The sequence below is a fragment of the Coptis chinensis genome, chromosome 9 (assembly GCF_015680905.1).
Source record: "Coptis chinensis isolate HL-2020 chromosome 9, ASM1568090v1, whole genome shotgun sequence".
NCBI lineage: Eukaryota > Viridiplantae > Streptophyta > Magnoliopsida > Ranunculales > Ranunculaceae > Coptis > Coptis chinensis.
The window spans coordinates 30,099,576-30,171,664 of record NC_141464.1 but is presented as its reverse complement, the minus strand read 5'-3'; the positions used below and the strand labels follow the sequence as shown (position 1 = coordinate 30,171,664).

The 72,089-nt window shown below is 38.8% G+C and overlaps 3 protein-coding genes, 1 long non-coding RNA gene and 1 other non-coding gene across 10 annotated transcripts; 3 read left to right on the top strand and 2 right to left on the bottom strand.

Annotated features, from left to right (window-relative positions):
* Window positions 1–489: 489 nt before the first annotated feature.
* Window positions 490–595, top strand: LOC147475515 (small nucleolar RNA R71). Its single transcript, XR_015209943.1, has one exon. It is a non-coding gene; the product is annotated as a small nucleolar RNA R71 (small nucleolar RNA).
* Window positions 596–7,931: 7,336 nt separating this feature from the next.
* Window positions 7,932–11,915, top strand: LOC147475514 (uncharacterized). Its single transcript, XM_086584182.1, has 4 exons — window positions 7,932–8,828; window positions 8,925–9,032; window positions 9,857–10,027; window positions 11,534–11,915. The coding sequence occupies exons 1-4, from the start codon at window positions 8,802–8,804 to the stop codon at window positions 11,756–11,758; spliced, it is 531 nt and encodes a 176-aa protein (XP_086440308.1). The 5' UTR covers window positions 7,932–8,801; the 3' UTR covers window positions 11,759–11,915.
* Window positions 11,916–43,775: 31,860 nt separating this feature from the next.
* On the top strand, window positions 43,776–52,357 carry LOC147475513 (uncharacterized). 3 transcript variants are annotated; one of them, XM_086582321.1, is made up of 15 exons: window positions 43,776–43,846; window positions 43,936–44,001; window positions 44,095–44,212; window positions 49,173–49,253; window positions 49,833–49,915; window positions 50,012–50,146; window positions 50,257–50,359; window positions 50,433–50,542; window positions 50,637–50,925; window positions 51,016–51,093; window positions 51,195–51,245; window positions 51,351–51,443; window positions 51,539–51,595; window positions 51,921–51,998; window positions 52,176–52,357. In XM_086582321.1, exons 9-15 carry the CDS (start codon window positions 50,689–50,691, stop codon window positions 52,215–52,217), a joined length of 636 nt encoding a protein of 211 aa, XP_086438447.1. In that variant the 5' UTR covers window positions 43,776–43,846; window positions 43,936–44,001; window positions 44,095–44,212; window positions 49,173–49,253; window positions 49,833–49,915; window positions 50,012–50,146; window positions 50,257–50,359; window positions 50,433–50,542; window positions 50,637–50,688; the 3' UTR covers window positions 52,218–52,357. The 3 variants fall into 3 exon arrangements, with proteins under 3 accessions (XP_086438447.1, XP_086438448.1, XP_086438449.1); XM_086582322.1 differs by lacking the exons at window positions 43,776–43,846; window positions 43,936–44,001; window positions 44,095–44,212 and adding an exon at window positions 48,992–49,017; XM_086582323.1 differs by lacking the exons at window positions 43,776–43,846; window positions 43,936–44,001; window positions 44,095–44,212 and adding an exon at window positions 49,005–49,029.
* Window positions 52,358–52,968: 611 nt separating this feature from the next.
* On the bottom strand, window positions 52,969–61,026 carry LOC147475512 (uncharacterized). Of its 4 annotated transcripts, none has more exons than XM_086582325.1 (5): window positions 60,772–61,026; window positions 60,546–60,702; window positions 54,882–54,932; window positions 53,837–53,929; window positions 52,969–53,673 (listed from the first exon to the last, which is right to left on the bottom strand). In XM_086582325.1, the coding sequence occupies exons 1-5, from the start codon at window positions 60,888–60,890 to the stop codon at window positions 53,653–53,655; spliced, it is 441 nt and encodes a 146-aa protein (XP_086438451.1). In that variant the 5' UTR covers window positions 60,891–61,026; the 3' UTR covers window positions 52,969–53,652. The 4 variants fall into 4 exon arrangements, with proteins under 4 accessions (XP_086438451.1, XP_086438450.1, XP_086438453.1 ...); XM_086582324.1 differs by having other exon boundaries at window positions 52,969–53,283; XM_086582327.1 differs by having other exon boundaries at window positions 52,969–53,283; window positions 60,546–60,694; window positions 60,772–60,938.
* A 1,914-nt stretch (window positions 61,027–62,940) lies between these two features.
* LOC147475511 (uncharacterized) lies at window positions 62,941–63,556 on the bottom strand. The gene is made up of 2 exons (XR_015208850.1): window positions 63,275–63,556; window positions 62,941–63,164 (listed from the first exon to the last, which is right to left on the bottom strand). It is a non-coding gene; the product is annotated as an uncharacterized LOC147475511 (long non-coding RNA).
* Window positions 63,557–72,089: the final 8,533 nt, after the last annotated feature.

The window sequence follows — 72,089 nt, the reverse complement described above, 5'->3', positions numbered from 1 at the left end:
TGTGGAATGTTTGTCCATGCGAAGTTTAGATATTGTCTCCATGGTGCATTTGGTACATTGAAAGCACATACTTCTTCTGGCTGAAGTGATGATAGGTTTGTGATCAAGGGACATGTGGCATCTATATGATTTAAGCTTAGACATAAATTGCATGGTGAGATATTTATGTTCATGACAAGATGAGGGGCTTGGTCTTTTTGTTTGGTTATGAGGGCATCTATCTTTCTTGTGAGGGTTTCGATTAAGTTTTTAATTTTTGGATCGGATTTCACCTCAAAAATACCACTAGCCTTAGATATACTGGGTTGGGCTGTTCTAGAATTTTTTATATCTCCCTAATGGGTACTCTTTTCATCTTGGTTTTCAAGAAAGGTTAAAGCATCGGTTGCACCTCTATCCTAAATATTGTCATTACTCATGATGTCGAGGGTTACTTTGTATTCTGGGAGATGACCTTTGAAGAAACATTGGACAAGAGTGGATTTTTCTAGTTTATGGTGAGGACATGAATGGAGTAGGTCAGAGAATCTATCCCATGCTTCAAAAAATGTCTCACTTGGACTCTGTCTGAAAAACTGTATCTTACTTCTTATCTCTTCTGTTTTCTTCGACGGAAAGTACTTCTTCATGAAGGAGAACACAACATTTTCCCATGTATTGAAAGAATTGGGCTTCTGAGAAAGAAGCCAAGCATGACTCTTACTAGCTAGAGTGAAAGGAAACACTTGTAGCTTCACCTGATCATCGATGGCGCCCGGATGGTGGAAAGTATTACATACTTCATGTATCCGGCGTAGATGCTCGTATGGTAACTTATGTTCTAACCCATGGAAGATGGGTAGAAGATTGAACACGTTCGATCGAATGCGAAAATCACTCGTGAGCGGTGTGAGTTGTATACAAAATGAAGGTCCATCTCACAACGGTATGTAAGAGAGAGGCTCTTTAGCTTGCACTACTTCATCGCCCATCTTAGTAGATGGAGGACTAGAAACAGGAGATTGTCGATGACGACATGCTCTCCTATGTAAGTAAGTTTTATTCTTGCTAATACTAGTAGTGGCTGAACCCAGTATCATGCATTTTTAGCAAGACCACAAAACTATCCTAACATGCGCAAAACGATGCAAATTATGCTAAAAAAATCGAAATTCATTTTTTGCAAGTATGGAGTTTTGAAAACTTTGCATTGGTCTATAATTTACTATGCCCTGTGTCACAGGAACAATTGGGCGCGAGACTAGGATGGCTTTACTACACATCTCAGAAGAGTAGGCAGTCATTTCACCAAATGGTGTGCTACCAAGAATCTCACTCACAATGAATCTGGGGTAGGAGAGTGAGGAAGGTAGTTGGTCTACCAAAATCTGGTAACTAATTACTCTAAATCCTCGTGGCTATATTTTTGTTGTTTTCTGGAGGAGCGTGACTACTTTGGGCTCTAGTTGATTGATTTTAATTCATTTTTTTTTTTTTTTTTTGTCTAGGGCTTCAAGAATCAAGCAACATCCAATTTACTTACATTGGGGAATGACTTCCTAATGGTTGTTATGTGGCTTGGATTCAGCCTTATGCACAAATGTAAATTGCAGTGTGGAAATTAAATTTCAAACAATCATGTAAACATGCTTGAACACGCAAGGTATCCTCTTACGTGTTCTTCAAGGAGGTTTAGAATTTACCTCGATCTCAAGCAGTGCTTACACATTGCTTGAGGAGAAAGCGACGTCGGTTAGTGCGTGATTAGAGAATTAGGCCCAACCTTTAGAGCTTTACCCTAGCCTGTTTTAAATTACAATAAAAGTCCACTTAAAAAAGGCCCACAAGTTGGGTTTTTGATAATTAATCAACTTTGCCTTCAAGGGCTCAAAACTTAAAACTAAACTACTATTATACTAATCTAATATATTAACTAGTTTAGATTAATTATCTAGATTAACTAGAGTTAAATGGACTTAGAGTATTGATTCCCAAGTTGATTTAAAGTGTGCAAGCAATGATTCACGGCAGGCCTCGCACACTTGAACTTTCCAAGGCAATTAAAACTCTAATCCCTTGGTAAGGTTCCAACTTCAACCAAGTTTTAACTCATGTTCATCCACAAAAATCAATCAAAAACAATTTTTCCTATTTTTTTTTCTCGTTTTTCTTTTTATCTCTAACTATTACAAACAAGTTCCACTGATGTATCATACTTTATTACAAAATCCTGGCCTGGAGTTCAACTAATTGTCTCATAACAACTTAACTGGCAAAAACTGGACCCCGGTGTGCTGACGTGGCCTCGCGGTCGCGCATCCGGTTCCAGTGAAAGTTCGTCGGTTTTCATCCACAGCTTCAACTCCTCTCCAGTATATTGATCTTGAACTTGGATTTGTAGAAAAGTAAGTCAGTAATGAAAAACAACGAAATAAAACAACAAAAATTAGAAAAATAAGAAATAGAAAGGTGAGCTTCCTTGTTAGATGCTCAACCAAGCACTCTTGCTCCTTCAATTCATGATGGCGGCACCATTTGAAGTAGACTAGTTTAGAGTATCTCAAAGTTTGTTTTTGATGTGGTTCATCCTAGATTCTTTAGAGTTTGAAGGAAGAAGGCAGACTCTTAGTTTAGAACTTGTTTAGTTTTTAGTTTATGAATGAAAAACATTGAAAGCTTAAGTTGATGAAGATTGAAATAGCTCAAAATATTGAAAGAAAGTGATTGAAATGATAAATTGAAACAAAGAACAACAAAAGAAGATTGATTGATTGATTGAAATAAAGCAAAATAACAAGATTGAAATGAAAATAAAGAACAAAAAAGTAAAAATGACTTGAAAAATAAAAGGCTAGAAATTAAATCCTACATGACACTAGATTAAGTCTAGGTGCATTCTCTCTCCCTAACTTTTGGATTATATACCCCTACTTTATGCCTTTTACTAATTCGCCCTTCTCCATTACAATTGAGACACCTCACACTTTACATTATGCCTTTGCTTTTCCTTTTACTTTTTTATTTCTTCTTGATCAAGATAGATTTTAGAGAATGCCATATTTTGAGATAAGGACCTCTATATCTGGTCTTCTGAGTTAAGGGCTTTGACCTTTGACTTTGACCTTGACTTTGACTTTTTCAGTACTTTTTCATAGCAACTTCTGGTCTTCATAATAAGCGTGATTAAGACTCCTTTTGGTGCTAAGACGCAACTTTTATGAAAAGAGGTCTAAAATTCTCTGTAACCTGAAAAAGACAATAAAAGCTATGAGTTGTCATTTCATTAAATGTAAGAAGGGCTGTAATGCAGTAATATAAGGGTAATAAAACGTACATTTGGGAGCTAATCACGTATCGGCCATCATTGTTTGAGTAATTGGACAGAAGGTGTTCGATGATACGTTTAGAAGACTTGGGAGTATGGCGAACCAAATCTTAGTATCACTATTCTTAGTCAAGCATATGCTACAATAGGGCATTTGTTTCACTTCACTGGAAATATGTTTGTGATTTACAGTCTCACATGGTGGTCAAAGGAGATTACCGGTTATAAATAGTTATATGGCTTTTTACGCTCGTAAAGTGGAAGAAGTTTGTTATCATGTTTCACTATTTGAGTGGTCCATGCTACACAAATGAGGTAACTATTGTTCTTTCTTTGAACTCAATGTCAACTCAGCACAGAGTTTTTATAATATTCCTAGGACAATATAGCAATGCATGATGTATCACCCTCACTTTGGCTCTGACAATTGGTTTCTTTCCCCTTTGTACTCCATGCACTACTACTTGGAAGATTAAAGAGGGATATTCAACGCTATTCCAATACACCTTGCAATGTCAAAGTGGTTGTCGGTGCAGATTCTCTTGATGTTCAATTGGAAGGATGTCACCATAGTCAATTTAGGTTCATGGGTCAAGGCATTTCCATGGACCTCCACTAAGTATGCATGATAAGGTATTTACTTTAGTCTACATTTATAATGAATTGGCACATCTATACAACTACTTTGTTTCATTACTTGTTAGTCGTGCTAATTTAGTATGATTGATTTCCTTATTATATGTGCATTGCATTTTTTATGTGTGAGATATTTTCCATGCTTTTGCATAGAGATCATCAATTTACGACATACCCATGAAGGACTACTTTAATCACTATGATCTGGACCTAGTAACAAATTTATATCTTAATTTCTTTGTGGCTTTCATAACTTTCAGTATCGATGTGGGAAAAGCCATCCGCGGACCTGCGCGTCCAAATAGCCCGTGTTGGGGCAAGTAGAGTTGTCCCAAGCCCTCGTGCCCAAAACCTTCATGTCTATAGCTTTAAGCGGAGGGTGATAAGTGCTCAAAAAGTGTATTTTAACCCTCGTTTATACCTCTTGTTTGTCCCTCTTAGTGGACTAATCATGCTTGTTGATAAACCTAAAAACATCAGAATACTTAATATTAATGCTAAGACTTCTAATACGTAATCCTACCAATTCATAATGTTTACATCAATTTCGATCTTCTTACTCTCAAAACATAGTCATGCAATAAAAGGAGTAAGAATTTGTTCCACTCTTAATAAGCCAAGAACAATGAGAATTCAAACTAATTAATTCAAAAGGAAAACAAGAGAGTAATGATGTGATGTGGATTATAATATATGAATAGTGCTGGAAATTATGATTTAACTAATAAACTACTCGAAATAACAATTAATGGATCAATAAAGGAGGTATATAGGAAGCTAATCCATTATTATGAAGCATACAACTATTTATCTTAGTTATTGAATTAAAGGTCAATCCTTTACAATAACACACAATGTTTCATTATAAAGACTCAAGCTTGAAGATCCCTAATTAACTCCTAGTTATCTCTAAGCAAGAAATTAACTAGCATGAGAGATTAGCACCTCCACCAATCTCTTGAATGGAGTTTTAATCTCCAGTTTGCTTCCTATGATTCTAGCTATAGATATCACAAGATCGAAACAAACTTGAAACACAAACACAATATAAACTAAGTAAATAATTATAGCTCTCACATAGGCTTCATAAAACTCCCTCTATTTGGGGTTTTAGTCTTATTTCATCTGATTTATCATATCAAGACAATAATAATAAGACATAATTAAAGGATAAGAATAAGAAATAAAGGGACGAAAAATGTGGTAGCTGACCATCTTTCTAGGCTCAAAAATGATTGTGATAGTGATATGATTCATAGTTGATCTTAGATTCATTTCCTGATAAACATTTATATTCCATCTTCTCCTCTCCTTGGTACGTTGACATCATCAATTATCTTGTGATTAAAGAACTTCTTTCTTCCTAGCCACACAGTACTCGAAAAAAAATTTCTTCTCCACTGTGAAATATTATTTATGGGATGAACCATACACTTGTTCAAGTATTGCTCTGATTAACTCACACATCGTTGCATTCCCAACTGGGAACATTGCAAAGTTCTATCCTTTTGCCATGACTTTTGGAGTGTGCTATGGTGTTTGTCTTAATCGAGTATGGGGGCATGTTGAGTTGCCCATGCCCAAACTTGGGGACAGGCAGCGACTTCTCTTTGAAAAGATTATCTTGTTTAATAAATAAGATCTAATGGTTTTCAAAACACCAGGAGTTTCTACAGTCCATAATGAATTTCTATTTACATGATTGCTTGATTTCTTAAACTGCATTTGTTATCTTCAAAAGCGACAAGGAGTTTTCTATTTTAGCTGTGTCGGCTTCTGAGTGCAGTCTTAGAACAATTTCTTGATTTGAATGGTTTTACATTTCAAATCATAACTTATTTCAAAGGATTTACAATGACACATCGGTACGTGGAATGGTCACTGACCAAACTCAATGTCATTGGGAATTGAACCTTTCAATTCTTATAAAGATGGACTCAAGATCTCTACAACCGGGTACAGAGATCATCTCTGTAACCGTGTTATCTCGCTGTTGATCCGAATCCGAGATGTGTGTGTGTGCCTCAATACCTGTGTGTGTGCTCTGAGATGTGTGTGTGTGCGCCGAGATACGAGATGTGTGTGTGTGTGGTACAGAGATCAATCTCTGTACCCGGTTATAGAGGAACCGGCCTCTATAGAGATTATGTGAACTCCACCTCAAGCCCCAAAATTGTCCCTTCATGAAGAATGCAATCATAACTGTAGTAGTTATTCCCACACTTATACTCTAACACGATCCAATAACATAGCGCCACATGTTGCACATCTCCTGGAATTCTCGTCAATATGTTCTTTTCAACGACATCCTAACAAGAGAGGCCACTGTAAGGGGGTAATCACCCACAACTAGGGTTGTCAATGGATTTCGATAACCCAATAACCGACCTTAACCAAACCAATAAAAATTGGTTTGCCCTCCACCGATCCGAAACCGAACCAAACCTATAAGATATTGGTTTGGTTTTGGGTTTGCCCTCCACCAAACCAATATGAACCCGAACCGATAAGATGACATTTTAGTAATATTTATGATTAATTTTGTATATGTTTATCAATTGTGTGGCTTAAATTTATTGATTTAATTGATTTTATAGTTTTCGATTCGGTTTCGGTTTGTAATATATCTTTTCGATTCGGTTTCGGGTTCCCAATTTTCTTATCGGTTCAGGTTCAGATTTTCCAGAATCCGACCCAAACCGATCCATTAATAGCCCATAACACAACATGTGGCATGCACTTTAGCCCCACTTCCTTTACTTAGCTAAGTATAAATGCAACGCTCTCAACATATGTAATTTTTCCCCGCCACCAATGTTGTCCCATTCCATCCTCAACGGCCTACTACATGCTCTCAGGCACTCCATGGTGTCACTGTTTGCCAAATTCGTCATTACCATCGTTAGCAACAAATCTTTCCCCACTGCAACACTCAATCATTGTCATCATTGTTATATTAACCACACTATTCATATACTAACTTGTGCAGTGCAACCCTAGGCCAGGAATAAATCCACGCGGGCAACACATGAGGACGCACTGCTCCTACAATCAACACACCAATCTTCACACGTGTCATCTCTTTTGCATATTCGCAATATCGTACCTATAAAAGCAAACCATAACTACATTGGCTTAATTCCATTCTCCAACAGGGTGGATACGTAGGTATCTTCCCTAAGAGAAGAGAAGCTAGAACCAAACATACAAAACCTTCCCCCAAATCCCAATTGTCAATATGTCTCCTCTTCATATGTAATGGCTTATTTAAATCATTAAGAGCTAAATCAGATATTTACAAGGCTCACTAATTATATCTCATAGAACATTTGTTACTATAAAACACTTTAACGGGCATAATGTACAACGTACTTTATATATTTTACTTTTTTTAGATACTTTACTTTGCAATTTAGATAATTGACTCTTTTTTTTTTGCACTGCAGTACTTTGTACTTTGCATTTTCTTTCAAGTGACGACCATGAGCCAAATTCCGTTCAACTTGTGCTCACGTGGTCAACATGTGTCATGTTTTTTCACCCAAAAGATGTAAAGAACTTTATACATTATGCCCATAAAATAAAGTAACTTTATTTATATAAATCTTTTTTCCGATTAAGTTGTGTTTTACTTTATTTATATCTGTAAATTTTTCCAATTTTTGGTGTTATTAAAATATAAAATAAAAATAGTTTACTAGTTGTATTGTAGATGAAATGTAGCTGCATTGCATTGAACTGAGTCTAAAAAAAATGAAGGGGAAATTTGTCCAAACCCCCCACTTTTGTCACCATTTTTGAATAACCCCGACATTTGTAAACATCACAATTTCCCATCCGCTCCGTCTGATTTTCATCCTTCATCCAGGCCATTGGTATTTCACCTAATACCAAAAGTATCCCTCAATGATGTACATTTACTAAATTACTCTTGAAGATTTCTTTTGTTTACCGAAAATAAAGAGAAAACTATTTGGGTTTTTATTATAATAAACCCTTCTAATAGTTATTAACCTCTGTCTTCATCAACCCAAAAAAAAAAAAAAAAAAAAAAAAAATTGATCAAACAATGGCAACAGAATGGTCACAACTTCCCAAGACCTCTTTAGACCAAATCACAAAAAAAAATCTCATCCACAATCCACCTTCTTCGATTCCGGTTCGTTCGTCCGTTCTACATGGAGATCATCAATCACATACCCACTAAACACTTTCCCAAACAAAATCCCAATTCGCCCTTCCAATCCCACAACCGAAAATTTCGATTCCGGTTTATTCCATCTCTCAAAACTTCTAATCCTCAAACCAACAAAACGAAGGTTGGATTATTAAACTAGAACAAGATGATTCCAATTTATCCCATCTCTTAAATCCAAAATTCAACCCTTACCTGAAACATTCCGACATTTTGAATCTTGAGGTTTTGGAATTTCCAATGGAAACTGAATAAAAAAAGAAGGAAAACAAAGATATGGCTGAAGAGAGTCAGCTGGTTCACATCAATTTTATCAAAGTTTCTCTGAGCTAGACTTTTGTTTTGATCTCATGAGTCCTGATCGAGGGATCACCTCTGAAAACAAGGAAGAAGTATGTTCTGTGGACAAATTTGCCAAAGTTCAATCAACTGCATGAGCCTTACACCTTTTGTTCCATGGGTAAATTCCCAAACAAGGCACGATAATGTCAATTTGTGTAGTTCTCAAAGACTTAGTCAACCGACGTACGTGTCCGTTAACTTGGTAACACTAGTGATCATAAAAGTACATCCCACTCACTTCACACTTTCCACTCATCATTTCTTCTCCACAAAAAAAAAAAAACGAGAGAAAATTCCCTTTACTGAAAACAATGGTGAAAGTGTATGTCAAGAGCCTTCAACCACTTCAAGGTATATATATATCCTTCTCATATTCAACTTTTTTCTTTTCAGCGGTTTTGATTTTGAGTTTGATCCATCTTTTAAATGTTTGTTTGTTGTTTGTAGCTTCAATGTATGAACTGTGGAGAAGTTTGTAAGAAGGAAACACGTGTGATTATGTCCGAGAAAGTTGCTAACCCTAGGGGGAAAGGGACTACTAATGTGTTCCAGAAAGTAAGTTTTCCTTCTCAGATCTGTTTGTCTGTAATTATTTGTTGTTTTGTTATATTTGGGTAGTAAATAAGTAAGAGATTAGTGATGATTAATTGCTTTCTTAATGAAAGAAATGTGGATTTACTTGTGGATTGTTGCAACTAAGGATTTGGTGTTTATTAGATACGTTTCTTAGTTGGTGGAACAAAAAGTGGATTTAGATTAGTATTAACACTAGGTAAGATATGTATTGATACTGTGTGTGTGTATTAATGTATTTTATTATTGAGTGAGTGCGGCAAGAGTGTGTGTGCGTGTTAGCCAAAAAGAACGACTAGTAGTCGTTGCTAGTCAGACTCAGTGATAAATACTACTACTACTACTAATATACTACTAGTGATGAGGAGAGAGGTAACTAGGAAATGGTGATTTTTTCTAGTTATGGAGTACTTTAGTTCAATAAATAATGGATTTGCTTACATATTGCTACCTTTCTTGTGATGACGTTCTAGTGAATAACATAATTGCAGCTGGAATTTATTATAGATCGCAAATGTATGTTATAACCTATTCTGTATGTAGTTCTTGGAAATCAGTAATTAGCTCGTAAGTGCGTTGCATTTTACAGGATGGCTCTTTAACAAAAGTATCATGTTCCATGTTTTCTGCTGTGTTGTGTGGAGTCTTATATTACTTGCCTGTAGGGATTTACATCAAGCCAATGTGGTGGATGACTTTCCTTGGCCATTTTTTCCATTTTTTGTTTATTTGTGGTACATACAAATTTTTGGTCATTGGAAGCTATTGCATCCCTAATAGTATTTATCTTTGCACACATTTTCAAGTGCAAGTTCTGTTCGAGGGAGGGAACTGTAACCATGGTCCCAGAACGTGGTTTCCCCCTAACGCTTAGTGGCTTCTCAATATGGAACTTATATATAACATTGATGGGATTTGAATTCAAGGGCCTGGAACCAGTGAATTGTTCTGTTGGACGTGGATGGAGAGATGAATCAGTAAGTACTAAGTTCAGTTTAGTTTGACTTTCTACGTGGAATACAGTCCAGAGTATGCTAATTCTGTTTGGTTTAAGATGTGTTTCCTGAACAGACATATGGTAGTTTACCTTATATATCTATAGTTTTTATGTGTTGGTGATAGGAATACATGAGGAGCGTTGCTTCTTATTGTCTAATTATCGAAGAATAGATGATGCATGTTAATTATATTCTGATAGGTGCGAGATAACTGCATTACCATATTCTCGATTGTCTTCCCTTCCATAGTCGTGTCTGTTGAGATTCTTGGTGGGTTTTAGCGGAGATACACTTATTCAAAGTCTTGGATGTTATGCTCCTCTTGAAGCTGACTAATTAGAACCTTTTTTATGTAGAACTTTACATCTTGTTAAAGTGATTTTTTCTTTCTGCCTGTTTGGCTACATGCCTACACAGTTAAACATGCCAATACTTAAATGTAGAGTTTCTTTTCTTAAGAGCATACCAAGATAATATTCATCTTATTTTCAGATGTGTAAAAGCTGTATCACATATGCTAAACTAAGAAACCTCAGATTGCTATTTTGGATGTCTAAATCCGTAGCTCCTAAAAGACAACAGCAAAAGCATGCAATAGAGCCAGAGGACCTCCTTGAATAATTGTGATTGTAACTAACGGACGGTACCTAATAACTGAACTATTAGGCATGGTAAAAAACAGTGGGTTGTGTGCTCCTCAAGTATCATGGGTGGAAGGGCCCTCATAATTGCAAGTGATAGGAATACATGAGGATTGTGTTTCCCTGTATTTATCGATGAATAGTTTTCGATGCATGCTTATTCTGTACTGATAACTGCATCAGCATATTTTTGATTGTCTTCCCTTGAAGTGTTTCTCTTTCACTACGCACTGTCTTGTTAGCTGGTATAGTGTTATTATGTTACAATTACTCGAGGTCTTGAAAGTTATGCTTCTCTTACTGGTGATGAACTCGGACCCCTTTTCTTTCTGTAGAACTTGACATCTTGTTCAAGTAAGTTTTTTCTTTCTGCCAGTAACGCTGCACATTGCCAGTACTTAAATATTCTAGGCTGCTTTTTTGAGAGCCTACCAGATAACCTTCATACTAGTTCAGATGTGTAATTTGATGTCTTCAGGAGTTCTATTAGAAAATATAACACATGCTAATTTGAAAACCCCAGGTTATTATTTTGGATGTTTAAATTTGCAAATCCTAAAGCCACGAGAGGACCTCCTTGAATAATTTATAATTGTGATTTTCATTACCTTAGCAAAAAATTAGGCCATATCAGAAACAGTGTTTTGAGTGTTCATGAAGTGTCCTGGGTGGAAGGAACCCTTGCACATATAGTGTGGAAAAGTTTTTGCCTAAGCTTTTTGCAGAATAGCACTTACTGAACGTGCTTTTGCACCTGTCTCTCACCCCCTACCCTGTTATAAATGTACAGTGCAATTTTTGTACGACTTTTCTGATAAACATTTCTTTTTTCCGCCGACAACAGGTACTCTATTTGAAGATAGTGATTTGTCAGGAGCAGAGTCTGTGGACTCCTGTGACGTGGGTCAGGCCCCAGTTAGGGTTCAATGTCAGGTGGTTCCACAGTGGAGGTATGGACACAGGTCCAGATATGGACATGGAACAAGATACCTACGTATGTAGTGCTGCTTCAGATATAGAAATTTGGGAGCCTTGTGGACAGATATGCTTTGAAGGTTTACTTTTATAGTTTTGGTGTTTTTTTAGCTGTGAACACCTTTATTTTCATGATTGGGCTGTCAGTGATTGTAATCTCCTCTATATGCTGAATGTGTTGTCTGGCAAATTGGTGTAGTTCGATGACTGTGTATTTGTTCCTTTTTTAAATCTTTCAAGTTCGACTTCTATTTTGTTTTCTCAACCAACTTATTGATTTATGTTGCTCTCATTGTCTATAGATCACCTGCGTGACAGTGTTCAGGATGAGTATGCAATGGCCTATTTTAGTTAAACAACCTACTTGTCTCATTTCGTGGTATTCTGGTAGATGCCGGTGCCACCTAAATCACATTTTTTTGGCCGTAGTGATGAAGGAGATGACCTGTTTTATGGGAACAAGGTCAAATGGTAATTCTTCAGTGATACTGTGGTAGTGACGAAAAAGAGATTATTGTACTAGTCTTTTACTTCTTTTCTCATTTTTGTATCTAAATTCTACTGTTTGTGTTGGAAGTGATAATCACAGCTTGCCGTGTCTAAGAGTTAGACCATTGGTGACGAGGTTAATTGGCTTGGTACATCTTTACAATTAGTGATTCAGCCGCGTCAAGTTGAAATTGAAGACGAATGACGGCAGAATTGATCCAGAGGCAGAGAGATGTGCCAAAGTTCTTGAAAAGGGACTTCTAGCAATCTCCTAGCCCAAAACTAAAACACAATTTGATTATTGAAAAAAAAAAAAAAAAAAAAAACTAAAACACAATATCTAATCAGATTTATACATATAGTATAGACTTTAGAATATTAGAGCATCTCTAGGTGGACGTATCCGTGGTCGCATTCTTCAAATTTGAAGAAATGCGTCGGAATTTCTCGGAATTCCAACTCTAGGTGGTTGATAAACTCGTCTGCTCGCGATTCTTGTTCGCAAACGGAGGTTTGGATGCGGATGCGGAGCGACAATAGTAATGTCCTATGACGATTTTAATAATGGCCCCAAGTTTTTTTTTGACTTTGACCAACACCACGCCGCCAAAGCATTACTAATGTCGCCCCAAGTTTTTGACTTTGACCAACACCACGCCAAGCCAAGAGATTTTGCCACTACTAATGTCGCACAAATTATTTTTGAACTTGGGGCGACAGCTGTAATGTCGCTACGATAGTGAATCGGGCGTTGATTAATAGGGTCATCTCCAATAAATTTTATACCATGAATTTGAATACCACCTAGAGTTGGTCGAAATTTGTTATCGATTATGTGGTAGCATTCTTCAAATTTGAAGAGTATGCTACCACCACCTAGAGATGCTCTTAGACTAGACTTAAGATTAACGCAAATATTTTCATTTGCGTGCATTTCATATCGATTGCTGAAAAATAGCAAGTTAGTCTTAGAGCTATGAGCCTATGACAAAGGCGAGCTTTAAAATAACCTTAACAATTCTGTGATTCATTCACTGATTTTGATTTACCCTTACAGCCTTACTAACTTGGGTAAATTCCTGAATCGGACGTTGATTTTAAGATTATGACAGAGTAGCCCGTTGAATATGCCAGAGAAGATTTATTCCATTTCTGGACGTGGCCTCTACTTGATGATAGTATGAAATACCTCTAATGCCCTTCCACAATATTTATATATAAAGACATTATATCTCATATGTACGACATTATGTAGTGTTGTAATAGTATTTGGATAACCTAAAAATACACATTTAATTGAACTAAATATAATCATATTAAGACATTGTATCTCACATGTACGACATTATGTGGTGTTATTAAATGACACGTTTAACTGAACTAAATATGATCATAGTAAGACATTGTAGCTCACTTGTACGACATTATGTGGTGTTGTTAAATTCATATTTGGATAACCTGAAAATACATGCTTAATATGGTTTTCATCCCTATTGTCTGTCTCCCTTGTTTGATTTCTTTTCTATTTTATTGCATTTCATATATCAGAAGACCTATATTTGTATTTAGTCCAATCAAAAATGATTCTATTATTGTCACTACTGCTTCAGGTCTTTTTCATATAATCAAGTACTCATCAAATGTTCTCATCTCTACATGACTTTTCCACCAAAAGTTGGTTTTTATTCTCGAATAATTCGTATTTGGATAACCTGAAAATACACGTTTAACTGAACTAAATATGATCATAGTAAGACATTGTATCTCACACGTACGACATTATGTAGTGATGTTAAATTACACGTTTAACTGAAGTAAATATGATCATATAGTAAGACATTGTATCTCACTTGTACGACATTATGTGGTGCTGTTAAATTAGTCTCATTCTAGCTATTTGAAGGCTCTTTTTCCTTAGCATTTTTAATCTTCATTACTATTGTAGAAATTTATTCTGAAAACGAACATAGAAACAACATAACAAGGAATTAAGACATTATATTAGATACCCGATTATGATTGATAACATCACCAATAACAACGACGTCCATAATCCTTCCCGTAACTCGCAAGATTAGAGAGGTGGGAGAGAGTACTGGCCAAAGAAAATGAGAAAAAGAATGAAAAGGTATAAACGTAACAAACCGCTTTGCTTTTCGTGGGGGGCACGTCCTCAGTTGAAATAAAATTTTTCTGCCACTTTCAACGGGCTACTCTGTCCTAATCTTAAAGTCAACGTCCGATTCTGGCATTTACCATACTAACTTAGATTACCCATAAACTTATGGTCTGTCTCTGGTAAATTATTCCACCGGTCTAACATCTACAAGTGCGCAAGTGACGAACGTTACTGAAAAACTGAAGAATTATTATTGTATGAACATTGTTCATCTGGCGTCGAGCTACGCCAAAAAATTATTAGTTATCAAACAAACTCAAGCAAGTTCATTTCTCAAGGCCGTTCGTAAGCCCTCCCAAGTGGGAGCATAGTATCCTTGGAATTGTCATTAGGGATGACAACACTTGCATGGTATGAGTGGACATACAGATATCTATTGTTGAGTAAACAAATTAGATACTCTTGCCATGACATGTTTTCACACAACATGTGTATAGTTGACCACCGAGAGCAAGAAAAGAAATATCCCTAAAATTCTTGCTATGTGAGCTCTATTGATATATTTTTGTTTTAAAACATATCGAATGGTACCCTCCTTGAACTTTTGACCTTGTCAAGAAAATAAGAGGACTACTCGAACTTTGGTTTGCTCCCCACAAGCTCTTACTAAAAAGGCCGACCGATGCATCTTGGGAAGTTGGTAGAACTCGACGACAATGACTTTTGCGTGCAAAGGGTAAAAGAACTGAAGGTTTATCACACAATCACTTTGGGGATTCTACTTGGCGGTGACAATTGATGATAATTGTGAATCATGTGATACGTTTTTGACTTTATGGTGTGGACTCATAGGGATGAGTGCTATTTGTCAAAGTGATGAAACAAACAGATCTTGGGGTATACACACACTCTCCGGATATTAGGTTTTTGGATTCATCTTCTTTAAGATCACTTTCATGGTAGATCACTGTGTCGTGCTTTTCATTGCAACTTGCTACTTCACAGATATCATGATACGTGTGCTAGGGTCACACGAACCATTTGCCGTGTGAGACACACAAATGGCTAAGCATTCTACTTAAATGCTTCTCTTAGAAACCTTCTTCGCCGTTGTGGCGAGTGGGAGATGTTGGAAATAAGGTTGGATAGATGCCCACCAAGATAAGGATAAACCACTGAGTATAGGACTCTATCCTATCTGATATTAGATGAGTATAGGACTCTATCCTATCTGATATTAGATGAGTATAGGACTCTATCCTATCCAATATTGAGGAGGTGAGAACCTCTATAAATAGACCCCCCCCTCACATATTAATAATCAACAACAACAAGAAAAGCTCTCTCTCCTTTAATGGCAGCCTCCAACATTTTCTAAAGTAGAAGCCAAGTAAATTTGTGGAGATTCCATAGGTGGTATCCTCCCTAGCCATTGTCGGTTCTTGGTTCTTGGTTCGTGAAAAAAGGTTGCTTCCCGCTCGTGGTTGGAACTTGACTCAAAAAGTTAAGAAGAAGAAGATCTTGAGTGTGCTAAGAACATCTTCTCCCGTAGATCAAAGCTTGAACTTCAAATTGAAAGCTGTGACCAAGGTACGATCTTCTGTTTCCGCTGCGCTATTTTATGCATGTGGTATAACGTAATTGTATATATCGTAGGAAGTCATGCATGAGATATCCATAAAATCCAACAGTTGCGTAAACCATGCTTGATTTTCGGTTCTGAGCGTTGGATTTGAATTTTGGTATTTAATTTTTCAGTGTTTAGAAAAGGAGGAAATTTTGTCACGTGCTCCTCACATGTAGTGCTACCTAATTTGCTGAACGGACGCATTGTGCACTCCGATAGCCAGGCCATATCAGCATTGATTGGTTAGAATTGAGTCATTGTCTCATAGTGCAAAAAACCTAATTGTACAATGTAATGAAGTGTACAAAAAAAATATAACACCTACGCTGCAAAAAAGTGCATTGTATGTAAGTTCGTGAAGTGAGGAAATAACATTTCGTAAAAAGAAACAAAAACAAAATTAGGGTATTTAACTAGGAGTTTTTTTTACTTAACCCCCAAAACTATGTAGCATTTTGAGAAACCTCCCATTTTCAAAATCATTTGATTTTTGCCCTACTCCATCATTTTTTTTGTGTAACTAATGTTGGTATTTTGTATATTGGTCATGAACAACATAAAAAACCTTCAAAACTGCTGCAGTAGGACCCACAACAACAACGTGATCAATATGCCCACCAATGACAAATAAAGACTCTTTATGAGCACGAATCGGATGAACCGCAACTTCCAATGACAACAGTCTCAAACTACTTCACTTCCAATCTAGGCCCATTTTTCTCTAAAGCAAAACCAACTGCTTTCGATTTCTCTAAACGAAATAATCTTCAATGACTATGATTGAACCGTCTCTATAAGTAGTGTTATATGTTGGGTTTTCCGTTTTCCCAAAGGAATATTATATTTTAATGTTGGGTGGGGGAACACAAAATATTCCCCACTCTTCAATAGGGGGCGAAAATGGCCAATATACCAAAATATCAACGTAACAAAAAAAGAAATTACGGGTGGTCTTGTTTCTAGGGCTATCAATGGGTTGGTTGGGGCCTAAAGCCCCGATTGAATCGAACCAATAAGATAAGGACTTGGATTTTAGTTTTATCCAATAAGACTTTTATACCAATTTTGGACATACTCCTGTCCGATCCGATAACGGCCCGGTCCGAAAACTAAAGTAGTTTTGTTAGTTTTTCAACTAAATACTAGTTCATTTTCAACTATTAACATACATAAAAAATTTGATGGATTAGTGATGTAGTGCCACACATAAAGCATGGGTTCGACTTTTGCTGTACTCAATTTCAAATTTTTTTTGATAAATCACAAAAATGTTATTTCCATGTTTATCAAATCTAGGCCAGGCCCGAATCTGATCATGTCCAGCAGTATCTAGGCATGGCTTGAACTTTCTAAATGTGAATATGATTTGAGAGCAAATTTGTGGACATGCACCTAATTTCTGTCCACAGGACAACAAGAGTTGATTCTTAACCACCTCAGCCCTTTTTCTCGTTCACTATTTACAAAAAAAATAAACACAAAATAAAACAAATAAAAAAAATGCAAAAGAAAAGCTGATAAGAGCATATGAACACTATTGTTCATCTTCTTCGCCTGCCTTCTTCATATCTACATACAAAAACGTTTTTTCTAAAACGATACAATGAAGTTACAAGATTAAGTTATCAATTGAAAAGATTACAAATTTTGTTTTTATTTTTGTCAATTGGAAAAGATTAAAACTGAAATTTTGAAGGAGTTTTGAATGTGTTTTTTATTTGCCATGAAAGAAGCTTTCTTGGATAATTAAATCTTGAAATGGGGCTGTCAAATTGTTCTTAATTTCTCGATGACTCAACTACCATAGTTCAATTCCTCTTCTTTAAATTAGTTTTGTGATTTGGTATCTTATGGAAAATGGAGTCTTTGATTTCTATTTCTTTAAGTATCTTAATCTGCCACCAATGGAAGATCAAACTCGTGGATCTCGCAATACTCATTTTATGGTGGAAGATTATTGATGCTGCTGGCTTGTAATAATCTTGGGTCGCAAAAATAATGGAGAAGATGAATTGTACATTATCGTTTTTAGTTTTTTATCTTTTTCTTTTTCTTTTTTTTCAAAATTATGAAATTCAAAAAAAAAAAAAATAGGCCGATGTGGTTAAGTTTGCTGATGTGGACCAATCAGCTCTTGTTGTCATGCCCGGACAAAAATTAAGTGTCTGTCCACAAATTCCCTCTTGTATGATTTGGGCTGGGACCTATACATAGGTGAGTCCTGTTGTTCAACCGCCCGCTGATTGTTCTATTGTTTCTCATGATTTTTTAAAAGATAAGCTAGGTTGGGTGACCCTCACCTACATTAATTAACCTTATCTTACATAGATAGTACCTCGTGCATCCTCCTCTATTAGTTTTGCAATTCTCTATCTAAAGGAGGAATAAACACCGATAAATCATTACATAGAGATGGATTACCCGGCAAGTAAGTCTGCCGGGCTTATTAACTTCCTTAAAAACATGCGAGAAAAAGCAAAACTAAATTGTTCAACTAGCTTTGATATCCGGGCTTCTATATCCACGCATGTCCATGGTGGTTTTGCTATCTTGTTGATGATGTTCATCACTTTGTCCGGGAGTCGAATTCTACTTCCACCTTTTGAACTCATATCTCATAGCATACCTTGAGCCCAATCACAATAGCTTTTAGCTCCCAAATATCACCGCCATCACTATCTCCGATTATACCTCCATGACCAAAGACTACTGTCAAAGCACCATCAAGATTCACTTTGTTATTCCCTATTTCGGTGGTTTCCAAATGCGCACTCTTTGCTTCTTTTGCACTTGAAACTTTATTTGTATGCCCAGCGACCGGCATAGATTTCTTTGCTTCGATGGATTCTCGCGACTTGATAATCTTGGGTCTGAATGTACACCTTTTCTCTCTCGAGTATTCTCCGAAGCACCACTGCAGCTGGTCTCTCATTGTTCTTGAATCTGCGCCCATTCCTTTCTTTCCAAATCCCCACAGCCGCACAAATATAAACCTTGTAAACTTCAGCCACTACACTCGACCCTTTGCATACTCTCAACAGTGAAGACCATTCTCTGTTCGAGCTTCTACAACCGCCTTTAATTCCCCATAGCAGTTTTTATGCCTTCAATAATCTCAAGGTGAGTATGTACACTCAAAGAAAAGGTGATTAGAAAATTCTTTGCTCGATTGCACAAACAGCCAGGATGAGAAGGAGATGATCTTCTTGTATACTAACCTATCTTGTGTGGATAAACCGTTAGAGAACAACGCGGTGTAGTAAAAGAATGCCTTGGTATAAACCAATCTGCCCCAAACAAGTCTCGCCATTTTACTTTTTCACCTTTTCGCCTCAAAGCTTCATACGCTACTGCTCGATGTAAACTTGCCACTAGGATGAGGCTTCCACACTACTCAATCTTGATTCTTGTGTTCAAAATGTCCTCTCGTAACCTGTTACATTGGATGTTCTGTACCACTGCATTCCAATGTCCTTCTAATATGAGCTCATCCACTGTTGCATTAATAAGAATTTGTAATTCAGCTCTTGATTGTGCATTGAGCAAGAGAGGACTATCTTGTTGCACCAAATATCGTGCCATAATAAATAAGTGTCTCGGCCCATTTGAGATAGAGTACAAGATTAGTTCTCGCGCTTCTTTTCTGCTCTGTAGGATGTTCCTCCAAGACCATGAACAGTCTTGTGGGATTGTCATAGTCCATAAGAACTTGTTAGCCAGCTGATTCTTCCACACCCAATCAACCCAAATACTACTCTCCTTGGCAGCTACTTTGAATAGCAGCCCACAATAAGCACTTGTATTCCATACTTCCATATTCATCATGCCCAATCCGCCTTCTTCTTTCGTCTTGCAGATGGTTCTGAGGCTCGCTTGATGCACACATCTCTTGGCATCAGTTCCACTCTAGAGAAAAGTTGCACATATCTTTTCCACATTCTCTAGTACCATTTTTGGAAAGATGAATGTTCTAGCCCAGTATATATGTAAAGAGTCGAAAGTTAATCGATAATATCGGCCAGCAGCCAACCGCATGAGAGAGTAATTTTGCTTTCCAATCCTTGATTCTGCTTGTGACCTTATCTATCAAAGGCTGACATTCTTTGACACCAAGACGAGTAGAGAATAGAGGAAGTCATAGGTATCTTACTGGAGGAGTTACCAGGTCGATATCTTAGCCAAATCCAAAGAGTCTTGTTAACTCATCGCACTACCATAATAGTTATCTTGTGCTAATTTATTCAAGACCGGGCCGCACTAAATTCCAACAAACAATCTCTAAGAGCATGGATTGAATTCACTTCACCTTTGCAGAAAATTAGTACATCATCAGCAAATGCCAAGTGTGTGAGCTGATTTCTCTTGCATTTAGAATGGTATTGAATAAGTTTGTTTTCAATACTCTCTCTAATCAGACAACCTAGAACTTCCATGATAAGCACAAACAAATATGGAGACATTCATCTGCCTCCAGGAAAGAACCCTTCTGGAGAGCCATTTATGAGGACAGAATAAGAAGGTGAGCTGATGCACATCTGAATCCACAATTTCATCTTCAGCGGAAATTGGAATATGTCCAGCATGTAGAGGATGAACTGCCAACTTACCATGTCATAGGCCTTCCTTATATCCAGTTTCACTGAGCATCTGGGGGTGCCGTGTCTTCTTTCATAGCCTCTCAGAACTTCATGAGACATGAGGATATTATCCTGTATCGATCTTTCTGGAATGAAAACCAACTGATTTTCGTATACTATCTCAGGCATCACCATCTTCAACCTATTGGTAATGACTTTGGCCACGCCTTTGTAGATCGTGTTGCATAAAGCTATAGGTCTGAAATCTTCAACTTTGGAGGGTGATATCACTTTTGGGATTAGACAGAGGAAAGTTGCATTAATACCCTGAGGCAACTTATATGTTCTAAACACATTCTTAATTGCGTTCACAACATCCACCCCTACAGTATCCTAGTAATATTTGAAAAAGAAATGATTATATTCATCAGGTCCTGGAACCTTGTTATTTTCCATCTCAAAAAAAGCTTCCCTGATCTCTGTTTCACTCACCTCAGCTTCCAACACAAAGACTCATACGGGCTCAATGGTTTCTTTTAACTTTTAGCTCCATGAAGAAGCCTCTCAGAGCTAACTGTGGGGCTCAGAGCACCCAACATCATGGTGTGAAGTAACGTATTTCACAATACTATGAGTTACTTGGCCTTGGCCATGCATGTACTACCACCACTATCATTCTCTATCGCCCATATTCCTTTTTCTCGTCCTTTTCCTTTAAAGAGTTGAAGAAAACTGCGGAACATTTATCCCCTTCGTCATCCATTGGGCCTCGGACTTTTGGTTTATATCTATTGCTTCGCTCTTGCTAAATCGACATATTTCTTCATGGCCTCTTTTTCACCCTCTTCCCAACCCCACATCGGGTTGGATTGTTTTGGAGTATTATCTGTGCATCTTGTAGCTATTGCCTTGTTGAAATAACCCGCCATGTAGATTAGAAAAGTTTTTTCTGGCCCACGGTCTAATCCTCTCCTTAAGCATCTTAAGCTTTTGTATGAGAACATACAAAGGATTTGCATAAATCCTTGTATTCCAAACTTCCTCTAGAATGGTTCTGAACTCCGGTTGATACACCCAAAATTTGCAAAATCGAAATGGTGTTGGGGCTCGACTAAAATCATGCCATGTGAGGAGCATGGGGGAGTGATCAGATACTCCCTGAGGTAATAATTCGGCCCCTGAGTTTGGATATGCTTTTAACCACAGGCTGTTCACTAGGCATCTGTCTATTCTAGACATAATACTTGCAGAACCAATAGATTTATTCCACCAAGTATAAAAAAAATCCGCTAGAGTTGATGTCCGTTAGTCCAGCATTCTGAAGACAGAGTATAAAGTCATGGGCTTCCCTTGGATGCATAGGGTCCCCACCTACTCTTTCATTAGCAGTCCTGATGTTGTTAAAATCTCCCGCGACACTCCACGGTTTATGTATTGATCCTTGTATCCTTATCAAATATTTCCACAATACTAGCCTTTCTTGAAAAAAAATTACTCGCATACACCACTGTAAGAAAAAAATTATTCTCGCTTTGGGAAGGTATTCCATCTTTGCAATGGATGAATTGCTCAGACATCTCTATTTTTCTGTACCTTCACAACAAAAGGATCCCAACAAATCCAAATTCTTCCCCGACGAGGCCTTTTCATAGTTATTCTCTTCCTCCCAAAGTAAGGGCAACACACTTTACTTAATGTTATCATACTTATCCTTTTTCACTTTTTTGTTTCAAGTATCCCAAACAAACATAATTTCTTCTCTATCCTCACCTTATTTATTTCTTTATCTTTCAAAAGGTCATTTGCTCCTCTCACATTCCAAATACATATAGGACCTATCATTAATGATGATGGTTTTATTCTTTGCTCCCTTGGGTCTCCCCTTGCTTTTGCTACCTTTCTTTTTTTTCCCACTAGCTATTTGGTTTTGTTTGCCCTTACTTCGAAGTCACCACTCCATCATGAGGTGTTGGCGCATGAGGCTCTTTTTAGATATAGGCGTAAGATTTTTATCTTGAAAATATGCGGTTTCTTCCTAAAACACTTCGTCATCAGACCCTCTCTCTGTTGCATCCTCTCCTGCTACCACTATCTCTGCCTCTGTCCGAGTTTCTGTTCTATCAACGGTATCAAAATCTCTTTCTAGGCTCTCTGTCTCGCTACTCCGTTCCCTATTTTCCTCAGACCCTCTAGCCTCTACATCTACTTCTTCTGCCACAACCTCAGAACGAAGCACTTCCTCTCTTTCTAACATCATTTCTGCACTGCTGCCTGAGTCAGCTGCTCTCTCTGAAATCCCTATGCACACTTCCTCATTGGTGTTGCAGCCTAACTGCTCCTCTCTCTTAGCTGGTTCCTCTCTCTCAGCTACCTGAGTCAACTGCTCCTCTCTCAGCTGGGGCCTGTCCCACTATAGCTTCAGGAAGACTAGTGATTTCTTCCCTTATATCATTTCTAAACATACTACTCTCAGGTATGGTAACTGAATTCTCTACCTGCACCTCCTTTTGTCTCTCAGTCCCTATCGTGTTATCCCTTCGCAGAACACCACGGGCTTTTATGCCCAAACTTACGACAGTGGTCGCACATCTTTGGGATCCATCCATATTCCACATCAATCCTTCTAATATCCTCATCACCCATATCTATATCAAAAGTACTAGGTAACTCTGCATCAATCTCTACTAGTACATTAACTCTCTCAAATGCCAATCTTTTCCTTGTGGCAGTTGCTTCATCCATCCTCTGGGGTTCCCCTATTCTGCTGGCCAAAAACCCTAGTCCTTCACCAGTCCATAAATCTTTTGGCACATTGTATAGATTAACCCATATCGGAATAGCCTTTACTGTATTTTTCCTCTTCTCAACATCTTGATTCCATTGGTTAACTATGAAACACTTTCCTGCCATAAATATTTGAGCCATCCCCAGAACCTTTCTCTTATCTTCTTCATTCGTGAATTTGAAGTAGAAAAGATTTGAGTCCGCCACCATCTCATAATCCTCCTTTGTTTGCCATTTTTTCCTGATGAATTCCCTGACCACTGGGTATGGAAGTTTTTGTTCTAAAAAGAACCCCACAACATAGTCTTTCCATATACTACTAAGATAATAGCCTTATGGTGTTGAAGAGTAGTATTTCATTTATTGTTTTGATCATAATGAGCTTATTTACCTCTAGAAACTGTATAATCAAGTATCTATTTTTGCTATGTAGATATCAGAAAAGTAGTGAGGTTCTATACTTTCGTGTTTTTGAACTGATAAGTTGGTTTTATATTCATGTGTTTGTACTATTACGTGCTTGCATGCTATCTTGATCGATCACCAAATTTTTTGTTTGTTTGGTTGCAATGTTTTGCATGATATGATATAACTTTCTATAGGGAGTTTTTTGTTTTTTGAAATATAGTTAGGGGTTCCCAATTTGTATTGATCTATCATACATGACATGTCTTTCATCCTTTTTAAGGATTATAAAAAGTTTTACATCAAAAGGTGCATTGAAAAATAAAACATGATCATCTCAATCCTTTGACATCTTAGACAAGTAGTCCGTGACTTGGTTTCCTTCCCTGTACACATGCATCGCCACACTCTTTCAAGTTTACATATTTTTCCCATAATAGCTGCCAATATATTTGCACAATACCATGGAACTTTTTCTTCTCCTTTGATGGCCTTGACTGCTCTGAGAGAATCATACACAATCTTTAACTTCCTAGTGCCAATAATTTTTCTCCCGTGAGCCCTGCATCAATTGCTAGCTAGGAGTTCCTGAGTCAAAACTAAGTTCTTATTTGAGCTGCCGGAGTATGCTAGCATATGTTTCCCTGACATAGTTTCTTATCCATCCCCCGAATCCATTACCATCCTCAGTAACAGTCTGAAGGACCCATCAGCATTCAACATTAGTTCATCTTCATCAGGTCTTGGCCAAGCACTCCACTGAGATGCCTTTGCTTTAAATTGTACTTTAATGCCCAATCTGCTAAAAGGTTTTCTATTTCGATCAGTGTCGGGAGCTTCTTTGATAGACAGAGGGAGTTGTTTGGCTTTGAGTATGTGTGTCAGTGTGTGCAATCTGCAAAGCATTCGCATTCTGGATAAGCCTAAAGCTCGGACATGACGGTCACTTTCATGATTATCGACTTAGACGAGTGAATTTATTTTGTATTATCAATTAAAGTACATTATTGTATCACCCTTTCTCTTCTCTCCTTTCTCTCTAGGTTTTCCTCTCTCCCTCTCTAATGAATTTTCCACCTCTTCTCTTCTCTCATTTTTTCCTTTTATACCCTCATCTCCTCTCCTCTTAGTCGTCCACCTGTCTCCTCATCTCATGGTTTCATATTCCCCACGTATGAGTTCTCTGCCCCATGGTTTAGGTATCCGCAGTCATGATACAATACTTCCCGATTCTCTTCGTTATCTTGCTTCCGGACCAATCTACCGTTGACTCTCTCTATTACAATGGATTGAGCCACCACAAATGCCCTTTCTCGAGTCCGAGCTACATAAGCCAACACATCTACATGTCTATTCTCTCTGCGGCCCAAATGTATGAATCTAACATTCTCGAACTTCTCGGCTCTTTTTCGTAAAACCTTCAAATACCTTGCCATTCGAGTACAATGGGCCGCAAATCCACCATTTGCCTGACATATGACCAAGTTTGAACTTGAATATACTGTTAACTCTTCTACTCCTAGGTCCTCTGCCATTTTCAATCCCGCTATTACGGCCTCATACTCTGATTCATTATTCTATGTCGCGAATCCCAGTTTCATTGTCAGTTCCATTCTTTTGTTGTCCGGTGTGACTAACACTACTCCTATTCCACTGCCCGAATCCATTGTGGATCCATCCGCGAATACCCTCCAGCCGTTTCTCTTATCACATGGGTCTATGAGGTCTGGGTTTGTGTCATTTTCGAGCTCCATGATCATCTCTTCTCCCCATGTGGGATCTTTGACCGGAAATTTGACTAGAAACTCTGCCATAACTTGTGCCTTCTCCACTATTTTGATTTGATATTGGATTTCATAAGAACTGAGCATCACGACCCACTTCAGCATTCTCCCTGATTTCTCTTCTTTCAGTGCTTGTTTAAGGGGCAGATTCATTAATACCACTACTGAATTTTATTCGAAGTATGGCTTCAACTTTAGTGCTGAGAAGATTAGAGCCAAAGCGTACTTCTCGATTCTGTTGTATCGAGTCTCTGCGCCCAATAAAGTTTTGCTCTAGAAATAGACCCGGCTTCTTTACTTTGTCGACAATCCGGATGAGAATCGAAAGCTAATCAAGTATTTTGTGACCCCGGTACAAATACAACTTCTCCCCACAGCAGGACACGACAACAAGGGGGCCTTTCCATTGGAAACACTCTCACACTCCGCAGTCCATTGGAAATCCGAGTCCTCCTCAAGAATGTCGATACAACGACCGCGACTTGTCCAATGATTTTGAAATGAATATGTTCAATGTCGCGACCCTTCCTGCTAACCGTTGTACCTCCTTGACATTTTGGGATGGCAACATCTCTACTAGAGACCTAATCTGATCGGGATTCGCATCTTTTCCGCGGTGTGTGACAATATAACCTAGAAACTTCCTTGTGGTCACCCCGAATGTGCACTTCTTCGGGTTGAGCTTTGATAAAACAGACATTTATACACGTTTTGGTTTTCAATTACTTATTTTCTTAAGTCCGAGGTCCACAGTCCAAAGTCCAAATTCCAACGTCCGTATAGTCGTACGTTTTAGTCAAGTTACCTTACTCACTGGTAGGATAGGTCGAGTAAGGGATTGTCCAAACCTTAGGGCTCGGATAGGTTCACAACTGGAATTACAACTTTTGGTGAGTAGGATTTTTAGGTTTTTTTCAATTGGTTTAATAAATTTTACGGTAATGCAATTAATGTAAATTACTACGGTGATTTTTATGTAGGTAAACAAAGGTGGAGAAACAGGGAGAGAGTTAATCATGCTCATGCAAAAATCGTTTTTCAACAGTTTACTATTACATCACTACATCTCTAATTCGTCTCGTGTTCAAGACGACGCCGAAAGTATTGATCCCTAGTGCATGCCCACATCTCTAGGTCGTGATTTCACTAGCATAAGGAGTTTCAATAATATCTCATCTTCGGTATATTATTTCAGCTCCTCGGCTTCGATTTCACATCATTTGGATGAATTGGAGAGTCGCTCGACACTGCAGAGTCGTAGCGAGACATTTTTTTCGCTACAGACCGGCCGTCTGGAGCATCGCCGATCCAACTTTGTCTGAGTCTCGGTCATTTTGGGACCGGATATCAAATCTAAGCCTAATTCCTAAGTAGTGACTCTATAATATTAAAAAGTCAATCCGTTTTTTTTACGAAGCAAAGATAACCCCCGGGGGGGATTAGCTCATGGTCATAAAAGGAATAATAAAACTTGTCAGTATACATTAAGTAAATAAATGCAGACAGGAATTAAACTAGAAAAAAATGATGTTATTAAGGGTAAAATAACTTACGTATTTAAAAAGGCTTTGGAATGGAAATGGCGTAATGTAAGTCTTGAAAAAAAATCTAACTAGGCGAAGCTAAAGCATTAATATCTTTGAAGGGTAATAATGAAGGCGACCCCTCATATATATAGGCCGAGAAGACGGTTTAATTTGATGTTGTTTGTTTGCTAATTGAGTTTTCAAAACTTTGAGAATCAAAGTTTTGCTTTTACCTATTTTGTTTTGTCTTTTTGCCGATTTAAGGTTTTGTTTGTTAGTTTCATTTCAATTCAAACCACCGGTTTGAATTGGCACGTATCTTCTCTCTTGCCTTGTGGTACCAAATTGAAACCATCCTTTGCCACCTGCCTATCTTTGACTTCGTCATGCCTTCCGGGCCCACAGAGTGGGTCCACTTTAGTGTGTCTAGTGGCTGCGCCGATTTTGGTGTTTTTACGACTTTTTGTCCTTGCACGAGAGTTCGTCGCCCGTCGCTATGGCAGCTTCACTAGCCAACGTCGACATCTAGATTTATCCGATTTGAGCTTCGGAAGTTTGTTGCTTCTTTATATGTGGACCCGTCGCGACCTTTGGTTTTGTTCTTTTGGAAACTTCGCTCTAGTCGGGGCTCTGTTGGGCTTCCGCGGGGGTTGAGTGGGAAACTTCAAATATTCCCAGTATTGCCGATTTGGCAGCTTCACTAGCCAACGTCGGCATCTAGATTTATCCGATTTGAGCTTCGGAAGTTTGCTACTTCTTTATATGTGGACCCGTTCTGCACTGGTTTTGTTCTTTTGGAAACTTCGGCTTTAGTCAGGCTTTGTTGGGCTTCACGGGGATCGAGTAGGAAACTTCAAATATTCCCGTATTCCCGTACTTCGATGCATGTTTTATCACTATATTTATTTTAATTGCGGAATCTTGCAAAAGTACAAAAATATAATTATTACATGATTATTAAACACATAATCGACCAAAATGCTATGTCTCTCGGGCTTTAATATTCAGTTTTGGGTGCTTATCAAGCTTCAGCATATGCCTCCATAGTATGTTAAAAGTTTCCTTCAGACTCTCTAAGTATTCCTCTTCTGACATACTTTTTTCTACCATGTCTTCGATGTAGATTTTTATTCCTTTCCGAATTTTTTTCCTCAAACATCTTTTCTCCCAACCTCTGGAAGGTGGCCCCAGTGTTCTTTAATCTAAAGGGCATCCTCGTGTAGCAGCACAGTATGTCCCTCCTTCCACCACGAAGGTTGTCTTCTCTTGCTCCGACCCATACATTGCGACCTAATTGTACCCCATAGACGTGTCCATGAAAGAAAACACCTTGAAGCCTGTCATCCTATCCATTAGTTCATCCACTTTAGGCATAAGATAACTATCTTTGGGACACTCTTTGTTCACATCCGTGAAGTCGATGCATATCCTAACCTTGCCATTTTTCTTTGGTACTGCGACCACGTTGGACAGCCAATCTGTGAATTCTACTTCCTTTATTATCCCTACCCCTTTCAGCCTTATAACCTCCTCCTGAATTCCTTCTGCATACTTCTGCCTTACAGTTCTCATCTTTTGCCTCACTGGCTTTGTTTCCACATTCATGTGCAAGTGGTGACATGCAAACTCTGGGTTTAATCCTGTGATATCTTCGATTACCCATGCAAATACATCTTGATTCTCTGACAAAAACCATACCAGCTTAGCCTTCCACTCTTTCGACAAATTCGACCCTACTGACATAAATTTCTCTTCATCCCCCATTTCTACATTCACTATTTCGATCTCATCCAAGGTCTTCGGTCCCATCGGAGGATCATCTTTTTCCTCCACAGCATCCCTTTGTAATTGCTATGCTGACATTTTCTTGGAGTTAGAGCATTCCCCTTAGGTTCCACGAATCATACTCTTCATAGTTACCTGATGGATATTCTTCGCCGACACTTGATCTCCATGGACTTCATGCATTCCATTCGCGGTTGGGAAATGAATCACTTGATAATAAGGGAACGGTAATGCTTTCATTTCATGTATCCATTGTCTCCCCAAAATTGCATTGTATTACGAGTTTGAGTCCACTACCATGAATTGGGTGAACACAAGACCCACCGTCACAGGTAGCGTGAGTTCTCCCATGGGCTCAATCATGCTTCCATTGAATCCAAACAGGTTTTTCCGCAAAGGCTTCAATTGTTCTATGTCAATCTTCATTTCCTCCATCGCCCCTTCGAATAACAAGTCCACCGAGCTACCATAGTCGATTAACAGCTGTAGGGGATTTTCTGAGTATCCCCTGATCCTCCTCTATGCCTTGTGATTCAGAACCTTTTTCTTGATAGATAAGAGATGAGATGATTTAGTGTTTAGGGTTGAACTGCCTGGCGGCTACCTACGTATCTCCTTGTTTATTTAGAAGAATCAAACCTTATTTTGCGTAATTCCTAAGAGCGAATTCCGATGGTTTATATAGGAAGAGCCTTGAGAGTCCTAGGGTTAGGGTTAACCTCACCGCTTATGAGTTCCCTTCCATCTTTGGACTCTGCCTTCCTATTAGAAAACCTCGCCTTATGGAAGTCTGAATCTGGACCATATCTTATTAGAGGTAGATTTTCTTGTTGGTCATAATATCCCATCGCATATGGGAAGATTATATATAAAAGGTAACTCTTCAAAATATGTCACTCTAATTCCTTCCTTAATTATCATCAAAGATCTCCCTCTCCTGTTTCTTTCTGTTCAGGAACTATCCTTATCAGTTCCTAACAACTTGGAGAATTGGTATATTCAGAGGCGGGTCGTCATGTGACTAGCACATGCTTACGACACACTCGTGATAAACACGAGATAACTTATTCCTAGAACTAATCTGATGGTTCTCGTCTTATTCTAGGTATCCATAGTCCTAGGTCATTTCCCTTCCACGTGTCACCTAATCAATGACGGGAAATCCCCCTTATAGATGCCCTCTCTTGTGCCATCTAGTACGTGGGCGCTTGAAGTGACACTACTTTTGGCGCGAGAATCTTTTTCATAAATAGTTGTTGGAACTGCTCATGGACTCACCTAATTAAGGCTCAGAAAAGACGGCTTGAGCAGACACGCTGTTTCCCGAAAAAGGTAATGATGGCAGTTCCATCCCGAAAAGGCACAACGCTTGGGTTAATCGTAACCATCCATCCCATCTGTATATAAGGGGGCTTGGAGAGAGAATCTTCCTTATCTCTTCTGCTATCTTTCTCTGCATACGAACTTTTTGCTCTCCTGCTAAGGTTTAACTTAAAATTCAAGCTTTCTACTCTTTCTGACTATGACGAACCCAAATTGATCACTTATCAACTTCGGGGATCTCTCTTCCCTAGAGCTGATTAGAGAGAGATTTCACATTCTTGCCAACATTGGGCTTGAGTAGGGGAGATTATCTGACGAGTTGGCCTACAAGGAGGTTGCGCTCGTTACAATTGGTCAACTCAGGACCGGTCTCAATCTTCCTTTCGACCCATTATTAAGGGAGTGCCTGATCCACTTCAATCTTGCCCTTGGTCAAGCGGCGCCCATGTTCTACAGAACTGTCATGTACTCTGCCCTACTAGCAAATAGTCATGGATTTGTCTTGAACAGATGGGTATTTGGGTATTTTTATGAGGTCCGTCGCATTCGGGACCAATCTTACTACTACCTCATGACCAGGGACAAGAATGCTCCGATCATCTTCTTCGAGGGAAAACATAGTGATGATGGTTGGGCTGATCACCACATTCGGGTGATGGGTGACGAATGGGACCTTCGTCCTCAAGATGCTCATGGCGAACCAATGGGGATTCCTGTTCCTAGAAAACATACTCATGCACCGACCAATAAGCATACTTTCTCATGAATTTACAAATCCTCTATAAGTGCTTTCAACTGATTTCTCTTGCTATTATCCCTTAGATGACTCTTCCCCATAGAACCAACTTACTGCAATTGATGATGCTACTGTGGATTTCATCAACAAGATCTCCAAAGATCAGAGGATGCCCTGGGTGGTAGTTCCTGATCCCACCCGCCTCTTTGAGTATTTCAACATGTCTGTTGAAGAACTGCTGGCACTTGCCCCCGACTTTTCTCGGTTTGGGGTTAACAATGTGAACACTAGGCGCACAGTACTCCCTCCTCCTGTAGATCAGGATGCTGGTCTTCTTCCTCCTCCTGGTCAAGACGAATCTTCTCTTAATACTAGAAGAAAGGGGAATCGTAAAGAGAAGAGTTCTATTATGAATTCCATTGACGTCGCCACATCAGGTACAATTCAGGAGCCTAATGTCAGCGATGATTGTGTAATCACTGGTGGGAGGGGCCCTAAACTACCACATGAGCTTCTGGCAGCTAGCAATTTTAAGAGGGAAGTACACGCGTCCAACCGCTCAAAGTCAAAGAAAACTAATTCTGCTCTTGCTCCTGGTGCTGCACCATCAAGTAAGAGAACCAAATTTCGTCCTCTATTTGTGGATGAAGAGACATCTTTTAAGGCTCCTGTGAATGTTCCAAGTTTGGGTAAGTTTTCTGAGGAAGTTACTGCACCACTACCAGCTCCATACCCTCTCCTAGGTTCTGAACAGGCTGGTGACCATGTACCATTGACTGCTAATCCTTCCCTCCCTGATGACCAAAAGAGGAAAGGCGTCATTGAGATGATCGCTACAACTATTGCTCTCCTTCCTCGTCGAGTTGATAGGAGGGGGAGAGCAGATGATATGCCCTTCTCGCCAGAATCCCCAGACTCTCCTGAAAGGAATATGATCGTGGAGATGAGGCGTTGGGGCAGACCTGATGAGCTCCCCATTACTAATAAGCACTCAGTTAATGATGTTGACATCACGCTTGGAGTTCTGGAAGCTGGGTGACTTCCTGTTGATAGAGCTGAAGCTAGTATGGCTGGTAGTCTGGATCTGCCATTTCACAGATCTACCATTTATCATGCCAAGGTAAAACTCCTTTCTTTGTACAATGTTCTGTTTTTCTCATTGTGTTGCTTACACACCCTATATTCTTTTTTAGTTAGTGAATAACTTCTTGGCCATTAAAGAACCAATCTTTGCGATCTCAACCAGTACAGCTGCTGATGACATGGCCACTGGTGAGCTGAACTGGGCGAGAGAGGCTGCTGAGAAAAGGGCTGAGGAACTGCAAACCCATGTCGACCAAATTTTGGCCAAAGAGAAGAAGTCAAATGCTGGTTTCAAGAACATGAAAGAGACGATTTCCAACCTCCAAAACTCTCTAGACAAAACCCAGAAGGGAGCTACCGATGTTGTTTCTTGGAAAGTGAAATTCTTAGAACTGCGCTCCCAATTCACCACACTGCAAGCAAAGCATGACCAAGTCCAGGGGGAGCTTAACCGTAGGAATACCGAGATGAGAACCCTTGGCCAAGCCATTACTCATGCAAATGAAGTTATGATAGGCTATGAGAGGGCTCTCAAAGAGAAGCGTTTGTGTTCTGAAAAGAAGGCTAGTGATCTCTTGGCAGAGACCTCTGAGTTCTATTCCAAGGTGGTGCAAGAGGTAAAGAAGAGGTCAACTGAAAATGCTATTCATTTTGCTATGAGAGTACTTGATGTTTCTGAAGACGCCTTCAATGCAGCCAAACAAGTTAAGTTTAAGGAGGTTATTGAGGCTACTGGGTACGTTTCTCAGGTAGATGATCAGGAGCGAGTGACCAACCCTTTCGTCTTATTTCCTGACCTGAATACCAGTATCTCAACGATTCAAAATGAACTTATACCTTATGCTTCCTCATCTTCTGGAGAAGACACCGATGATGACATGCCTGCCGTCCAGCTTCTTTTTTTGCTTGTGCCCATTACAGGTGAATGTTTTGTTTAGCCTTCAACCATCCTGATAAATGTAAAATGAATAGTTTACCTACGAAATGAACGATGAATTCAAAACGTAAGTAAACTAAAACTAATCTTTCGTGTCTATTTTATCAAAGTTTCCTACTCTCAAGTCTATCGAAATAGAGTGGAGTAACGAATTCGTTCCACTCCTAGTGCTCTAGCATGGATGTCTAATCTAATCTAATTAGTAGTCCTTAAGTCAATGAGAGCTTTCTGAAGGGAATTATACTCACGATGCAATATGAAATTGATTATTTGAATTTAAACTCGAATGCTATGGAAATATGATTGTTTTGAATCTAGATAAAGGATTAGAGGGGAATTGAATCCACCTCGAATCCAACTTAATATCCTAGTATAGATTCTTGTATCTCGATTCTCACGCGTTCTTACGGCAAGAAATTCGAAGTTCTAATCCCTAGTGTTCATGGCATTTCTACCGAGTACTAACTAGCATGTGAGGTCGTCCACCCATTCTCATGGCTAAACACGACCTTCTAAAGTGGAATAGAATCTACAAACAATTCTATACTAACAACTAAGTTTTCATCAAGGCTTCATCAACCCCTCTAATGAGGTTTTAGCCTTGATTCATCAAACTAACATTTCCCATTGAATCTAAACTAAACATGATATAAAGAATTGAAATTTACTAATCTAATTTAAACAATAATTAAAATCTAATTACTAACTAATAATTGAATGACAAGCAATAAATGAAATCGGATCTAACACAAATGTAAATGACAAGAATCTAAATTTAACAACTAGCTATTTTATTAATCAAACTAATTAAGAGTAATGATTCTAATAGTTTAATCTAAACAAGAATTGGATTTGAAATTAAACTTAATTAAAACAATCAAATCTAGATTTAATGGCTACTTTCTATTCTAAGCTATGTACCCTAATTCTCTACTAAAAAAAATCTACCATTAACAATGAGCTAAGCTTTTGTTTTTATACATCCAGATCCAAAATCGTGCATGGGCTTGGAGCCATGTTTTGCTTGCCCAAAACCCAATTCTTTCAAATTCAAAAAAGGCCTCTTTAGCTAGATTCGGCTTCAACAAACTTTTCGTCTACTTTTGCTCCTCTGATTGGGTCAAGGCTTGGACCATTGCAAATCTCTTCCGAGCGGTCGTTTTGACATAAGGTAGGCCCAATTCTGAGGTCCGAGTCCAAAGATATGGCATTAGGAAGTTCTCACGACTTTGCTCCTTTATCTCGCTAAAGTGGCACATTTCGCACATAATGGACTTTGAAGCCTGAAATACATAAAAACACATAATCAGTATTAACTCTTACTTATTATTCACATAATTGGTCTAACAGTATGATTATTAAGGGGTTAAAACTACAGTTTTGGGCTCTTATCACATCCCAGCCAATCCAAGCACATAGTCAGTTCCTGAGAGTGGCCCAAGAGCTCTTGATGCTGGTGCAGTAGCAAGTATTGATGTTGAACCAAAATTCGATTCTACCCCTGCTCAACAGGCTAAGTAAAGACTTAGTTATTCAGTTCATGATTTAGAAAACATTTATTTTGAAAAAATATTTCTATGGGTCTGTAATATTGAGTATGTTGCTCACATACTATTTGTTTAATGAGCTCTGCAGCTCTTCTAGTTTATGCATGCATTTAAAATATTCTATGTTATATAGCATATTATGACGTGAACTACTATGCCTATTCTACCCCTGATGCCCCCAAAGTTCATTTGGAATAACAATAGGTGACCCTAATAGGCTAAATATGTTAAATTGAGGAGTAACCAGAATCTAATTAGGATATCATGGGAGCCGTCCAAGTTTAACCATAACTGAAAGTTCGATTGTAATAGAGAAACAACATCACAAAGGAGCCATATGTCTATGTGAATGTAACTTGGTGCCTTGAGCACAACACTGTATTTAATAACGATAGGTCCTGTTTATTTAAAAAATAAATAGGTTATCGCCAGAACAACAGTGGGGGAGTCTTCCTCAACGCAATCATGCCAATATAATTCCAGGCCAATGATCGCGTGCTAGGATCTGGATCCAACCCAAATCTTCCAAGCAACCCCCATTAGTGGTGTTATGAGAATGCAAGGAACTGGCATACAATTTGGGCTCTCAAGAACACTATCTCTGGTTCCAAGTCAAGCTAGCATACAGTTTACTAAACAATTAGTATGGTTAGATTCCCTAAAGGCTTAACCCATCAAGGATAATCTTAGTCTTAAAGAACTGGCGTACAGTTCATGTTGCATGGGGACAAGAAAGGAACTGGCATACAGTTCGGCATCCCCAAACTCAGTATCTCTGGTTCCAAAGCAAATTGTCATACAATATTCTTGAACATTAGCATACAGTTCGGCGTCCCCAAACTCAGTATCTATAGTTCCAAAGCAAATTGGCATACAATATTCTTGAACAGATAGTGAGAAGTTAATTCCCTAAATGCTTAGTCCATTATGGATAATAAATAAAGAGCTGACACAAGGAAGAGATTCGATTGCAAGGTGAGGAACTTTATTGATAACTACAGAGAATAAATAATGCATAAAGAAGCATGAAATAACAATTTACTGATAGTACTTGCGGAGGTGCTCTATGTTTTATGGTTTGACAAGAATGTCCCTTTCAACAGTACATAAGTAGTAAAAACTAGTTCGGTCGACCTTGTCGATGATGTAGGGTCCCTCCCAGTTAGGCCCAAGCTTGTCGTTATGCTCCGGGATCTCACGCAGAATCAGATTGCCAAATTTGAAAGCCCGAATTCAAACTCTCTTGTCATATGATCTTTTCAGAATCTGCTGGTTGGAAGCCAAGCGCAATGCGGCGCCCTCTCGTCATTTCATCTAGGAGATCCATTTCTCTACATAACAATTCCTCATTATCCAGTATGTGCACAACATCCGACTTCTGAGTGAGGGCTAATACCCGGGAGATATGACAACTTCAGTTCCGTAGGTCAGTGAAAATGGAGACTCACCAGTCGATCGTCTAGATGTAGTTTGGTATGCCCATAGGACCTTAGGTAGTTCGTCGACCCACAAACCCTTCGCATCATCTAGTTTGCGCTTCATGTTATCCAAAATAAGCCTATTGGAGGCCTCAGCCTGGCCATTTCCTTGTGGATACCTTGGGGTGAGAAAAGATGGGTGATGTGTAACTCTTCACAGAGTTCGACCACCGATCTGCCAGCGAACTGTTGCCCATTATCTGAGATGATGACCTTAGGTATGCCAAACCTACAGACAATGTTGTTCCAAATAAACTTTCTGACGTCCTGTTCTCGAATGAAGACAAGGGGAACTGCCTCTATCCACTTGGTGAAGTAATCTGTCGCAACCAGTAATAATCTGACATTGTCGGGGGCGGGTGGAAGGGGTTCTACAATGTCAGTTCCCCATTGCGCAAATGGCGGGGCTGGCCAATGGATGTAACTCTATCGTGGGAGCATGGATAAGCAGAGCATGTTGCTGACACTTTTCACATTTGCGGGAAAAAACTTGTGCATCTTTTTGCATGTAGGCCCAAAAATACCCTTGCCTTAGGATCTTGAAAGTGATTGTTCTGCCCCCAGCATGGTTACCACAAATTCTTTCATGAACCTCTCGCATGACCTGTTCAGCAAGGTCTAGGGAGAGACATCGTAGGTGAGGTCCCAGGAATGACTTCTTGTATAGATCATCCCCAATGAGGGTGAATCTTGGTACCTTTGCAAGCAGGCGCCTGGCAGTGTTCCTATCCTCTGGAAGTGTCCCGTCCTTAAGGTAAGACTTGTATGGATCCATCCAGTTTGGTATGATGACTGGAATAACACAAACTATTGTAATAGTGTTTTGGATGCTAGGTTTGTCCTGGAACTCTATAGGGATGGAGTGAGACTCGTTGTTGCCCAACATTGAGGCAACATATGCCAGCGCATCTGCGTGTCGATTTTCTGATCGAAGCTACTGATAAAACTAAATATTCTCGAACTTAGCCATTTGTTCATCTTTGGCCTCGTAACCTCCATCAACTTGAAACACAACTAGCTATGAGTCACTAAAATCTGTGAGGTGTGTTAAGCCCAGGTCGAGAGCCATTGTGAGGCCAACAAGAGTTGACTCATACTCTGCTTCATTGTTAGAGGCATTCCAACCTAACCGAATAGATTTCTCCAGTCGCATGTTGTCAGGAGTAACTAACACAGCTGCAACTCATGCGCCTATGTCATTTGAAGATCCATCCACAAACAGTCGCCATCCAGAGCGTGGCTCCCAAGGGTCTAGACGCATACTTGGAGATTTCGGCATGATACCATCATCTGAATTGGGGATTGTTGAGTCGTACCCAGTGTAAGTCATTAGGAAATCTCCCAAAAATTATGCTAGTGCCTGACCCTTCTCTGAGATTCGTGGGATGTAGATTATATCATACTCTGACAGTTGCACGGACCACTTAGCTAACCTTCCTTACCTATTCGGTCTTTACAGAACTGATCGTAACTGGTATTCTGAGATTACTCTGATAGTGTGGGACTGGAAATATGGTCGTAATTTTTCTGCTGCAAAAACGAGGGCTAAAGCGACTCTTTCGAGTTTAGGGTACCTTGTTTCTACCGGTAAGAACGTTCGACTCAAGAAATAGATAGGTTTTTCAACATTCTTTTCGTCCACACGTATTAGTATATAACTGATACCGTAGTCAGATGAAGAGAGATAAAGACCCAAAACTTCTCCCTCAACTGGTTTGGAAAGGATCGGTGGTGACCCCAGGTACGTTTTGAGCTGATCGAATGCTTTTTGGCAGTCTTCCGTTCATGCAAATGAGGTATTTTTTCGCAGTAATTGGAACAGAGGTCTGCACTTATCTAAACTCTTGGAAATGAACATGTTTAGAGCTGCTAACATGCCTGTGACTTTTTGGACCTCTTTCATATTTTTAGGTGAAGGCATTTCTATAAGTGCCCGGATCTGATCTGGGTTTGCCTCGATACCTCACTTAGTAACCAGATACCCTAAAAACTTCCCTGATAAGACAACCAAAGCGCATTGCGCTGGGTTGAGTTTCATGTGATACTCTCGCAAAATGTCAAATGCACGTTTCAGGTGGGAGAGGTGATCTCCACATCTTAGACTTTTGATCAAGAGATCGTCTACATACACCTCTACAATATCGCCTATCAATCCCTCAAACATCTTGTTTACCAAACGTTGGTATGTTGCGCCCGCATTTTTCATTCCAAATGGCATGACCTGATAACAATACAGGCCATCCTCGGTTGTGAAACTAGCATGCTTGTGGTCTTCCTCATGCAATAGGATCTGGTTGTAGCCAGATGACCCATCTGTGAAGGATAACAATTCATGTCCAGCCGTTGCATCCACCAACTTGTCAATTCGTGGCAGAGAGTAACTGTCTTTTGGACACGTGCGGTTCATATCTGTGAAGTCGATACAGATTCTCCATGATCCATTCTTCTTACATACTAGAACAATGTTAGAAATCTAGGTGGAGAAATTGATTTCCCTGACAAAATTAGTTGCCTTCAGCTTTTCAACTTTGGCTTTCACTGCTTTGGATATGTCAGCACCTATTTTTCTCGGTTTCTATTTGACTACTACTGCATCACTGCAGACATTTAGCTGGTGGCATGCCACATGGGGGCCAATTCCTGGCATTTCTTTGAATGACCAAGCAAATACGTCCTTGTGCTCTCGGAGGAAGTGTATTAGAGCCTAGCACTCTTCAGAACTCAACAAGGTGCCGATGAAAGTGGTTTTGGGCGAGCTTCCTCCCACAATTTCCACTTCCTCTAACGGCTCAGTGAGGGGGTATCCTCCCTCTCTCTTGGGACCAGGTCTGGGAGAGGGGGATCCATTTGTAATTGCTATTTGGCAGATTACCCTACCTCCATTAGTTCAAAAGGGAGTGGGGACTACTTTGTCGCCAAAGCATAACATGTTTTGGCAGCCACCTGATCTCCTCTGATTGTCTCGATTTTCCCATTATATGGGAATTTTAGACATTGGTGATAGATTGGGAACAATGCGGAGTCTATGCAGCTAGGGGTGGAATTTGAGCCGAGTAGCTTGGGCTTGGCTCGTTTAAGCTTGGCTCAAGCTCGTTCATTTAACTAAATGAGCCAAGCTTGAGCCCATATTATAGCTTAATAAACGGCGGGGGTGAAGCTCAGCTCAATAAGCTCAAATACCATCATCACAGTGTAAAATAGCCGAGCTACTCGGGCTTGGCTCAAGCTCGGCTCATTTAAGCTCAGCTCGGACTCGTTCATATAATATATGAGCCAAGCTTGAGCCTATATTAAAGCTCGTTTAAATAAACGAGTTGAGCCGAGCTTAGTGAAACTCGACTCGATTAGCTCGAATTCCACCCCCATATGCAACCAGGTCCTGCCCAAGATCATATGATAAGGTGTATTAGCTTTTACCACAACAAAATTTATGATGAGGGTTACCGGACCGGTAGATATGGGTTGTTGGACCTCCCCAACTATTACAGCTTTCTCTTCGCTGAATTCATAAAGGTTGGAGTTGGTGTCGACCATCTCTAAGTCAGGAATCTGCAGTTTTTTTAATGTGTCATAGTGATAACACATCTGCTGAACTTCCTGGATCAACCAATATGCAATGCAAATTGTAGTATCCAAAAGGAAGTGTAAGAACTAGTATGTCCTCATGAGGACTCTGGATACTAAAACAGTCAGCTTCAATGAATAGAATGAGTAGATCATTGTGGGGTAACGCGTTGACTTGAGCGCAATCCGCAGTCAATTCATTGTTCATGATCCTCATTTGCTTGGCGACGCGCATTTGGTATCGCGCACCCTTTTCTGTGACTTCTCCACTTCGCTTGCTTGCTTTTCCTGAAATCATGTTTATCTGGATGCGGCCATTGAGTGGTCCAGTATTTGGGGAATCCTGAACTAACGTGCTGATCTCCTCAAGTTGTACTGCGTTCACCTACTCGTGTGCTACAAATTGCTTCAAATACCCCCTCTCAATCAAATCCTGTAGTTCATTTTTCAGAGTCATACAGGCCCTGGTACTTTGACCCTTACTCTTGTGGAACTTGCAATAAGTCCGCTGGTCTCTGGTACCCAGGGAGCCTAGCTTGAGAGGAGCTGGCCATTTAAGGTAGCTCTAGTTCTTGATCGAGTCCAGGACCTCGTCTGGCATTTTGGCCAGAGGAGCAAAGTTTCTGTCCATCGAGGGAAGAACTTCTTCAGCTCCTTCCATCTATGGCTTCTTTTGTGGTTTTCCATCTCCATTGCTGGCTAAATTTTGGTACTGCCCTCTAGGCATTCGTCCCTTTGATGGGGATTCAGCCTTTTGGCGACCACGATATCGGTCTCTCTTTGGCTTTTAAGGTGAAGAGTTCCCGGTCCCCTCTCGTGGGACCAGAAGGGTTGCCCGATTAGTCTTCTTTGCTTCTTGACGTCTGTTCAGGACATCCTCCTCCCACCCTGCATGAGTTTCAACCTTGTCTAGGAGTTCCTCCAAATCACAGGGTGGTTTCCTGGAAAGGGACCCGAATAAGGTGTTGTTTCCGTCCAACCCTTGTTTGAAAGCTATTATAGCACTCTGTTTGTCACAAGATTCTATCTGGATTGAAATTTCCATAAACCGTTGCATGTAGGATCTCAATGCCTCTCCGTCCTTTTTCTTGATGTTGAACAGTGCATCGAGTATCTTTCGATGAAGGTTCTAAACAGCTCTTCTGAGGACCTGATATGTCATTCAAGTAACCTGTGGTACCACTAGAGCGTGGATCCAAATAGGGAAGCTTTGAACTTTTGACACATGACATGGTCATACCTTTCATACTGTCCCATGGTGGCAAGATATCTAAATACGTGATCCACCAAATCTGATTTGCCACTGAAGATACTAAACTTCGGTTGTCTGTAACCACGGGGATAGGGCTTTCCCATTATTCATGATGAGAAAGGAGATCTGCCTACCCCCATTATAGTGGATTGAACAAGGGAGTCTTGCATTTTGCTTCCTTTACCAATCATCCTATGCATCTGACGAATCAAGTCATTTTTCTCAGTCTTCCATGCGCTTTCTTTGGTAGAAAGTCTCTTGTTCTGGATTCTTTTTCGGTGTCGGGGGTTGACATCATGATCCTGGTCAGTTGACTCTGATTCTAATGTCGTATCCGAGTTTCATTCGAATTACTGTACTCTGATTCTGATGGTTCACGCCAAACTGGATCCCCACGCCTTGGGTTCCTAACTCGACCGCCCTCTAGAAGGACGTCTCCATCGAGATCGATGAGTGGCTCCTTCCCTGTGTCAGATTGATACAAATGCCTCAGCAACTGTACCTCTTGCTCAAGGTTGCTTCTTTGTTGTTCCAGAGCCTATACCGCCTGACTTGCCTGAACAAACTCTGGGTTGGTAAGAATAGCATTCTCACCATTTTGGCATTCTCCTTGAGCGTCATTTCCAGGGCCTACACCGAGAGCAACTAACCCGTCGATGCTAGTTACCTATCCTTGAAGGGGATTACTCGTATCATGATGATCGACATTCTCCCCCCCCCCCCCCCTTCAGGCATCTCGTGCTCTTCTTCTCTAATAGCGATGCTGCGGGTGGTAGTGCCACCTTTTGTTTTCTTAGTTCCTGCCATCACAATGGTAAAAGTTTTTAAACTAAATTAGTCATCGAAACGAATGTTTACCTGCTTTCATCCCCACAGACGGTGTCAAAAGATGTAGGGGATTTTCTAAGTATCCCCTGATCCTCCTCTGTGCCTTGTGATTCAGAACTTTTTTCTTGATAGAGAAGGGATGAGATGATTTAGTGTTCAGGGTTGAACCGCCTGGCGGCTGCCTACGTATCTCCTTGTTTATTTAGAAGAATCAAACCCTATTTTGCGTAGTTTCTAAAAGCGAATTCCTATATGGTTTATATAGGAAGAGCCTTGAGAGTCCTAGGGTTAGGGTTAACCTCACCGCTTGTGAGTTCCCTTCCATCTTTGGACTCTGCCTTCCTATTAGGAATCCTCTTCTTATGGAAGTCTGAATCTGGACCATATCCTATTAGAGGTAAGTTTCCTTGTTTGTCATAATATCTCATCGCATATGGGAAGATTAGATCTAAAAGGTAACTCTTAAAGATATGTCACTCTGATTCCTTCCTTATCATCAAAGATCGCCTCTCCGGTTTCTTTACGTTCGAGAACCGTCTTTATCGGGCCCTAACGACTTGGAGAACGGGTATTGGTCGTCATGTGACTAGCACATGCTTACGACACACTCGTGATAAACACGAGATAACTTATTCCCAAAACTAATCCGATGGTTCTCGTTTTATTCTAGGTATCCATAGTCTTAGGTCATTTCCCTTCCATGTGTCACCTAATCAATGACGAGAAATCCCCCTTACAACACCCATGGCTACAGTAATCACTAGTGCGACTTCATGGGGTGAGTCAACTGTGTTTAGGTCCGCCGATGTGAATACGATCTGTACTTTCCTTCCGTGGACCATGTAATTGGCCGCGAGGACCTTCACTTCATTAACCTATTGAATGCTTGCGGTTCATCTAATATTTTCTCTATGAGAATTGCCGCTTAACATCTCCCTACTAAATAAGACATTGATTGTTCCCAAAATCCTACCCAGGCCAGCTCATGGGCGTCTTTCTGGGCTTCTGTTACGAACTCTCCCAGATACCTTTCTCTATCAGTCTCTGAATAAACCATTTGAGTGCGTAACAATCATTAGTCTGATATATATGGTTCCTAATCTGGTGATACGCATAGTATGGTTTACCTTGCATCTCAACCGGGGTACTGCGCGGCCCCTCGTAATACTGGAGACCTTTGATCATTGGTAAGATCTCATTCAATGACTTATTCAGTGGAGTGTGATCTAGCTGCGATATGGTTTTCTTTCTCTATTTTCTCTCCTAACCACATCTCTGCTCCTCTCTGATGTCTTGTTTTTCCGACATCCTTTGCTTTTCCCCAAGGATAGTATTGCCTTCCCTGGCCTTTTGTGCTTCTTCTGCATAATATCTTCATACTTTATATACCAACCCGCCACCACTTGGTTAGCCATCCTACTAACCCTCTCGTCTGTTGTTGATTCGCCTCACGGTCATTGGCTATCATCTCTAGAACTTGCTCCATCGTGATGCCGGCCACCGGGTTTTCCACCAAGTTTGGCCTCTCCTCCTCACAGTACGTCCTCCTCTTCCCTAGATTCCTCTCTCCTTTTCTCTTCTGCTATTTCCCTTTCTCTTCTGAGTCCGTCATTCTCTTCCCTCAACCTTGCAATCTCATCTTGCAAAAGCCATGTTTCTTCCAAAAAAGACCCTGTGGTCACTTCCTCTCCTTGATCTCCCCCCTCATCTCTCACCGATTCCCCATCCGCCTCCTGAACTACCACCTTCCTTGGTCTGCCTACTTCTCTTTTTGCTATCGTTACCATGGATTGAGCCACCACATACATCATCTTTCATACGACTCATTGATGGCCTAACGACTAAGGTTGGTCCACAGTGCATTCCGGGATTCTAGTCTCTTAGGCAAAATAGATGGCAGAGAAGGAAAAGTAGGTGGATGAAGGTTGGAGAAGAAATTAAATTGAATTCGAAGCCACCCACTCAGAACGGGAGAAGAAAGAAATCAAAGAATTGATTAGGTTCTATTAGGCGTGTTTTTTGGTACAAGTCTCCGAAAATTTCGATCTAAAGAGCCATGTGTCTCAAAAATAGCAACTTGTATTTGTCCCCGAATTGTATGTTTCTAAATACATAAGTAGAAACACTTCTACTCGTACTTGTTGGAAGCAGTTTCTAAATAAAATAAGTAGACACACTTCTATTCGTACTTGGAACCAGTTTCCTACTTATTAGCTTATTTCTTTTTCTTTTTACTTCGTTCAAGCTACGTACATGCAACTTCTTGCCTAGCTTCTTCTCGGAACAAACCCACACACAAACACAATGGGGAGATATCTGACAATGGGGGGACAACAAGGTTATACTTCAATCTTAAAGCTTTTCTTCTGCAGTTCATTGAGTTTTTAAGTAAGGTCTAAATGTCTAATTAGTTATGTTTTTTCCTAGAGAAAGCAACATGTACGTCAACTAAAACTAAAAAGTTGAATAGAAAGCTGAAGAAAGAACGACGGGGTAAGTTGTCTTTTGATATACTTAGTCCGCAAGTTCCAAGTCAATTTTTGTACCTGTTTTTAGTAGTACAGTGCCTGTGATTTGTATATGCAGATCTTCAGAATTGTCGTTCCAACATGGACAATACTGAGAACGATGTTGAGTCAATTCCTACAGTCAAATCGTCATCGGAAATACTGAATGAAAGTCTTGGTGACTTGTTCATCAAGAAGTAAGTTTCTACTCTCCGCTAAGCCTCGCTCACGTTTAGCTCTTTGTTAAAATTATTCCATAGATGTAGTTTCTATCAATCACACGCCATATGTGATATGTGTAGTAGCCATATTCAGGGATGTATCACATAAGTCTTGGGCCAAGAGATAAGGCCCGGACCATAGTGTGCATTGGGCCCGAAAATAGGCCTGGGGACCAAACTATGTCCGATGAGTAACCACTAAGAGGGATATAAAAGGAAGAGGAGAGGAGAGAGAAGAGAGGGGCTGAGAATGGAGGCAGTGGGGTGAGGAGTGAGAGGTGAACTACGGGCTTGATCCCGAAGTGGTGCGTGAGGCAACCTAATTGGTGCACCGATCTAAAAGAGGCGAATACGAGTAAATTAGGAGGTCTTGGTATATGGTGGTGCGACAAAATGGTTAGTGGGGAACCGAGTAGATTAGTAGATAAGGAGGTAGCGGAAATGGAGAAAAAATTCAACCCTAATAACTTCGTTCTTCCGGATCGGTCAGGAGGAAAAGAAAGTGGATTGGGAAACATGACAGCAGAAGATCTGATGGACACATTGAGGGAAGTAGATTGGTCGTCACCGCCACGTCCACTAACTAAATTCTTCTCCAGATTTACTTTATCTTGTTCTATTTCTAGATGGATCAGCCGTCTCAAATGCAATCTTTAATATTATTGGACTAGTTACTTCATCATGGTCATCTTTATTCTTTGAATTGAGTTCTTGAGAAGGCCGATGGCTATTATCTGCCGTCTCTATCAGAGGAGGATATTTTATTGCGTCACTGCATGTCATTCTTCTTCCCATAGCCATCACATTCTACATCACTTGGGGATTTGTTCATTTTGTGGGTGGAGTTTTCTCCCCGATTTATATTCAGATTGGGATCCATTTATTTGGTCTTGGGTTCGCCACTTCTCTCACTTTTATCTTCCTAGTGCATTGTGTTCATGTCCTCATGGTGGGGAGCTTCAATTCGGTCTTGGAGGATGGTTCATTAAGAAAATGCCATTTGTAGGCTATATTTATACAACCTCAAAACAAATTAGCTCTGCAATATCACCGGATCGGACTACTCATGCCTTCAAAGAGGTGGTTTTACTTAGGCATCCCGTATTGGAGAATATCGTTTGGCTATATTACATTTCAATCCTTCGGAGAAGTCTTTGGGAAGAGGAGCTATGTTGTGTTTATATACCTTCCAACCACTTCTACATTGGAGACATTTTCCTTGTTCACTCAAATGATTTATGAGGCGAGTTTATCGTTTCGTGAAGGAATTGAAATTACAGCGGGAAGTCACTCGCGAGGGAGAACGAAACTTACGAAGAAGGTAACAAACCACCGTCCTCACGCTGGATTTTGATCTTGCTAGGAGAGTTTCTTTGTATGATGATGAAAAAAGTGATCATATTGGCGTGTGGGTTATGAAAGATTATGGGGTGTCGTGGACTAAAGATTATGTTATTAGGAAAGACACTCTTGGGCCATTGCGAGGGAAGCGGTAGTGCCTATTAAAATTTTAAGCCCAACAAAGAAGGGTATTGTCTTACTTCATGGTGGTAAAGGTCAAGGTTACTATGATTTAGAAAAGAAAGAGTTTAAGCAGATTCTCATTGATGGAATTGCGATGGGGTCATTCGAGGGCCAAGATTGTCCACACCTAATTTCTCCTAGAAGCCTTCTTAAGTACGGATGTGTAATTCTTATGTTTTCAACATGAAATGAGAACCGCAGCTATGTTTTAAGTTTTTCCCGGTGATGCGGAGTGGTGGACGGAATTGATTCTAAAAAGCAAAAGAAAGGGTGTGAATTGATCAAATACATTATGTGCAAAGAGTTGGCGAGGCCCAATATTCGCAGACTCCCACAAGTAATACTTCATACTCGTGCATTTGTAATAGAATTCCTTAAACCGAGGTTTCAAGTATCAAGCGTGTCCATGAGAAGTTTGAGATTACAGCAATGTATCGAAGAGATTCAAGAGAACAAGGATGGAACTGTTTCAACTCGGACAACAATGCGATAAAACAAGGGTTAGCGTTATGCAGAGAGGCATACACTGGCCGGAGTTCTGAGAGAAAATCCCTCATCGGAGCAGTGGAGATTGAGCTAGTATTGAGAGATGGATCCATCTCACCTATAAAGCGAGGGAATGGGGCCTTGCTGCGGAGTTCGGATGCACATTCCAAAGGAGAAAGCGAGGGTCGAGAAGACCCTCCTTCGCGGATATGTGGGCATTCCGAAGGAGGCGGAGGGTTTTCCGGATATGTCGTGGGGCTATCGAATGAGTGCGAGGGATGAGCCTGCGGGCCCTCGTGTCTCGTGTGGGGGGCCTCGTCCCGGACCGGCGTGTCCGCCTCGGCGGGATAGGATATGCGGACGGGGAGATCCGAATCAAACATGGGGGCAAGGCTGAGTTGCCCTTTCTCCCTCTCTGGCGAGAGACAGCGGGGGATCCCCCCCACAAAGATGACATCGAATCAAACATGGGGGCAAGTTGAGTTTCACCGGACTCAACTCTTGCAGATGGCGGGGGATCATCTTGCAAAACCCGGAGTGGGATGAGCCAGCCCTCCGTGGATTGATGCTAGAGATACATAGGGCAATAAGAGAGCCCTGCAGGCGAGGAGGGGAGTGGGATGAGCCCTCCGCGGATCAAAGATGCTAGAGATACATAGGGCAAAAGATACATGGGGCAATGAGAGAGCCCAACCGGGCTATCCGGTCGAGCCCCTCCCGGATCGAGATGTTAGAGATACATGGGGCAATGAGAGAGCCCCATCCGCGGTCGAGCTCGCGGTGGTGGGATGAGCCACCAGGCCTTCGGTGTTAGGTCTGGTTGAGCCCAGGTCGGAGTTCAAGAGATCGCCGGACATGAGATCCGAATCAAACATGGGGGCAATGGATTGAGCCACGACATAGGGTGATCAGTCTTCCATAAGTCGGAGTTCATTGATGGCAAAACGACTAAGGGACGAGTCCTTTGATGGGATATTGAGGTCCATAGTAAGGGCAAAGGGGATGAGCCCTTTGGCGGATACAATGTTGGCGTGAAAATAGATGTAAGTTATGTGGAGGAGAGAAGGACAAGAACTCAGAATGCGGAGTGAATTTTGTAGATGAGAGTGGATAAAAATTAATGATTGAGTTTGAAGAAGCGGGGATAAGACCCCCCGTGGATTGTTAATGAGTTATATGAATGAGAACCAAAGTGATATTTGATTCGCGAAATTATTACATATTCTATTTGATAGGTTAGTGTTTTTTATATAATTTCGAATTGATTATCGTGTTTCCTTGGTTTTCGAAATGGTATGAATCGTGAACAGTTGAAAAGTCTCTTATTTGATTGTGCTATAGAGGGCCTCTATTTATTGACTAAGCCCATGTGACCAAAGCCCGAACCGAGAGTTAAAAGGTTGGACCGAACCGTTAACAATTAAATACTGGGTTCATGTCCACATGAGAGTAGAATCAAACCTTATGTTTCTCCACCCTTCGCTCATGAGCGAAACATTTTTTGAACAAAAGGCGAAAGTCCTTATTCAAATAAATAAAATCGAAAAAGCTACCAAATTAGACTCCTAGTTCCATTCAAATCAAACTTCGCTAAAACCGAAACCTTATATATACTGAAAATAAATAAAGAAATTAGCTTATTGGGTTTTTCTTTTACTTCGTCATTTGTTGGAAAGAGGAAAAGGCTACGTAGTGATCTTAAACTTCTTTCTAGCGTGGAGGTCATTTGGTTGGAACAAGATGAAGTGTGGCTCTCTCTCGAACACAAATTTTGGACAACACAAAAAAAATGGGGAGATATTTGGAGACAACTGATGCGGAGATCGGGGGACAACAAGGTTATTCTTTCACCTTTGTTTAAAATTGTTATTATGTCTAGCTAAACTTTTGCAGTTCATTGAGTATTTGTTTTATGATTGGGTTTGGTTGTTTCATATAAATGTTCAATTAGATTAATAGCTAGTTTTGTTTTGCACCTTGTATGTCAAGCATCGTACGTCAACTAATAATCATAAAAGTTCCATTGCCAATATCATATTTGGATATTATTTGTGCCTTAAAAAGACAAATAATCTTTTACGTTTGATCTTTTGTCTTTGAATTTGAAAAGATGTTTTTATATACAATTAAGCGTTGTCCGCGATAAAATCGAGCGATTTCTCAGGGGATGTTTTGATTAATTTGAAACATTGAAACCTAATCTTAAAATATTTACTAAAAGGTTTAGTGGTGGAATCTAAAGTCTAGTATTTCTCTCCAATTTGTTTTAATTTCAATTGTTTAATTTATTATTTTAGTAAACAGTGCTTTAGTTAAATAGTAATTCCAAATTTCTATATTGCAGATAGGTTAGGTAATATTTTGTATTCGTTCCAAAGAACATGGATCAATACTATTTTGCGAACGATGTTGCGGTTTAATTAGGGTTAGATTAGTCTATTTAATCAAATCTAATTTTCATCGGAAATACTGTACATGGATATGAGATGAAAGTCTTGGTCCTTGGATATCTAGAGTTCAAGAAGTTTGAGGACTTCTCGAGTCACGCGTCGTCATCGTCGCCGAACCGAGAAGGGGCAATTGTTCCATATTCAAGGCTGGGCCAAGAGATAAGGACCATAGTGTGCATCGCTCACGTTTAGCTAGAGAGGGATATAAAAAGGAAGAGGAGAGGAGTTAAAATTATGGAGGCAGAGTGGGGTAGATGTAGTTTCTTGATATCAATTGGTGCAGCCATCGCCATATGTAAATTAGGAGGTCGTGGTATAGTGGTGCGACAATATGTACAATTTGAATTAATTTGACTTGGAGCATTCATCTCTTTATATCCACATTCTGTAGATTGTATAAGCATGCTGGTACTGACTATTTAATAGGATTCAAGTATTTGCATTGATTCTGACTTGAATATTGTTGCTTCTAAAAGGGCGGCTAAAAGAGTGAAAGCATTAGCATCAATTATGGAAACGTTTACAAACAGCTTGCAACGTGACTTTGTAAAAAACAAGTAAGTACTATGAATTCGGACTCTCATTTACTTGAATTTGATATGAATTGAAGCTCATATACTGGAATTAATGATTTAGTATTAAACGATAAAAAACGAGTTGATAGATTATGAAATATTTGAAATAGAATTTAAATTCAAAACAAGTTGGTTTTTGACAAATAGCCGGATGCTCCACAAGCTCGAACTTGTGACGGGTAATTATATGAAAATCTAGAAGAACCTCAGGGACACACCTAGAAGTTTGGTGGAACAATCTCAACAGTGTTCCATCCGTGGAATTATTGTTAAAAGTGATATCTAGATTAGTCACAGATTAGGTCTGGTACATAACCCGGAAGTTATTATAATTCGTGATGTGAATTTGGATATTAGGATAGCTGCCCCAAGGTTCCAATTCCTAGAATTCTTGGCATAGCTCAGATTACAGTTATCACAGTAGGGTCTCAATAAGTTCAGCACATCTAGAAGCCAAGCCTAATTGTACTTTTATAATTCACTATTAGTAGAATCTGTGTAAATAAAATGTGTGCAGTATGTAAATTACTCTGTATATCAAACTTGATTCTGTTTTTGCAGTTCTATAGCTCTACTCTACTCGTGCCTCATCTCCATCAAGTCTAAATCTACCAACGAGATAATTTTAGCTTCTCGCATCCTTGGTAATCTTTAATCCTTTCAAGTAACTAACACATTCTGTTTTCCTGTATATATATCTTATTTAATAAAACATGCATTTTTGGCGTTGTGATTTGTAGGATTGTTATCCCTCACTGTCGGCCCTCACTGTCGGTTGTCAGGATATTGGAGTAGAACATGAAATACTGGAAGACTCAATTCCTCGGATCTCCCAAGCTTTGAAGCTTGATTCTGATTCATCGAGTTTATTATGTGTAAGTATGATATCACAATACACTTGGGATTTATTCTATCATTTTTAACCATAATAAGAATGTTGTTTGTATACTGAACTTTTTTGTGTAATTTCATTGTATGATCATAGTTATTGGAATCTTTGGCAATTGTTACCTTTGTTGGAGAAGACGATCCTCAAGATACTGAACGCTCAATGCAAAGTGATATGGGATTTTCTTCATCACAAATTGGTACTTGAGCTTACTATTTCTTTGAAAAACTGATAAGTGAACTGGGTGATTGATATTTATTGGTGTTATTCAGGAAGCAACAAGAGAACGCAATAATCAAGTACTAATAGCTGCTATATCTGCTTGGTCCTTTCTACTTGCAAACTTGAATAGTTGGAGTATAAGTCCGAAGATTTGGAACGAGTGAGTGCCTGTTGTCAATCCTAAATTCACAAGATTCAATTTTGGTATGGTATTTCGATGCAAGAAATTTACATGCATTTGCGGTTCGTTGCAGGTCAATACCTTATCTTTTCAATCTACTAGATGAAAGTGATCCATCTGTGCGTATGGTAGCGGGTGAAACACTAGCTCTTATTATTGAGATTGGTGCTATAGAGAAGTTCTCAAATGACTACTGCACCTACAAAGAAGGTGAAGGACGTATACGCACGCAAAAATTAAAGGAAAAAGTTTTACAACGAGTGAAAAACGTTCTTCTGGAAACAAATGAAAAAGGTTCAATTGACAGAAATCTTGGCAAAAGCCACAGAGCCCTGTTTTATGATATTACTGGATTTCTGAAGGTATAGCATATATACTCCATATGCTATAGATATGCTCAGTAATCGTGTACATCGTGATTATAACAATTTTTCCTCCAATGTGAATATCAGAACGGTAAACTCCCAGAAATATCAGTTACGGTTGGAATAGATGTCTTGACCATATCGACGTGGTCGCAGTTTATACGGGTGCTTTTTCTTTTTTTCAATGTTGCAGTTACAGTATTCTTCTCTGGGTATAAGGTTCTTTTATTGTCTAGCTTTATTTAATCTCTTAATAAAATATATAGGTGAATTTTCTGAAGCGGTTTCTAGGAAGTGGATTCCGCATGCATGTCAAGGTGGAGTTCCTTACAAACTGTAACAATTTATCTTACATTTACACGTTGATTTTGTACTTTGATTTCTTGATAAATAACTTGCGAAATCCATTCCTGTTCGAACAGGATAATAAACTGTTTCATGACTTTTTCGAGTTAAGCCCAGCAACAGAACAAGATATAACAGAAGCTGAACTATCTGTATCAGATAGTGAAGAGGTTCAATTTTGGCCCCTTCACTTGATCTTACATTTTTCCTTTATCGCTTTGCAAGGTTGTTTTCCTCTTATTAATAATGTTACTTTAATGTTTAGGCCGGTATCCGCTATGTCTTTCAACCTGAATTGAGGAAGGGAGAACGACTTTATCAGGTATTTGTTATGTGTTAAAAAAATTGTTGAAATATGTAATTGGTAATCTGGTTAGGTTCATGCAGACTGACATCCTCATATATCTATAGAGTGTTTCTACAGCAACACACACTTTGAACCGAATTTGTGAACACAATGACGTGGCAAGCAGAGAGACCTTGATTTGCAGTACTTCTTTGAGAAATACACACGCACCCCTGCCTGATAAGTGCCACGTCAGTGTGTTCAGAAATTCGGTTCAAAAAATTCGGTTGCTATAGAATTTTGGATATCTATATAAGCACTGTCAATGAACTTAATTCTGCATTTTTGCTCTTTTATACAGAGACTGTACGTATCTTCAAACTCAGTAATCAACAAAGCGAAAACACAGATTATGAACAAGCAACGTTATTTGTCTGAGGTAAGATTTTGTAAATAAAATAATATCATACTTTCGTAATTTTATTTAAGCAGTAGATCCCATGGAACTCGTCCTCTCGGATGGTGGACATGCTCCACATTCCGGAAGCGAATACTACCGCCGAAGTAGTTTGCTATAACTGTGAAACTAATTCTTATATTTACGCATTGTTTGCAGGCCAAGAATGCTGGTTACTATTCACTTACTCTTGAAGATTAAATTGCTAACAATTTCTAACAAGACTTTCACTGAATGAGCAGACATTTAAAAGAAGCTATTACTCAACATTAGACGGATTGTTTTATGTTGTTGCATTCCTTCGCTTTTGGTTCTTATATTACCTTGCGCTCCAAACTTGATTCTTTTGCACTATCATCGCCAAGTTTTTCTGCATTTCTCCAATTTAAGGATACATTAGGAATTCTCGGTATATCTCATATCCAACAATTATCTACAACTACTAACAGTATCAATCACATCACTAGTCATTTTGATAACTTTGACGATGGCTCATGGAAGTATTACGACCAGTTAGGACCAACTACGACGTTGAGTAAAGCCTATAATTATAATTGGGGTAAAATCATCTTCAAGCACCAGTTATATCTTATAATATCCTTGTTCCATTCCCCATCTGCATTCTGCTATTTTCTGCATAGTCCACATAGCTGCGTGTTTGCCGGTATAGGACAGTATTTCATTTGTCACACAAGGATGCACGCCATTTCGCTTGGCTTATCAACCTCCTAGACACTTCATTTGTCAACCGGCAGTGGGATTTTGGACTTTCATTTTGAGTAATGCATATATATTCATACACCATTTCACTTGGGCTGAAGAATTTAGAGCCATGCTCGGGCCAAAGATTCATTAAAACAGGGCCACAGAGTGAGTTTTTGCACTGTGAGGATGCAGTGTAGCTAAAGATCTTTAGAAACAAGAAACAAGTGGAGTCAGGGTCAAAAACAGATTTATATCTAAAATAGATGTATATATGAGAAGCCTCTAGTCAAGTACAAATCCTTCCACAAATTATATCCCCCACACCCTTTTACAAGCTTCCATTCTGGTTAGAGCCTCAGCTTGCAAAGTTTAAAACTACTTTACAATCTCAAAGGGAATGTCATTACTTTTTTGTTCTTCATAGTCTTGGCTGAACCAGTGCTAAGACAATGCTTTAAACGCCGCATTGACAAACAAATATGAACATCTGTCATCTCATCCTCTGTTAAGAGTTTCTCATGACATACGATACTAGACATCCTAGAATGGCACCAGCAATAACCTGCACCAAATTGAAACATCAAGCCTGGTGTGTGGCTTATAAAATTAAGATGGCACCAAGGTGGCAAAGTGAACATGCACCGACAGTTTGTCTTGTAAACTTATACTAGTAAACTACAATGAAAGAGAGGAAGGAAAAGATGAGGAAGAAGAAGGTAGGAGGACAGAGAAAGAGAGGAAGGAAAAGAAGAGGAAGAAGGTAGGAGAAGGACGGAGGTTGAACTTTTCTCCCTGTAGTAAGAACTTGTTTCACTCTGGATGATACACTACTTTCACATAGTATCCAATGTCCACATTGTCCGTGGTCTTCAAAGACCACCCTCAACTAGATGTAGTTATAATATTTTATAAGGATGGACCAGACCATGTCTCACCCTAATGCATAAGACCCCTGTCAAATCCCATTATATGAGACTTTATTAAATCACGGCGGAAAAACCACAAAAACTAATTAAGAGTATATGTTCTTATGATCAGTTACTGACTATTACCCAACACAAAACTGAATACAATAAACCCTAGCAGAAACAAGAGACTACAGCACATAAACAGACCTGAAGTGGGGTATGACCAAGTAGCTCACGTAGAGGTCTAACGCTTGATAAAGGGTGCTCTGGAGGAAATTCACATACTATTTGGTTCAGCAGCTGCATATATGATTCAAAACTCAGAAAAGGTTGAACAAAACGAAGATTATTCGCACTAAAAAACAAACCAGAAAAAAGAGGTCAACCAATTATATGACCACTGATAATCCATGAGCAAACCTCGTAATAATGCTACACTCCTGCAGGAAGAAGTCTCAACTTTCCAATTGAATATTATTAAGAATAATATTTCAATCAAATCACAGCAAGTTCAGATGCTTACGATTGATTCATCTGAAAACACTCCCATTCAATATTATTAAAATATGTGCTTAAGAACTGCTACAATAACTCACATATCATTGAGGAATACCATTTAAAGAAGTTGAGGATTCTTCTTTATTGCGAGTACACTATCAGTAGGAGAAAAGCAATTATGATCAAGGAGGACAGCATCTTATAAAAGGTATCTTCACATACTTATATATATGCTGTTTTTTTAATATCAATAACTGTATCATCTTCTGTTTTGGTCACCATGAAAATGATCGGTAATCAAACTTACAATGATAATCCCCTGGTTTCTAAAAATCATCAGAATAGTTTCTTTTTTCCAGATGTACTTGGTGAGATCACAAGAATTAACTGGTTGTCAATAACCACGTGAAGTTCTATAAAAAGTTTCAATCATGTATATGTTTAACCAGTGAAATCTTGATTAAAAAAATAATAATAAAAAAAATAAAAAATAAAAATACACAAGTCTGCAGTTCAGAATGTCAAGTTTCTTTTACCAGGATTGAGTTTTCAAGCCTTTCTTTTTCATTCACTTGGATGTTGGTTGACATACAGTTGAAACTGAATCCTAAATGTGTCAAAGTGTACTTAGTTTCGGTACCTTTCCTACTAACTCAAATTTCAAAGATCTTTGGTCACTTAGTCAAAGTTTCTTAAGAAAAAAATATGAACATCAAGAAAAAATAAATTTGATATATTCCATCAGAATACTTACTTCAGCTTGTCTCCCGGCATGAAGCCTAACCCCAGACGCATCGTACATAACCTGTGAACAATCCAAATTAATTAATCCTAACAATGATATCATACTACACATATAATGTTGTAATTTTACATTTAAATAAGCAGTAATACACAAACTTGCATTTGCACATAGAATTAATCCACCTAGCAAACCTTCACTCATAAATGAAGGGACAGAACTGGCTGGTGTACAATCCAAAATCTTGCTAGCATTGCCCGAAATTAGATGGAATGTACCCAGAACCCCATAGAGGACCTCTCGTGCGTAAATGAGTGTTCGTTGGATACAAGACTTTTTTTTTTGGTAATTAAGTTTTATTAGAACATAGAAGGAGTGCATCACATTGGAATTATAAACAGAAAGTGAGATCCTCGCATGTACAGTGCAACTAAAGCAACTGCAAATCAGCAAAGACTATACCCTCATAACGCATATACCCTCATAACGCATATGCCCCCCTAAACCCGACCCCTCAATCGCGTTGAACCAATTCAGCACCAGGTTACATAAAAGATAATTCCTCCTCTCAGGTGAAATGGACATCCAATACAACAGTAGACCTTCACCACGAGTACCACTTCTTGAGCTGAGCATTCTAAGTTTCTATAGACATGTTTGTTCCTAGTTTTCCATAAAACCCATAATACCACAGATGGTAGTAGATTCCAAAACTTTGAACTAGAAGTTTTCCTCCTTTTTTTTGGCCACTTTAATAAGAAATCCTGGACTGATTCAACTTGAGCAAGCAATTGGAATGCCACTGCCATAGGTTGAATCAGTAAAGTCCATACTTCCAGCCCAAACGAACAACACATGAAGCTCTGATTAATGTTCTCCACCAACAGATTAAACATTCAACAATAAGAACAACGGTTCCTCTATGAATTAGCTCTTTTTCGGCAGTTAAAGCACGCCCAAGGAAGACCTCCCAAAAAAATATTTTCACTTTCAAAGGATTTTGATCTTTCCACACCAGTTTTGAGAGAAATGGAGTAGAGGGAGTGGAGTTGAATCTGGATTACAACTTTGGGTTAAGATATGTCATGAAAAGAACTTACCGAGAACAACCCTTCCTTCATCCAACACCAGTAGCAAATGTCTTCATCGTTGTTAACTGCCACTGTTTCCAACAATAACGTCAGGTTGGCACACTGTTGCAATTCCCAATCAATGCTGCATCTTTGCAAGAACAGACCATTTCCCCTATGTGCAAATTGATGAACTAGTTCCCTTCTATTAGTAAATGCCTGAAAGATTCAAGGAAATTGATCAGCCAAAGGCTTATCTCCGAACCAAATGTTCAACCGAAAGAGACATTTTCGACCATTTCCCACTTTAAATTTGACTCCATGCTTGAAGTTGGACATAACAATTACTGTTCCAAAGGCTGCATCCATATGATTGTGATGTTTGATTCGGCCACCAACTATGGCGGTCATTTCCATACTTAGCAAGAACCACGTCACACCATGACAAGTCATCTTCTACCATATCTTCTATAGTAACAAGTCTTCCTAGCCCAAGACCGCCATCTTTTTTGGTGAGCACACTCTGTCCCAACACACAAGATGATCTTTTTTCTCTGTTGCTCCGTAGATCCCCAAATGAAATTCCGAATCAGTCATTCAAATTACTTTAGCCACTACAATTGGAATTGTGAGCAAAGTAAACAAGTGGGTTTGAAAGATCATCACTGGCTAATATCGGTCTTGCACCTTTCAAAATAGTTTACACCTCCATCCACTTAATCTTCTTTTCAATATTTTCAATACCGGATCCCAGACCTTTTTGTTTTTATAGTTGGCTCCAACGGGGAGACCCAAATACCGGCAAGGGTGTTGATCACCTGCACAACCCATTGCTTCAGCTAAAGAAGCCCTGTTCTCCACCTTACCCACTTCAAGAAGGGAAGTCTTTGCAATATTAGTTTTCAGTCCAGACACCACCATTGAAAATCAGTAGTGTAGCCTTTAACATTAATACTTAAAAAGCTAAAGCATCAATCATGAACAGTGTATCCTTTGCAAATTGGAGAACAACAACCTCAGGGCCATTTATGGCTGATTTAAACCCTTTGACACAACACTGATGCCTAGCTTTTCTGACTAATCTACTCAAAGACTCCATTACCACATTGATAAGAAAAGGAGATACAGGGGCTCCTTGGCGCAATCCCCTTTGGATACAGAAGGATACAGAGCTACCCAGTTGGTGAGCCATCCACGAGCACAGAAGATGATGCAGTAGTGATGCAAGCCTTGATCCATACCCTGTATCTCTCACCAAAAGTCCAAAACCCATCCTCAATAGCAAGTAATCCAGAAAATTTCAATTTACATGGTAATAGGCCTTTGAGATGTCTGCTTTGCAATTTAAATCCCATTCTCCTTTTTTTTTCAAGCGAGTATCAATACACTCTTGAACAAATAAAAGACCATTCAGAATTGTCTCCCGCCTACAAATGCACTTTGTTGTACAGAGACGATGGAAGACAAGACCCCGAGAATCCTAATAGCAAGAACTTTGGATAGTATCTTATAGATCCCTCCTACCAAACTGATTGGTCGGAAACTTAAGTTTGGGTGCCAACGTTCTTCTGTATAAGTGTAATGAACGTCGAATTATGTCTTCTATCCGTAGTAGCTTGATCTAAAAATTCACGGACTACCACCATGAAAACACTCCTGCATATAAGCCGACACTTTTTAAACACACACATCTAGAAACCGTCTGGTCCTGGGGCTTTGTCTTCCCCAACTCACTAATAGCTTGTAAGACTTCTTCCTCGGTAAAGTTCACATTCAACCCCACAGCCTGGTCTTCTTAAATCCTGCTAAATTCCAACCCCTCTAGTTCAGGCCAAACCAAGGATCCTCAGAATAGAGGGACTCATAGTACTCTACTGTGTGACCCCTAATGCAATTAATTTTGGTTCTAGCATTTGCAGTTTTATGGAAGAAACTAGTATTGCTTTCCCCTTCCTTGAAATACCTTATCCTTGGTTTTTGGCACCATGAGATCTATCCCCTCTTAATTCCTGTAACTCACAATTTGAGTTGGCTCTATGCCTCTATGCACCTCCTCGTCTGAAGACAATGAAGATGCTTCTTCTTTGTGATCCAGATCATCAACCTCTCTTGATAAGCTGATCCACTCTCCGAAAGCATACTCTGTTCCACACCCTCAACATGTCCTTAAACTCTTTAACTTCGCAACACCAGAAATGGCCTGATGATCCCTCGAAACAAAGAGTCTTCCATCATTCCTCCATTAGATTGGGTTAAGTTAAAGACTTCAAACCACATTAGCTCGAACCTAAAAGGAGTAGTCCCCTATTAATTGTAGGGCGGTCCAAAACAATCAGCCTGTGATCATATAGGTACTTAGGGTGCACTATCTCTCTAGCTCGTGGAAAGTGGTTGTTCCAATCTGTAGAGGCAGGAAATCGATCAATAGTTCAATACAACTAAGGCTTCTGCAACCTGACCATGTGTACAGTGGCATCATTTAAGGAGTAGTCGACGAGACAGTTCCTTGTTATCGTGTCTAAAACACCCAAGATCAAAATCCCCTTCTAAGCACCATGGCAATGTAGACCACCAAGAATTTTATCCAATAGCAGATGCCATCTGTATTTTGGATATTACTCAGTCTGCTTACACAAAGCACAACACCTACTAGTTCATAAGCTTCCATTAGATTAACCCGCCTAAACTAAAGCACTAGATATTTACCTAATGTATAGGAATATATATCTATCTAATAAGATAGGGTGTTTTTTTTCGCTACAGGACAAAACTATAATAAAGGACGGTCGGGATCATTTCTATCACCATTCTACGGCTCTTGAGTAGTGATTAATCTCGAGATCTGAGTTCTAATTAGAATTTTGAAACAGGAAACTGCGGGACGGATCCCATTTGGTTTTATGGGCTTTTCGCACACAAGTCGTGGTTCGAGCCGAGGAGAACACTAACGAGTTTCGGTTTTTTTATTCAAATCTTCTTAAAACACACAGTCAACTCCACTACTTACCCTCCCTCCGTCACCATCAAAAAAAAAAACCCTCCACTCCAAAAGTGAGTATCATGCAAAACATGCAGGGCGGTATCATTTTATATACTTAATTAAATAAAGTTTAGCTCAACAGCTCACAAAAGTTTTAGTCAACATTAGTTAAGAGTTTGCGGACCTACGCGAATTTCTTTCACTCCAAAGACATCACTTTCTATAAATTTTCACTTCAAACAATTTAAAACAATGTTATTAAAATGTCTCAAATATCAATGTGAGTTTGCTATCTCAGTTTTACAATTGTTTATCACTTAAGGATTTTCGATGTCAAGCAAGCTATTGAAGGGTTGATGAAGAGGCAAGCTATTGAAGAGTTGATGAAGACCGGTGATGGTATGTGTAATGCTGCAGTCACTCTGAGGATTGTTGATCATTTTTTCCGCTAAACTTCGGGGATTGTTGATCACACCATCTCGATAATCAAAGCTTTTCTTAGCTATATGCCTATAGGGGGCTCGGCACCACAAATCCATTGGCAAGTTCAAGTCGGTTTGAGCCACATTTAAATAACTCATATGACTTATTAACTTTCGGTTCATGCCTATGTAAGCCATTTGAATGTGGGAAATTGGGAATTATTCAAATCTGAGGATAAAAACATAGAATGGAATCTTATTTGTTAGTTGATTTTGGTGGGGGGTTTCCCATTACTTTCATACTAACCCTAATCACCTCCTTCATTCATTCGACGAGCGGTGTGTTTAAGAAACATGTTAGTATATTTTCTACATTCAATCGACCCTTTTACAATATTCTTGATTGATTAAAATGCATATTTTTAATATTTATTCTTTTTTCCAATGTTTAAACTCCTCATGGCGTGGCGAGATTACAGTTACCTTTAACACAAAGTCAATGTATACTAAAAAAATTTGAATAATAGACTTAATTAAATTAGAATTTTATATGTTAATTCCTAAATATATATGAAAGTCAATGTATTTCAGTGTTTTTCAATTAGGTGTTCTACTATTTACTACTTTGAGTCTTAGCCGTGCTCTTTGATTAGAGCTCCGTTTTGATTCTCTAACTGCGTGTTTCCAAATTTTTGTAATTCCTCAAGATAAGGGTTCGAATTTAATTGTTGGAATATGACATTAAGCGGAAGCGAATCCCACTCGCTTTTACTGGCGTTTCTCACACCAAGTCACGGGCCTCGAAGTTAGAGCCCATCATCAATTTCATTTTTTTTGGGCACTCCTTTTTTGCCCTCAGTTGGACAATGAGTGATATAACTAACAATAGTAAGGGGTCTCAGTTGGACCCTTCGGCATCGATATTCTTGGGTTTGGATGATAGTAGGATTTGTAGGTGGGATAAGCGTGATCGAAAAGATATGATTTAGAATCTCGCAAGTGAGAGTACATCCGTCGGACATCAGTTTTCTAGAGGGACGAACTTTCAGTGTTTTTCCATTATTGGTGGTAGTTCAATTGTGGTTGGATCTCTTGGTGGTAAAATTAGATTGTATTTGCCATTACTGGTGGTGGTTCAGTGTGTCATGAGTGCCGTCTGGCATGGGCATCAACTAGTGTAGTAATAATAGGGAACATTACTTACAACGGCAGCCAAAACGATGGGAAGAGCGAAAGAGGAGCCACCAATCCCATCTTCGAATCCAATAGCGACAGCTAAAGCAGAAACAGTTGCAGAATGAGACGATGGCATTCCACCTGACCCAAATATTCTTCTAGAGTCCCATCTCTTTTCTTTATACCTGCATTTCTAATCCCATCATCATTATTATTAATAATAATAATAATTCAAGTAATTTTATTACTATTACCACGTGGTAAAAAGTTTCAGAAACTGGAATGCGGAGAGGAGAGGGAGAATTGACGGCTGTGATTGATTTGATGATCTGATGGTGGTGGATACATCGGATGCGGTTACTACTTCATTCATGATTTTTGCCCTTTTTTTATTCTCTTTCTCCTCTCTCTCGGAAAAGTAACTGATTTTATCGGGTTTTATTGGGCTACCCTTAAATTTAAATGGACTTAAAGCCCTGGTTTATTTATAACTAGTTGACGCCCGTCAAGCCGCAATGTTTTTTATTGTACTTCTTTTTCGTGGAATAACTCATTTGCATAGTCAACTAGCCATTTGATCCGGCCTATGGCCGGACTTGCTATATAGATAGCTAATGACTCAAAAGCCTAAAATCTACTTGAATAAATCATATATGTATATTAATAGCTAATGATTCATTGCTTATAATATATGTATACTTTGTTTGAAGGGTTTATACATTCTAATTCACGGGATAGATTTCATATTGGGAAATTCCATTGTAAATGATGTTCATAACTACATATATTTAGACACTAAATTTTGCTATTGCCCGAAATAATCTAAGGATTGCTTCAATGTATCATGTACTTGAAGTGACTTAGAAAAATATTGCAAAACCATATGTTATTATGGGATATTGTGCTTTAGCCGACTTTTAGTCATTTGGACTTCCACGATCAATGCCTCATTTAGAGCGCCATATTTGACACACACGTCAAACACCTATTTTTCTTGAAAATTTAGATTACCTATTAGTTTACTCATAGGTGAAAATGTCAATTAAATGTGTCGCTAAACTTGAGATAGTTAAGTGGGTGCATGAAAAGCGTGGCGACCAGCGGTGCGTCAAGGTACCATTTTATGAGTATTACAAAAAAAATGCTCCCTTTCAATAATTCTATTGCTCAGACTCATGCTTTGTGACCGAAATTTGTTCTAGCTCTTTGTTGTTCCCTGTGGTGAGGTGACATTTGTTGTTGATCACTTCAATTGAAACATGTTAAGCTTGTTAGTCTGTTGATCTTTATTCTTTGGAACATCTTGGGGGTTCATGGATAATTGCCGAGCAAAGCTGGAATTGTGTACTTCTCCACCCAATCGTGTTGTAGCCACTTGAGTCACTAGACTTCCAAAAAATCAATGCCTCATTTAGAGCTGCCATATTTGACACACGTCAAACACCTATTTTAATTGAAAATTTAGATTACCTATTACTTTACTCATAGGTGAAAAGGTCAATTAAATGTGTCGCTAAACTGTTCGATTTGGTTCCATTGTCACATACATTTAGACCCCAATCAATTCAACACAAACAATGATAGTTAGCATTTCATAATAAGTTTTTTTTTTTTTTTTTTTAATTTCGAATTCATAAAATCAGATAAATGATAAAATGAATAAATCATCAAAAAATAAGAATGGGGTATAAAAAAATTTAAGTTATAGGCATGTGTTTAGAAACGTAATTGTCTAGTTACAACTCGGACGCACCAACACCACTTGTGAAGTTGGATTGCCTCAAGCGTCACTACTTTCCCAATGGTGAAGTTCTTTTGTTACATTGTCACTCTTCTGATTTTTGTTAACGTCACTACTCATCAAAATAGTGTTGTTTTTATATTTCATGTCCCTAGCTCTTCAATTTTGGTGTACAAATGCCTTTGTGCATAGATTAGGTAAGTAGGATTGTAGTACATTCTTAGTTGATATGTTCTTTGTCATGAAGAAATCAGTAGCAATGGCGAGGACAATTTGACATTTCATAAGAGAAAGTATTTCATGGTTGGCGTTTTCACTAAAGTTCTATCATCTCTCAATTTGTAGAAGATGAGCCAGCTGAACCCATCAAATACCCAATTGATGATCTTCTTGTGCAAACGATGCCGATGATCCAGTCCTCACCGATCGCCTACTACTCCATCAAGGGATTTCAATGTTCCAATGGATTGTGTGGGGACCTTTTAATGGTTTGGGATTTGTTCCTCATTTAGCATTTCCAGCAATCTATCACCATTCTCTCTTGAAGACTTTTAGGAATGCAATCGCCACAAGGACAACAATCTTATTCTCATTGTAGAATCACATGCAGCAGTTCTTCTTGGCTTGTTGATCAAAAGAGAGGGGAGAATACTTCACAGCCATACATAATAAGAATCGGAGCGGGATGGTAGGAATTTTCATTGTAGTACCTTATGTTCGTACATAAAATGAGATGAATCTCTCTTGCTATCTTGTTTTTATTGCTTCCACGGTGATAGGCGTATGATTTATTGGCCTTTTTTTCCTGATAACGTCGCATTTCATCAGATTACAGTGATCAATAGGACAAACTATGTGTGCGACTTCTTAGAGATGGTTGATGTACCAGACTGCCTCAAACTTTGACTGCACCAACACCATACCCAGTTACATTGACATAAAAGACACCACACCTACAAAAAAATATTCAAAGGCAAAACAAAACAAAACCAGGCCATATGGACAAAACAACATACTTAATGAGTAAACCTGCGATCGGGGCTACCAAGCCAGTTCCGGCAGAAGCGAAGTTAACACCAGTTGCGAATTCTGAAATATTATGTGATATATCCAAGTATGCTGGTACTATCGGCTTGCACCCAAAGGCCTCGGAAATGAAATCACCAGGGACCTTGCCATTTGAAAATCGTCCAGTTGGTTTACCTCCAACGAAATCACGTCCATATGGCCTGAAATCGATCTTAAGTGCTGTCAAAAGATGATTATTGTTACCCTGAATCAACCGAAGAGTCACCGAAGATGATGATCACTGGAACTTTTGCTCTGATGTGAAAAATTAGTAATAAGAATTAGGTTAAAAAGAGCCATGGCATGGTGCAGTAATGTGCCATATATATTTTGAAATCTCAAATGATATGTATGGAAGTAAAAATAGTAGTTCTTATAGCGAATAATGTGATGAAAGTGGTAGGGAAGAAATCAAGAAAGTCGGGGTTTGATTGAAGTTAGAGGGAGATATTTGTTGTGTGTACTTGTGCTTCTTGATTTCGTCTAGTAAATGTCACATTTATACCTTTATATATGCACCAAACTTCTCTCTCTTCTTACTTACATGCCAGCTTACCTTAACCAAACTTAAACATTGATCGATAAGAAAGAGACAACGATATTTACTAATTAACGTCACAGTATCTGATCCAACAACAATAATTCTATATATCTGGGCAGAGGGGATATTGTTCCAATTCACAGAAGATATATATGGCCTGCTTTTCTCCTATTCATAGTAGATTATGAGATATTATATGCCTAGAAAGCGTTGGCAACTCGTTAAATGGGCTTGTTATTATTAGGATTTGTCTATTTCTTTTCTAGGCACTTTCTGTACTATTCATTTCCTAAAACCAAAACCATCACACCCCAAACTCATAAATACAACAACAAAACAAAAAATTCCATAACAAAAATAATATATATACATTACATATGCAAGACCCATTTCTTATGACAATAAGCAAGTCCTTTCGAGTCATTTGAATATCTGGGAAAAGAACAATATTATTGATCGCAAATAATGACTTCTAAATCACTTATCACTTATTTGGTAGTGTATCATTTATATGTAATGGCACTTTATGCAATCTGATGAAGGCTAGAGCAAAAGATGTATAAAAGAAACATATAATGCTTCTTATTTGGGCAGTATTTCACCTTTGCTAATGTGTTGATCTTCTTCCCCGCTATCTTCTTACGGATCTTCCGATGATTCGGATAACTTTCCGTGTTTTGCATCTATCTCTTCCATAACAGTTGAGGATTCCATATTGGGTATGGGTGACTCTTTCGGATCATCGGTATCATCCTGTTAGAGATGTTAAGAAAGACAATAGACCAAAAGGAACTGGATACGAAATCAGTGGATGATTAAAAACAAAAGTGTTGTTAAAGAAACCATGCTTAAGGATACAAAGGAATCTGTTTCAGCATTTACACCAGAAGAACCACGTTTGGATTTCTGGACACTTGACATGCAATTTCTACTATCACCTATAACTCCTAGACCACTCTGATATTAGCATACACCCGATAACCACTTCTACACATGAAAACTTATGGTTGATGATCACAATCTTTAGCCAAACTTTATAAAGGTCAGGGAGACAGGGAGCACCTTTTACTATTGTGAAAAGTAAAATATGTTATATACTACGATGAAAGAAAAGGAAGTAGAGTATGAGATATTTTACAACACAAATCCAGTAGTGCAATAACCAAAAAGAGAGTCACTTTCGGTCATCCATTCATAGTTAACAAAACAAATCTTCTTTGAATTGTTCCATGTAAATGCAACCAATAAGTTTTCCATTTCATACACCACAACATATTTGGAGGGAAAAAAAAGTCCGAGGAAAAAATATTTAGCGGTGAGACATGAAACGGGGTGTTTTAGTTTGTATGCATTAGATGTGCTCTAACAATTGTTGACCTTCTAGAATTTATACTTGGGGTTAGGACTTACATTTCCAATTGAGCGCATAGTTTTGTGTGTAACCAAAATTCATATAAACTCACTATGCACACGCATGGCGAGTATCTTTCAACTCTTATACCATAGGTGTTTGAGGCATGGGGTGAAATGATGGCATGAGCAATCCCACCACCACACCCTAACGTGATTGTGACAAGGAAAATCAAAAGATGTATTATAAACCCCATATAGTTGGAAAGCCGAGTGATGTAAATAGAAAACTTGAGCGAGAAATGAAAGGGTCTTACCAGTAGATAAGACGCTCCCATTCCTCAAGCTGTATCAATGTAGAGATGTCTCCCTAAAATGTTGACTTGAACTCTGATGTATAAGTTGAGTACCGCCATTGCCCATAATGACACCGCCAATCTCGTGAAATCTAGTAAAACAACACGAAAAAAACAAAAGCAACTTAAATTAGCTAGAAAACCAAGTGCAGATAATGTAAACCAGACAATGTTGTGTAATAGCCAAGTGCCTGTTCATACTTAGAATTTTCAGATTTTCCCATATCTCAATCTTCTCCAAAGATGTTAGTGTATCCTTTTCTAGCTTTAATCTATCGGTCGGTGTGAATGATCTAATTCATCGGATACCGATTCATAAAATAGTACATATCATAAGGTAACGTTGTCGAATCAACTATTCTCTGAATGCTCTCAAAATGAGCTTGCAGCCTATCAAACCAAAAACAACAAATAAATTTCACTACTAAACAAAATGAAACTTTAAAAAAAGTCCAAGAGTGTTATTAACTAAGCTGTGGCTTTAATGAGTTCATCGCCCCGGCTCCCTTTCAAGATCCCTCTCTAAATCCAAAAGCCTCCTGTCTATGTCCATTATAAAGCTTATACAAAACATACCCACTCCCTAAAAGTCCTACAGTAACAAAAACCTTCCTCTTATTTCTCCTCCAGAAACTCCTACATTAAAACACAAAGAAATGAATAAAGCTACAAAACAGTAATAAGTTATATCAGAAAACAATATATAAAATGAAAATTACCTAATGGAAATTACCTCCAAAAAAAGCTTTTGTCACAAATCTTCTCTCACCTGGTACAGGACTCTGAACACCCTGTTCCTCTTGTATGGTTTTTGGTGATGTGTTGAGAAAAGACTCTTTCATGGTTGCTTTCATTCTTAAGGTCGGACTTTCAACACCATATTGGGGGCTGGATTATTTTTCCAGGAAGCACTCCAAAAACCTGTTAGAGGAGTATCTTTTGGTAACTCTGGACTATCATATGTCGTGTTTAAGGTTTCTTTTTGTTTAAGAAAGGAGAAGGAAGAGAGAAGTTTTACTACTTAGCTCTTACTTTTTCAGGATTACTTTTGTTTAAGAATGGAGATAAGATTTAAGAACGGAGGTTTTTATCTATTTTGGACTACGAACAATTGAAATCGCCAAAAAAGGGCGTATAATTTATTTTTTTAGATAAAATCTGATGTGTCAGTCTGAGAGAAAAAAGAGAGGCTGACGTGGGTCACTGGGAGCATTCTCAACTACTCAGTATTAATGGTCTTTGATGATTTTGATTTTGTAATGGTACTAGTATGCGGTTTATCGAAAGTAGCCAGTGCACATGTGTTATTTTAAGAAAATTCATTCTAAGTTGATGCTTAATAGCTTCACGTATATATATGATATGATGCATGGCCCAAAATATCGCCGAGATATCCGATATCTCGCCGATATATCTCGGTAAATTGGTACACCGAGATCGATATTTCCGAGATATATCCACCGAATATTAAACTCCTTTTTTTCCGAGATATATCGGAATTTCCGATATGAAAGTTTATATCGCCGAGATAATCGATATTTCCGAGATAATCGATATATATCGGTTGACTTTTTGACCAATTTTTAATAATTTAATATTGAAATTTCCGAAATATCCGATATATCCGAGATATCCGAGATATATCGGCGAGATATCCGAGATATTAGAAACTTTGGACTGGTCACCAAAAAAACCGAGATATCCGATATATCCGATATATCCGATATATCTCGGTTTTTGGGTACACCGATATATTAAACGATATCGAAATTTTGGGCCTTGATATGATGTACACTATCCCTGTGTCCTCTTGTGTATTTTGAGCTTGCATCCAACTCCAATATCAAATGTATTTTAGCTGAAGAAAGAAATACATTAGGAACATTAAGATTAAGAAAAAAAATATTTGGCACCTCCAATGCATACGGGATGCTCTTGTTTTTTAGGAAAAAAAAAGGAGAAATAGTGCCATCGCCAGAAGAAATGGCTGAGTTTCATTCAATTAAATAAGGGACCACTTTGTTAAAGTAAGATTGTACTTGTTTCGAGAAAAAACGTTAACAAATATAATCCTCCATCCTCTGCTCCTTTATTAATGTCCAAAATCAAATCAATAAATATCTATGAAAGAAGACAATCTTTTAAGAAAGTTGTCCACAAATGGTAGTTCGGACTAATCATTTTCAGAGGTTCTCTCAGTATATCAAGCCGAACCCACATGTCAAAGGATGGATCTCCAAACCGAGTAACACCTTGAGGAAAATCACTTCAAATGTGACGACAAAACAAAATACATCGAAATCAAGTAGTTGTTGGTATGTTCTCTCATCTGAAGAGTAACAATATGTTTATTAATTGTTAACAATGTGAAAAGCCTTCAAAGAACTATGAAACCCGACTCTTAATGTAAATCGACGATAAAAGTCATAAACTAATACATCTTGAGTCCCTCGTCAAGTATCGATTGCTCAACATTATACTATCAAGAATAGGTATGCAGTTCTCTGAATTCCCTAAAACCTTTCTTACAAAACTCCCCTTAATCGATTATCGGAAATCCATCCACTCGAGGTTGCCACCGGTGAGAGCATTCATAACCTTTTCTCCCTTCTCTCGATTCAGAGAGCCCCTCACCAAGATGAAGTAAGTGGATTTATCGACTTTATCCAACAACACGAGGCTCAAAACCCATGTTAATCATTCTATCGGCTTCATCCGATTACCACATAATTACAGCGATTCAAAACCACATACCGCCTCTCCAAACAATCAATAAGGCGACCGTGAGTCCAATAACAACTTCACAACCCACCTCGTCTAATCTTAAACCCATGTTCCTCAATAGACACAACCTTAATACCCAAATAATGTGCAAACTTAACAGTCTCATCCTCAATTTGTTGTGCAAGAACAGCAGAAGGACCCTCATCCTGCATAAAAGAATCGACAATACATACCTTCCATTTTCTCCCCAAGCCCTAAAGCAGAAACGAGTTTAGGCAAATCCCTTCTCGAAGGATTCTCCATTACCAACTTTCTCAAAAATTCCGGATCAAACTTAGAAACAATTCCGAACCAAGGCCAACCACCACCTGCAAAAAAGTAGCAGCTTCAACATGCCCAACTCCACCACTACCTTCCTCAGTCTCAATCTTAGCCTTCCACTTCTCCAGAACACTCAAAGCTCTCTTCGCTATCTTCCTAGCAACAGGCATTGTCTTCTCCTCATTAGGAAACAAAGCTGAAATAACCGTCCCACATGCCCACCTTCTATCCGAAAGCCCAACTTTAATTAATAACATCCTTCTTATTAATATACTCTTCCACAACATCCAAAACCAATCTCGGCGAATCCACCGCTTCCCCAACTGCGGAACCAATCTCACTCCTTAATATGTGGCACACCTATACAAAACATATATACATATGTACACACTAAATCTCCTGAAACTTATATACAGACTACGAAGAAAAGTAGTCTTAATACTTATTTTCCTGAAACCCTCCTGTATAATGAAACAATGTTCTTAACATATTGATACACAGTAGTTAACATCCTGTATAATGAGAACGCAAAGAACTTTCAATTAAGTGAAAGACAATGAGCAAATAATGAGTTTAATGTATGTATAATATCCCTTTAAATAACAAAAATATATAAGTAAAGCAACTTCAACATATAACTTGAGTGTATTTTCATATGTTGTCCCGCACTCCTTCGTTTACGTCATGATTCTATTAATGAGAAACCTTATGAATTCAATCAATCCTGTAGTAAGAATAATTTTAAATCTCATTAGTTATTATTTCAATATTTTATTTCCAAGTATTAGGGAATGAGTATGTTACTTGAATTTCTACACATTGTTTTTTGGCATTTGGTTCTTCATCCTCTTGTTTTATTTTGATTCCCTGTTTTTAAGATAGTAATTGAATAGGTTAGTAGTAAAGCGAAACGTTAGCTATGACTATTATGGGGTATGAAAGGAAGCTAAAGTTCCACGACTTGCTTTAAGGCAATGAATCGCAATGATAAAATTTTAACAATGCATATAACCAATGAAATTAAAATTTGTACTTACCTTTTCAATTTTGTCTAATTTTGAGAAGGTTGATAAGAGCCCAAAACTATAGTTTTAACCCATTAACCATCATACTTTTAGACCAATTATGTGAGTAATAATTAAGAGTTAATATCGATTCGTGTTTTATGCATTTCAGGCTTCAAAGTCCATTATATGCAGAAATGTGCCACTTTAGCGAGATAAAAGAGCAAAGGTCGGTTGCTAAGGAGTTCCGTGATTAAAGGCCAAAATTCAAGAAGACAAAGCCTTTGTAAAGCCCGGTCAAAAGCTGAAAAGTAAGCCTTAGCGTAAACAAAACACACAAAGTCGTGAGAACTTCGAAGGCCGTATCTTTGGACTCAGACTTCGGAATCGGGCCTACCTTATGTCAAAATGACCGGCTCGGAAAGAGCTTTCCAATGGTCCAAGCCTTGACCCAATCAGAGAAGTAAAAGTGGACGAAATATCTGCCGAAACCAACTGTAGCTGAAGAGCCCATTTTGGACTAAAGAAATTGGGTTTTGGGCCCGATTTTCCGGCCCAAAATATGGCTCCAAGCCCATGCACGATTTTTGGATCTGAAAGTATAAAAACAAGAGCTTGACTCTTTGTTAATGGTAGATAGTTAGGTTAGAAAATAAATTAGGTTAGGATAAGAAAAGTAGTCATTAAACCTTAGTTCTAGATCTAGTTTTAGATTAATTAATTAGTTTATTTCTTGAGTATTGAATCATTGTTTTTATTGTTCATTAGATTAATAAGTAGTTGTTATTCATTCAATCATATCTTGTTCTTATTGTTCTATTAGATTTATAAAGTTAATTACTTACTCCATAATGACATGTTCTTATTATTGTTCTTGTGTTGGGAATGGTAGTATAGAAATTTCACATCAAATCATTACTCTCACCATTGTTCCTTTTGGGTTTGATTAGTTGAATTTAATTTAAGTCTAGACAGTTAAGAGTAGAACGAATCCTTACTCATTATATTGCATGATTATGTTTTGAGAGTAAGAAGAATTGATTTAAACGTAAGAACGGTAGGATTACGTATTAGTGTTGTTAACATTAATATTAGTGTTCTAATTGTTTTTACGGTTATCAAATGCGCTGCCATCTTAATCTCGTTTCAAGACAAGAATTCAATTGCTTGAATCCAAGGGCAATCCCCCATTCTCTACCCACCCACCCTTTTAATTTTTTATTCTTATTTCTTGAATTTTCGGAACTGTTCACTATTTTAGGCATAGGGGCTGCGGATTCACAGAGAAAAACACTACGGTGAAGGTATTTTTCAATTTTCGAAAATTCTGAAAATTTTCAGACATAATATTTAATGTGTTGTTGATTTACTGAAATATTTTCAGATTTTTCAAAGTTCGTTTACCTTGTGAAAAAAATATGATCTTTACAGTGCTGCATTTCAGTTTTCATACCGTATATTCTTGAAAAACAGACGAGTAAGGTTACTTAGGGAGTTCTAAAAATTCTATAATTTTTACAGGAGTATCTATTCTAAGTCAGGAGTTTGTAGTAAAAATTTTACGAGTTTTTTATTTGTTTTGACCTCCTAAATAGTAGAGTGTTTCCAGTGTGTTTTTGCAGTGTTGCAAACACTTAATATCTGGAACACCAGCCGATAAGGAGAGGTTGTAGAACTCCAATTGCTCTAAAATTTTTACAGGAACAAGTACGATCTGTCAGGAGTCTCCAGTAAATATTTGGAAATTTTTGGCTTTGTTTTGATGGGTTAACCATTCGGTTGTTTGTATTGTGTCCAAAAACTGTTTTGCAAACTTTGCAAGGCAGTAGAGGGACTTTCATAGCTCCGATTGATCTGAAATTTTACAGGCTACTTGATAGACGTCTTAGAAAATTACTGTAAAAATTTCAAATTTTTTAGAGTACGATAAAAGGCCTAAAACTTGAAAACCCTGAAGCACGACCTGCGCCCATACCGAGCGTAACCCGCACTCAAAACACTAGACATTCGAAAACCCTGAAGCGCGACCCACGCCCTAAGCAAGCGCACCTACGCTCAAAACACTGGAAATTGAGCTCGACCTGCGCTTCATACCGAAGCGCGACCCGCTCAAAACACTGGAACTTCGAATTTTGACCGAGCGCTTTCGGCTAAGTGAAACGCGACCGCGCCCAAACCGATTTTGCCGGATTTCCACGGGTTTGATTCAAATTTTCAATTTTCAAGTTTTTCGAGTGTTCTAACTTGTTATATACACTGAACACGCATGAACAAGACGCTATTTATAAAGCAAAAGCAGGGCTAATCGGTATTCCCTTCTTCCACTCCTCGTTTCTTTTGTTAGAGGAGTTTTAATTTTAGTATAATCGGCCTGTTTTTTGTAGACATAAATACCACACGCCTATCTAAGAATTTCACACACACCACGATATAATGGGTGAAGAAAGAGACTCCTCTCTCGACTTCT

Coding starts and splice junctions, on each gene's coding strand:
- LOC147475514 (XM_086584182.1), top strand. CDS start 8,802: ATGTCAAGAGCCTTCAACCACTTCAAG. Junction 8,829..8,924: donor GAGCCTTCAACCACTTCAAG/GTATATATATAT, acceptor TGTTGTTTGTAG/CTTCAATGTATGAACTGTGG. Junction 10,028..11,533: donor GTGGATGGAGAGATGAATCA/GTAAGTACTAAG, acceptor CGCCGACAACAG/GTACTCTATTTGAAGATAGT.
- LOC147475513 (XM_086582321.1), top strand. CDS start 50,689: ATGGTAGCGGGTGAAACACTAGCTCTTATTATTGAGATTGGTGCTATA. Junction 50,926..51,015: donor ATATTACTGGATTTCTGAAG/GTATAGCATATA, acceptor TGTGAATATCAG/AACGGTAAACTCCCAGAAAT. Junction 51,094..51,194: donor CGTGGTCGCAGTTTATACGG/GTGCTTTTTCTT, acceptor TAAAATATATAG/GTGAATTTTCTGAAGCGGTT.
- LOC147475512 (XM_086582324.1), bottom strand. CDS start 60,890: ATGAATGAAGTAGTAACCGCATCCGATGTATCCACCACCATCAGATCA. Junction 60,703..60,771: donor CTGAAACTTTTTACCACGTG/GTAATAGTAATA, acceptor TTAGAAATGCAG/GTATAAAGAAAAGAGATGGG. Junction 53,284..53,836: donor TTGGTCATACCCCACTTCAG/GTCTGTTTATGT, acceptor AATTTGGTGCAG/GTTATTGCTGGTGCCATTCT.